The following is a 72,089-nucleotide window of genomic DNA, read 5'->3' on the forward strand; positions in this document are numbered from 1 at the left end:
AACATTTTCCCAAATAGAAATATTAATTCCATTGAGAAAGAGGTCACGGAAGAATGGAGAAGGGGTCATAACAGAGAGAGAGATGTTCTAGTACTTTCCATGGCCTCTACTTGAAGCACTTACAGCTAGAACCATGGAGTGCTATAGCTAAGGAATGCAAGAGCAGGATTAGTATTTATCGGGGCACCTAATTAATGTCAACTGTTCTATCTTCCACGTCGTAGTTAATGCATATGGTGTCTCCATAAGATAGAAATTATAATACCCATGTCACATGTGATGAATTGAGATGCAGAAAATGATAAAGTGAGTTACTTTAAGGAGGAATTGGAGAAAGAAGACAAATCTTCTTGCCCTTAGTCATTGTTCTTTCTGGCTTTCCAGAATACCACATACAGATCCTGATACACAGGCACGTGTCACTTAACCATGGGCACAGGCATGTACCATTTAACCATGGGGATACATTCTGAGAAATGCATCATTAGGCCATTTTGCCATTGTGTGAACATCATGGAGTGTACTTACATAAACCTAGAAGGTATGGCCTACCACACACCTAGGCTATATGGTATAGTCTATTGCTCCCAGGCTACAAACCTCTACAGCATGTTATTATGCTGAATACTGTAGCCAATTATAACACAATGGTAAGTATTTGCATATCTAAACACAGAAAAGGTACAGTATTATAATCTTATGAGATCACCAGGACATATATATGTCCTATTATTGACCAAAATGCCATTATGTAGCATGTAACTTTAGTTCCAAGCTCAGAAATGAGGCACAGTGATACTAGGCATGAGTTAAACTGGGCACAGGACACGGGAAGCCTAGAATGAATAGGAGTCCAGGAAAACATGCTAAGCAGTCAAGTGGAAAAGTCAATTCCCTCTTTGGTTCAAAGGTCAAGAATGAGTTTAGGAATTGAAGCCATCACTGAGTCAGGGATAAAATAAATTTAGGGATGCAGCAAGAAACAAGAAACAAAATCATAACTGAGGTGTAAAGTAGATTTTAAAGACAATATTCGTATGGACTGGCATGGTGCATGAGAGCCTGCTGCCAGGGCAAAGGGCTTGGGCAGCAGACAGACTCAGGTTTGAATATCAGCTTTGCTATTTTCAAACTTAGGCAGCATTTGCCCAATGTCAGGCTATATATATATATATTTGTATATATATTCACACAGAATCCTCTAAGTAACCCTATGAAATAATCACGATGATCTACTTCTACAGTAGGAGTAAAAAAACTGAGGCAGGCAGAAATTAAAGAAATTGCTCACATTCCCTATATTGGTTACCTGATGTTGCATAAAGAATCATCCCAAAATTTAGAAGTTTAAAACAATAAATATTTATTATCTCACATTTTCTGTGAGGTAGGAATCAAAACATGGCTTACCTGGATCTTCTGCTTCAACGTTTCTCATAAGGTTGCGTCTTTGTCTATTTTGTGTTGCTGTAACAGAATATCTGAGGCTTGGTCATTAATAAAGAAAAGAGGTTTATTTAGCTTATGTTTCTATAGGCAGAAAGTTCAAGGACATAGCCCTGGCTTCTGGTGAGGGCTTTCATGCTGTCTCATAACATGGCAAAGAAGGTCAGTGAGGAAGCAGATATGTGCAAAGAGACAAAACCCAAAGAGTGTCTTGACTTTATAACAACTAACTCTCAAGAGAGTGTGAACTTGCTATCGTGAGAAGGGCAGCAAGCTATTCATGAAGCATCTGTCCCCATGACCCAAATACCTCCCCGCTAGACCACCTCCCAACACTGCCACATATGGGAACAAATTTCAACATGAGTTTTCATGAGCGCAAATTCAAACCTTAGAAAGGTGTAATTAAGGCGTCCTCTGAAACAGGTTACATTTGAAGGCTTTACTGGGAAAGAATCTGTTTTCAGGTTAACTCACATAGCTGCTGGAAGAATTCAATTCCTCATGGGCATTGGACTGAAGGCCCTCATTCTTCACTGGCTGTTGGTGTGAGGTACCCTCAGTTTTTTGCCACAAAGACTTCTCTCACATGACAACTTGTTTAATCAAAGCCAGCAGCAGAGAGAGTCCACTAGTAAGAAACCACAATCTTTTGTAACTTACTCAACAAAATGACAGCCCCACTATGTTGCCATATTCTGTTGGTTACAGGTAGGTTATTCAAGAGGAAAAGATTAGAAGAAGTCCATGAATAACAGGAAATGGGGATCAACTGGGGCCATCTTAGATGCTGTCTATTTTCCCCCACTAGCAAGCAGCAAAGCTATGACTTGAACACAGGTATTCTGTTTCCAGAGTCCATGCTCTTAACCATTAAACTCTACAGCTACTGTGCCATGGGACCATGTGACCTGGGACTAAATAATTTACTTTGAGTCTCTGTTGTGTTTTTCTGTAGAAGATTCATTGATAATATCTGCATTTCAAGATTGTTGCTGGGATCAAATATAATGCATTCAAAATACCTAATACATTCACAGCTCCTAATGTATTGAAATGCACTCAAATGAACTGAAGTGTTGGTTAATATGGATATTGCTGTTTAATCAGAGTATCCCAGCATACCTGGGAGGATGAAGAGGGACTAGAAAACTCCTATTTTACAACATAGGAGCTATACTGACCTGTGCTGAGTCATCTCTGGCACTTTGGATTTTCCTTTTGCTTAGAAACTCCACTTAATTCCCAGTGTTTTCACTCTTCCCAGAAAGTGGGGCTGAATCTCTCTTTATAATAGGATTTCCTCTGTGACTAAAATGGATCAAAGCCTGCATGCATGGCCTATCGATGGAACATGGTTAGGAAATCAAGACAGACTCGGAATATTTCAGAACACTCTTTTAAATTCACCCTGTCACCCTTCATTTTTCCTACCTTTATTCCTTCCCTCCTATTGCCTCACAAAGTTGGGGGAAAATAATGTACAACCCTGCCTACCTTCTGACCAACTTAAAAGCTGTTTCTCTACAGCATGCTGAGGTACATGTCCTGTTCTGCAAAAACGTACTGAATAAAGTTGCTTCATCTTGTGGAAGCTTCCACTGCTCACCATTCTGCTGTAGAGACTGTCTTACTGTTCCTCTAGAAGAAAACAATGTAATGCACTAGTTTGTGTTGAATATTTCTCTGTCACCCCATCTCTCCTCACACTTTTGTTAAAGAGTAAAAAGAAGACAATCTCCAGGTGGCAGGGAACAACGTCCTATGAAGACCTTGCAAATCTAGAACTAGTTGATCTTACCTTTACTGCTTTCACTCTTTATAGACCCCATAGAACTCCCTCCATGATGATTCCTGAGAAGCCCATATTCTCTGCATTGTTCCCTGTACCCACCCTTCACAAACACATGAGAATACAGGTGACCAAACCTGAGAAATACAATTTTTGGTCACTGCATTGGAATCAGAGTTAAAATGAAAACGTATGACTTTACAGATCCATAGAGTATGTTTTAGCTGAATTTCTATTTTATGGATAAGAGCAACAAGAGACCTGCGTTCTAGTCCTGGTTGTTAAGCCATCAGTAGTTCATTACACAGCTTTAAGTAAAACCTTTTCCCTTACCAGAAATTAATACCCTCATCTATCAAATGGAAAGCTTTAATCGGACCCTATAAGCATCCTGGAGTTGGATTCTGAGACCATTTCTTTCTTTGCATTTGTCCTTGAGTTTCTGTGTAAAATGTAACTTGAGGAAAACTCCTTGAATCTGTACTCTAATCTATCCTAAATATGGCAAAGCAAAGCCATTTCCTGTTAAGTTTCCTTGGAAGCATAAAAAACAGAGATTGTGACTTCTCAGCTAAGTACATTTTTTCCTCCAGACCTACTTGAGGGAGGATGCGATGGGAACACTGTGTCAGACAAAATCAAAACGTACCACACAAGTGGAGCCCTCAGCTAATCCAAACAAAATGACGGGGGTGGATGGTCAAAGTCTGAACAATTTTAATGCAGGCATGAAGATAGGCCACACAGTTAGATCAGAATTTAAATAACCTCACTTCACATGTTGCATTTTAGAGCTCCCTTCTTGAGCCCTCAAAAAACTTCCAAATGTTTCATTTTGGGAAGCAGATGCCCCTGGAAATGAAGACCATTCCTCCATTGTCTTCTCCTTTCTCCCTTCCCCAGGGTTAACTGCTTGCTGTCCAGGACTGAGAATCCTGGCAGATGATACTTTCTCTGTAAAGACAGAAAGAGGGGCTCAATGTTTTGGCATGGCTTTCTTAGGAAGAGTGACATGGGTTTGATAAGTAACATGCTCATGGGAGAGGCTGAGGCAGAGGGTCCCAAGTATAGACCAGGCCATGCAGATGTTTGTCAGCAACCACCCATGGCACCACCCAATCAGCCAGACACATTAAGCCCTTCCTTGACCCCAGACACCATCCTACACACCAGGGATAAAAATGGTGAGAAAAACTGTAGTTTCACCTGGCAAAGTGGTGCCAATTCACTTATTCAAAGTAAGAGGCGAGACCAGAAGTGGACAAGGAGTTACAAAATTAGAAGTGAGCAGCTTGTTGTGAGATGGAATGCCATATAGCAGAGCAAGCTGTTCAGAACCAAGACAGAGAATAATGTGCGGATGTTGGAGGCTCACTTCTTGCAGAATGGACTGAGTGATAAAAACAAGATTGCTTTATTTTAAAGGACTCTGTTGGATAGAATAACGGACAGCTGACAAAGACTTGCTTTGTCTTTTGTTCTGCCAAACAGTATTCTTGAATATTTTTCAATATTCTTGAATCTTAAAATTGTGTATTTTTAGATTGCTTCTTTTGATATCTTTATATTGATCCCCCTTCTTTCCTCTCTTTACTCTTTGGTACTCATCTTCATATATACAGTTCAAATCAATGCCAGAATATTTGTTTAGTACCTAAAATCTGCTCCAGGTGTCTTTGTGATGACATTTTCATGGGTAGTTTAACATCAGGTACCATTTTTATAAAGGGTTTTGGTAAAAAAAAAAAAAAAAAAAATACAACCAAAGGAAAGGAAATAAGACAAAAGATGACTTGAAAATGGTCATCACCTCAAAAACTTTGAAAAAGTGTCAAAGATGGTGCATGAGGAAAAGAAAATTTTAGAGATTTGGAGGCGATACTGAAGCACGGCAGCTTCTTTTGAATAAAAAATGGGATGGAAAATGAGTTAGGGGTTAGTCATATGAAGATGATGAGTGAGGAATCGGAAGGAGGAAACTATGGACTCAACCTGACATAAAAGGTACATACAAAAACAGATGCATGGGTGGAGGGGGTGGGGGTGGAGCCAAGATGGTCGAATAAGAACAGCTCCAGTCTGCAACTCCCAGCGTGAGCGACACAGAAGATGGGTGATTTCTGCATTTCCAACTGAGGTACAGGGTTCACCTCACAGGGGAGTGCCGGACAGTGGGTGCAGGACAGTGGATGCAGCGCACCGTGTGTGAGACAAAGCAGGGTGAGGCATCGCATCACCTGGGAAGCGCAAGGGGTCAGGGAATTCCCTTTCCTAGTCAAAGAAAGGGGTGACAGACGGCACCTGGAAAATCGGGTCACTCCCACCCTAATACTGTGCTTTTCCAACAGGCTTCACAAACGGCACACCAGGGGATTATATCCCACACATGGCTCAGAGGGTCCTATGCCCACAGAGCCTCGCTTATTGCTAGCACAGCAGTCTGAGATCAAACTGCAAGGCGGCAGCGAGGCTGGGGGAGGGGTGCCCGCCATTGCTCAGGCTTGAGTAGGTAAACAAAGCCAAAGGGAAACTCGAATGGGGTGGAGCCCAACGTAGCTCAAGGAGGCCTGTCTGCCTCTGTAGACTCCACCTCTGGGGGCAGGGCACAGACAAACAAAAGACAGCAATAACCTCTGTAGACTTAAATGTCCCTGTCTGACAGCTTTGAAGAGAGTAGTGGTTCTCCCAGCACGCAGCTTGAGATCTGAGAATGGGCAGACTGCCTCCTCAAGTGGGTCCCTGACCCCCGAGTAGCCTAACTGGGAGGCACCCCCAAGTAGGGGCAGACTGACACCTCACACGGCCAGGTACTCTTCTGAGACAAAATTTTCACAGGGACGATCAGGCAGCAGCATTTGTGGTTCACCAATATCTGCTGTGCTGCAGCCTCAGCTGCTGATACCCAGGCAAACAGGGTCTGGAGTGGACCTCCAGTAAACTCCAACAGACCTGCAGCTGAGGGTCCTGACTGTTAGAAGGAAAACTAACAGAAAGGACATACACACCAAAAACCCATCTGTACGTCACCATCATCAAAGACCAAAGGTAGATAAAACCACAAAGATAGGGAAAAAAGAGAGCAGAAAAACCGGAAATTCTAAAAATCAGAGCGCCTCTCCTCCTCCAAAGGAATGCAGCTCTTCAGCAACGGAACAAAGCTGGATGGAGAATGACTTTGACAAGTTGAGAGAGGAAGGCTTCAGAAGATCAAACTACTCCGAGCTAAAGGAGGAAGTTCAAACCAATGGCAAAGAAGTTAAAAATTTTGAAAAAAAATTAGACGAATGGATAACTAGAATAATCAAGGCAGAGAAGTCCTTAAAGGACCTGATGGAGCTGAAAACCACTGCATGAGAACTACGTGACAAATGCACAAGCCTCAGTAACTGATGCGATCAACTGGAAGAAAGGGTATCAGTGATGGAAGACAAAATGAATGAAATGAAGCGAGAAGAGAAGTTTAGAGAAAAAAGAATAAAAAGAAACGAACAAAGCCTCCAAGAAATATGGGACTATGTGAAAAGACCAAATCTATGTCTGATTGGTGTACCTGAAAGTGACGGGGAGAATGGAACCAAGTTGGAAAACACTCTGCAGGATATTATCCAGGAGAACTTCCCCAATCTAGCAAGGCAGGCCGACATTCAAATTCAGGAAATACAGAGAACACCACAAAGATACTCCTCGAGAAGAGCAACTCCAAGACACATAATTGTCAGAGTCACCAAAGTTGAAATGAAGGAAGAAATGTTAAGGGCAGCCAGAGAGAAAGGTCGGGTTACCCTCAAAAGGAAGCTCAACAGAATAATAGCAGATCTCTCGGCAGAAACGCTACAAGCCAGAAGAGAGTGGGGGCCAATATTCAACATTCTTAAAGAAAAGAATTTTCAACCCAGAATTTCATATCCAGCCTAACTAAACTTCATAAGTGAAGGAGAAATAAAATCCTTTATGGGCAAGCAAATGCTGAGAGATTTTGTCACCACCAGGCCTGCCCTAAAAGAGCTCCTGAAGGAAGCGCTAAACATGGAAAGGAACAACCGATACCACCTGCTGCAAAATCATGCCAAATTGTAAAGACCATCAAGGCTAAGAAGAAACTGCATCAACTAATGAGCAAAATAACCAGCTAACATCATAATGACAAGATCAAATTCACACATAACAATACTAACCTTAAATATAAATGGGCTAAATGCTCCAATCAAAAGGCACAGACTGGCAAATTGGATAAAGACTCAAGACCCATCGGTGTGCTGTATTCAGGAAACCCATCTCATGTGCAGAGACACACCTAGGCTCAAAATAAAGGGATGGAGGAAGATCTACCAAGCAAATGGAAAACAAAAAAAAGGCAGGGGTTGCAATCCTAGTCTCGGATAAAATAGACTTTAAACCAACAAAGATCAAAAGAGACAAAGAAGGCCATTACATAATGGTAAAGGGATCAATTCAACAAGAAGAACTAACTATCCTAAATATATATGCACCCAATACAGGAGCACCCAGATTCATAAAGCAATTCCTGAGTGACCTACAAAGAGACTTAGACTCCCACACAATAATAATGGGAGACTTTAACACCCCACTGTCAACATTACATAGATCAACGAGACAGAAAGTTAACAAGGATATCCAGGAACTGAACTCAGCTCTGCACCAAGTGGACCTAATAGACATCTACAGAACTCTCTACCCCAAATCAACAGAATATACATTCTTTTCAGCGCCACACCACACCTATTCCAAAATTGACCACATACTTGGAAGTAAAGCTCTCCTCAGCAAATGTAAAAGAACAGAGATTATAACAAACTATCTCTCAGACCACAGTGCAATCAAACTAGAATTCAGGATTAAGAAACTCACTCAAAACCGCTCAACTACATGGAAACTGAACAATCTGCTCCTGAATGACTACTGGGTACATAATGAAATGAAGGCAGAAATAAAGTTGTTCTTTGAAACCAACGAGAACAAAGACACAACATACCAGAATCTCTGGGACGCATTCAAAGCAGTGTGTAGAGGGAAATTTATAGCACTAAATGCCACAAGAGAAAGCAGGACAGATCTAAAATTGACACCCTAACATCACAATTAAAAGAACTAGAGAAGCAAGAACAAACACATTCAAAAGCTAGCAGAAGGCAAGAAATAACTAAAATCAGAGCGGAACTAAAGGAAATAGAGACACAAAAAACCCTTCAAAAAAATCAATGAATCCAGGAGCTGTTTTTTTGAAAAGATCAACAAAATTGATAGACCGCTAGCAAGACTAATAAAGAAGAAAAGAGAAAAGAATCAAATAGACGTGATAAAAAATGACAAAGGGGATATCACTACTGATCCCACAGAAATACAAACTACCATCAGAGAATACTATAAACACCTCTATGCAAATAAACTAGAAAGTCTAGAAGAAATGGATAAATTCCTCAACACATACACCTTTCCAAGACTAAACCACGTAGAAGTTGAATCTCTGAATAGACCAATAACAGGCTCTGAAATTGAGGCAATAATTAATAGCTTACCAACAAAAAAAAGTCCAGGACCAGATGGATTCACAGCCGAATTCTACCAGAGGTACAAGGAGGAGCAGGTACCATTCATTCTGAAACTATTCCAATCAATAGAAAAAGAGGGAATCCTCCCTAACTCATTTTATGAGGCCAGCATCATCCTGATACCAAAGCCGGGCAGAGACACAACCAAAAAAGAGAATTTTAGACCAATATCTTTGATGAATATTGACGCAAAAATCCTCAATAAAATACTGGCAAACCGAATCCAGGAACACATCAAAAAGCTTATCCACCATGATCAAGTGGGCTTCATCCCTGGGATGCAAAGCTGGTTCAACATACAAAAATCAATAAATGTAATCCAGCATATAAACAGAACCAAAGACAAAAACCGCATGATTATCTCAATAGATGCAGAAAAGGCCTTTGACAAAATTCAACAACCCTTCATGCTAAAAACTCTCAATAAATTAGGTATTGATGGGACGTATCTCAAAATAGTAAGAGCTATCTATGACAAACCCACAGCCAATATCATACTGAATGGGCAAAAACTGGAAGCATTCCCTTTGAAAACTGGCACAAGACAGGGATGCCCTCTCTCACCACTCCTATTCAACATAGTGTTGGAAGTTCTGGCCAGGGCAATTAGGCAGGAGAAGGAAATAAAGGGTATTCAATTAGGAAAAGAGGAAGTCAAATTGTCCCTGTTTGCAGATGACATGACTCTGTATCTAGAAAACCCCATTGTCTCAGCCCAAAATCTCCTTAAGCTGATAAGCAACTTCAGCAACATCTCAGGATACAAAATTAATGTACAAAAATCACAAGCATTCTTATACACCAACAACAGACAAACAGAGAGACAAATCATGAGTGAATTCCCATTCACAATTGCTTCAAAGGGAATAAAATACCTAGGAATCCAACTTACAAGGTATGTGAAGGACCTCTTCAAGAAGAACTACAAACCACTGCTCAATGAAATAAAAGAGGATACAAACAAATGGAGTAACATTCCATGCTCATGGGTAGGAAGAATCAATATTGTGAAAATGGCCATACTGCCCAAGGTAATTTACAGATTCAATGCCATCCCCATCAAGCTACCAATGACTTTCTTCACAGAATTGGAAAAAACTACTTTAAAGTTCATATGGAACCAAAAAAGAGCCCGCATCACCAAGTCAATCCTAAGCCAAAAGAACAAAGCTGGAGGCATCACACTACCTGACTTCAAACTATACTACAAGGCTACAGTAACCAAAACAGCATGGTACTGGTACCAAAACAGAGATATAGATCAATGGAACAGAACAGAGACCTCAGAAATAATGCCACGTATCTACAACTATCTGATCTTTGACAAACCTGAGAAAAACAAGCCATGGGGAAAGGATTCCCTATTTAATAAATGGTGCTGGGAAAACTGGCTAGCCATATGTAGAAAGCTGAAACTGGATCCCTTTCTTACACGTTATACAAAAATTAATTCAAGATGGATTAAACACTTACATGTTAGACCTAAAACCATAAAAACCCTAGAAGAAAACCTAGGCATTACCATTCAGGGCATAGGCATGGGCAAGGACTTCATGTCTAAAACACCAAAAGCAATGGAAACAAAAGCCAAAATTGACAAATGGGATCTAATTAAACTAAAGAGCTTCTGCACAGCAAAAGAAACTACCATCAGAGTGAACAGGCAACCTACAAAATGGGAGAAAATTTTTGCAAGCTACTCATCTGACAAAGGGCTAATATCCAGAATCTACAATGAACTGAGACAAATTTACAAGAAAAAATCAAACAACCCCATCAAAAAGTGGGTGAAGGATATGAACAGACACTTCTCAAAAGAAGACATTTATGCAGCTAAAAAACACATGAAAAAATGCTCATCATCACTGGCCATCAGAGAAATGCAAATCAAAACCACAATGAGATACCATCTCACACCAGTTAGAATGGCGATCATTAAAAAGTCAGGAAACGACAGGTGCTGTAGAGGATGTGGAGAAATAGGAACACTTTTACACTGTTGGTGGGACTGTAAACTAGTTCAACCATTGTGGAAGTCGGTGTGGCGATTCCTCAGGGATCTAGAACTAGAAATACCATTTGACCCAGCCATTCCATTACTGGGTATATACCCAAAGGATTATAAATCATGCTGCTATAGAGACACATGCACACGTATGTTTATTGCGGCACTATTCACAATAGCAAAGACTTGGAACCAACCCAAATGTCCAACAATGATAGACTGGTTTAAGAAAATATGGCACATATACACCATGGAATACTATGCAGCCATAAAAAATGATGAGTTCTTGTCCTTTGTAGGGACATGGATGAAGTTGAAAACCATCATTCTCAGCAAACTATCGCAAGGACAAAAAACCAAACACCGCATGTTCTCACTCATAGGTGGGATTTGAACAATGAGAACACATGGACACAGGAATGGGAACATCACACACGGGGGACTGTTGTGGGGTGGGAGGAGGGGGGAGGGACAGCATTAGGAGATATACCTAATGTAAATGACGAGTTAATGGGTGCAGCACACCAACATGGCACATGTATACATATGTAACAAACATGTACGTTGTGCACATGTACCCAAAAACTTAACGTATAATAATAAAAATAAAAATAAATAATAATAATAATAAATAAATAAAAATAAAAAAACAGATGCGCAATGCTGTCATAAGTTGACTTGGGAAGTAGGATGCTTCCACATAAACACAGCTTGAGAAATAATGTGACATGTGACCCCTGTGCTGCACATTGGATTGGCCACCCACATCTGCCTTTAGGGAAGTACCTGTAGCCCCAGCAATAAGCCCTTTTATGAACTGCCTCAGTTCATGATTATATTCACCTCACTCAAGGTCGTACTCCTTCTTAGGATAGCCTAGATTTAATGACTGAACAATGTGGGACTATAAAGGCCTCACTCAACCTTAAAGAACTCTGGATGTCTATTCTAGTGCCTTCATATTTTATCTGGTCAGCTTAGGCTTTTGAGACTCTATTGCAGCTTGACTTTTTCCTCTGCCATTCTATATTTTTTTCTTTCTCATCAACAAGTATTGATTCCAAGGACATGACTTAAAATACTCTGTATGCCTACTCTAACTCTGACAACCTACTTCCCAGGAAATCCAATTTGCGGCATCATCAAATGCACTGGATTGAATGTTCATTTTCCCCAAAAACTCTCATTTTAAAATCCTAATCCCTAAGGTGATGGTAAGAGGAGGTGGGACCTTTGGCAGGTGATTAGGTTATAAGAGAATGAGATTACCAACCTTATGAAAGAGACCACGGAGTAATCTCTTACCTTCCACCATATGAGGTAACAGTGAGAAGAAGGTAGCCGTCTATGAGAAAGCCGGACATCATCAGACACCAAATGTGTCAGTGCTTTGAAGTTGGACTTCCCAGGTTCCAGACACAGGTTCCAGAAATGTGAGAAAAAAAAGCTCTGCTGTAAATAAGCCACCAAGTCTATGGTATTTTGTTATACAGCCTGAACAAACCAACACATCCACTATATCAAAAATAAAAGACATTTTCTTTGTCGGTTACTGCTATTATTTGAACATGATTGAGAAATCAAGGACTATTTTTTTCTGACATTCTTTAAAGGCTATGTCCCGTCCTCCTTCCCTTTATTCTCTCTTTTCTTCTCCCTTTCCCGTTGTCTCTCCTAACACTCCCCTTTTCCCACTTGGTTCAAGATTACTGAAACAAGATTGAACAGGAGCCACCTTTATCCCAGGACTACTAGAACAAAACATATTATAGCAAAAGCAACTTTCAGGACCTTGGGCAGCAGCACACATAAGACCCCTCCCCCAGCCACAACATTTTATTCTCTCAATAGCTGTGCCAAGCAGGATCTAGAATATTCTTTGTCAGTGAAGTAGAAGCTGTTGAAGTAACTTCTGCAATAGGACAGGTAGATTAGAACTCTGAGTTGGTATCCAACTTTAACAGTTTTTTATTATTTTGTGCTTGTATTTTTCTTGCATCCTCTAGCCCTGACAATGTCACTACTTTTCCTTAGCAGCATATTTTAAGCTTGCTCAGGTATTATATTTATGTATTGATAAAATTGGTCATGTGAATGTCTCTGTTGAACAAGCTGTATTGAATCACTGCAAACCATTCATGATCCTCTATGTACTTTGCTCCCTGGCTTATCTAACAAGAAAATACAGCTAAAAGGTAAACAGATACCTTTATATATTCTATATAAAGCAGTTACATTTCTCACCCTGACTAATTTTAAAATGTAATATTTGCCATATTCAAAAATTACCTATGGAATATATTTGGAACTTTCTTTTCCTAGTGCACCTTTCAAACAAACATTGGCTTTTTAATTTAAAATTTCAATCTAGGAACTGTTTATAAAACTTCTCCCATAGTTTTTGCTTAAATTTAAGTGAAATGCACCCCAGAGAAAGAGAGAAAGCACCCTTAAAATTACTAGTGTATAAGCTCAATGAGGGCAGAGGTCTTATTCTTCTTGTTCACCACTGTATCCCTAGAACTTCCAGGAAATTGAATGTTTAGAAAAACAAAACAAAACAAAAAACCCTTAAGTCAAGTAGAAAAGAGGCTCTAATTGTAGGAAATAAAGCAAGAAAACTCCTTCCAAGAGAAGTTCCTTCCCACTCAGAGGGAGGAAATTGAATTTCTCTGCCAATGATGTTAACACAGAGTTTTCATAGAGTGCAAACTCAGAGTAAAGAACAAAATAACTCTGTCCTCCACAAGTAGCATTTGTGCTTCCCCTGACAAAGTGCTGCCTCAGACTTCAGAGAAGATATTACTTCTGCCCAGGGGATTGGAAACTGTCCTGGAGGGCAATGAAAGTTAACTTGAGGCACTGTTCTTATTGATTCTCTTTCCAAATGCATTAAGAAATGTTTGGAATGACTTGCCTTGAGTAAAGGCACAAAAAAAGAATGTCTTTTGGGAGTTTCCCCCTGCCCCTATGCCTTGGGTTATAAAGACAATAAATATAGTAAAGTCAAGTTAAATAGACTCTGCTTCAATACAAATAATAATAATAATCATAATAATCATGGCAAAACAATGGCAAGAGGAAAATAAGAATTATAATAACGGCTTTCCTATTTCTTTCTTTTGGAATGGGAATGTCTATCCTACGCCTGTCTCACCATTGTATTGTGGAAGTAGATAACCTTTCTGATTTCACAGGTTCAGAGGTGCAGGGAAATTTCCCTCAGGTTGAATCATACCTTGAGTCTCATACGTCTGATTCAGATGAGACTCCGGACTTTAGACTTTCGAGTTGGTGCTGAAATGAGTTAAGACTTTTGGGGCTATTGGAATGTGATGAATATATTTTGCATGTGAAAAGGACATACATTTTGAGGTTCAGGGGTGAAATGCTAAGGTCTGAATGTGCCTCCCAAAATTATATGTTGTTATTTAATCACCAATATGATAGTATTCAGAGATAGCACCTTTAGGGGATGGTTAAGTCATGAGGTCATGACTAATCCCTCAGGAATAGGATTAGTAACTTTATAAAGGAGGTTGAAGGAAGCACCCAGTTCCTTTTTATGACCTTCTGTCCCTTCCTCCATGTAAGGACATAGTGGTTGTTCCCTCCAGAGGGCACAGCAACAAGGTTTCCAAACATCTTTGGAAACAAAGACAAGGCCTTCACCAGACACCAAACCTGCTGTCACCTTCATCTTGGACTTCCAGCTTCCAGAACCATTAGAAATAAATGTCTGTTCTTTGTACATTACCCAGGCTCAGGTATTTTAATATAGCAGCAGGAACAGACAAAGATAGCATGAGTTACCAATACTGAAACTTTACATATACTCTAAGACAAAGTGAATAAGTAAACACATTATAAATAATTAAAGCCAGGTTTCTCACTGTCAGAAAGAATTGACAATGTAGAAAGGAGGAAGGCAAGAATAAACTCTGTGGTATGAAACTCAAATCTAAGGTATTAGTGTGACTTCATAGTTTTTAATACAGATAGATGATTGATAGATAGACAGATGATAGATAGAAACAGAAAGAGATATAAACATTTGAGCAAATGAGATGCATATATATTTTTTTTCTAACTATGATCTCTGAAAGAATCTATATGCAATGACATTCCAATAGCAATTAGCACACTTAGCACTCAGATCTTGGTTTCTAAATTTTCTGGGGGGAAACCAGTACTCTACCAGCATGTCACTGTCACGTGGTGGCAGAGTATAAATGTGCTTTAAAAATTATAGTGTTACATCAAAGGAATCCACAAATCAATGTGAAGAAATTCCTAAAAGCCTAATCAAGGCCAATCTATACTATAAATACAAAAGTTTATAACTGGTTTAAACCAGTTTAATGCTTTATAACTCTAATAGATGAAAATAAACATCTGAGAATTCATACTGACATAAATTTAATAATATGAATAAAGAAATAAATAGGGGAGAAGGAAAAACTCTTCCTTACAGTAGAATTCTAATTAATAAATGTAGAAGGGATAATATAAATAGAAAATCAACATTTGGGGACACCACAGTAATAATTGTTGCAAGGAAGAACCATTAACAGATAATAAAATTAATGGATAAAAGTATGATGAGAATCGGATTATTTTCACAATCTCAAAATATCTACCCACAAAGTAATTATTAAATACAAAGGGTAAATTGTAACTTTACAGGAGAGGAACCTGTCAGACACATTCTTACACAAATGTTCTCATAAAATTGTTAGTAATAGAACATCAGCATTTTGTACCTCCTGATAAGATACACCGAGAAGGTCACAATATTGCTTTGGTGATGACTTTTTTTTTAACCAAAAATGCACACCTGAATTTAATAATGGGGAATACTATATAAATCTAAATTGAAAGGATATTTTACAAAATAACAGGCCCATACTCTAAAAATATCAAGTCATGAGTAACAAAGAGAGAGCGAGGAAGTCACACATTGAAGGAGTCTGAGAAGACATGAAATCCAAGTACAATGCAAAATCTAGACTGGATCCTGGACTAGAAAAGGGACAATTGGTGAAATTTACATAAGGTCTGTAGGTTAGAAGAAACTACTGTATCTGTATTAACTTCCTGGTTTTGACCATTTTTTAAATATGTATACAGAAGATTAACATTGAAGGAATCTGAATGAAGAATAGATGGGAAATACACAAAATTTTTATAAGTCTAAAATTATTTTAAAATTGAAAGTTAGACTTTTTTTTTTCTTTGAGACAGGGTCTCACTCTGTCACCCAGACTGGAGTGCAGTGGTGTAATATCAGCTCACTGCAACCTCCGCCTCTGAGGTTCAAGCGATTCTCCTGCCTCAGCCTCCTGAGTAGCTGGGATTACAGGTGTGTGCCACCACACCCACCTAATTCTTGTATTTTTAGTAGAGATGGGGTTTCGCCATGTTGGCCAGGCTGGTCTCAAACTCCTGACCTCAAATGATTCACTAACCTAGGCCTCTGAAAGTGCTGGGATTACAGGCTTGAGCCACCTTGCCTGGCCGTATTTGTTAATTAAATGAATATTTTTAAAAGTTATTAATAACCCTCTCCCAGATATCTTGCTTTAGAATCCCTTCGAGATAAATAACTACTACTTGGTATAAAGTATAAAATTTGGTATAAAGTATACAATTAGGTAGCTTCTAATAGGTATATATATTTTTTTACATCTTTTTTTTGTTGTTGTGTCTAAAGTCTAAGAACACAGGCGTATGTTGGTTTTATTTATTGCTAAGTCCTCAATACCTAAAAGATTCATCACTGGAACCATCTTAATACACATTCATTAAGCAAGTTAGCAGTAGATGTAAGTTTATCTGTTAGTCTTGTCTTTTGCTAACTGTGATTTTTAAAAAATTTGCTTAACTTTGCAGAGTCTTGGTTTCCTCATCAGCAAAATGGGCATATCCTTGCCTACCTCTTGGAGGTATGGTGGGGATTAAATGAGGTGGCATGTAGAAAGCATGTAGCAGAGTCCCTGGTACACAGTAAGCACTGAATTAGTGCTGATTCTCCTTTAACTCTCCATCAAAACCATTCTAGCTATTTTAAAGGGCTCGTATCTCTTGTTAATTTATCCAGATTGAGGAGCACTCCTGAATTGGAGTCTGCCAAGTTATTTTTAAAATAGTAACTTACTTGCTTCAGGTAAAGTTCTCATGACATGAAATTTATTTTAATTTTCTTTCCCTGAAGTTAAAATGCTTCAGTAACCCTTAACATGTGAATATTTGGGAATCTAACATTTACCAACAAGGTATGGCATCTTTAAATCATGAAATATGCAGACACCTTTCATCGCTGATTTTGCAAGTACTGTTTACTTTACAGACTTCATTGGTCCCCACAAAGTGTATGAAGAACATGGTGCTCCTTCACATATACATGAAGTCAGAGTTCTATGATTCTGTAGGTTCTGGCTTACAAAATACTTTCCATCCAGGACCATTTGAAGAATTGGGAGATGGAACAGAGAACCATCATTTATCAGGAACTTCCTCTGGAATGAGCCTGCTAATTTACACTTAATCTTTCAATTAATCCTATGAAATTTAAATGATGCCCATTTTATAAAATTCAGGAAACTAAATGTTAAGCAGGTTAAGTGACCTAGCAGCATTCTAAAACACTAGAAGATAAAATTGAAGAATTCATAATTAAAACATAAAAATATAAAGTAAAAGCACTTGAATAGAAAAAAATTAGTTATTAATCATAGTCTGTATTCCTCACATCAATAAAGACAGGAAATTTGTTTTTTCCCACACCTTTGCACAGACCTGTATGTCTCTTCTTTATTAACAAAAACATTTATCATGGCCCTACTGTGCCTGTGTTTGGGGGAGCACTATGCTGCTTACAAATGTCATAATGATTCCCTCCATTTGATACACTGCAGCAGAGACCCACCTAGGGCAGCTTTTGACTCAGGGCTCTACAAGTAACATAAATATTTTTAAAAGATGGTGACGATGGTGAAAAAATTTACCCCCGTCTTTCATCCTACTTTTCATTTCTCTTATTAATGAACTTCTTCTACCCCGACTCACTTCCATACTAGCCAGTAGAGATGGTTTGAGCTGAAGACCCCAGGTGAAAGATCTGTAGCCTGTAGCCTGTGGGGAGGGTGGATAGGGAGTGGCTTTTCTGTGCTGGGGCTGTTCACTCCCCCGCCCTCTGTCCTCCCTTCACACTCAGTCTCACTGATCTGAGGCTGTTTTCCCTACTGCTTGCCTTGAACATACAGCTGTTATTTATAGCCTTCTTTTATAGTTCACAAGGCCCTTTCCACATCCTAGCACATTCCATATGCACAAGCAGCCTGTGAAGTAGTTATTATGAGCTGCATTGGGTAGATGAAAACATGGAGCCCCAGAAAGCTGATAATTTTGTCCAAGATCAATGGTTCACAAATGGACAGGCGGGACTTGAACTTGAGAGTATTGCTCTTTCTAACACACCATGGCCCTCTGATTATAGCTACCTTACAATCCACCTACGGCAGGCATCACAAACTCATCTAAATGACTGGTCTGGCCCCAGAAAGCAGGTGAGTTTTCAACACAGCCCTTTGTCTCTCTCTCTTCCTCTCCCTGACAAAAGTATAAGTTTCAAGCTACAGAAAATTTGAAGCTAAGAAAGATATTTTGAAGGAGCAATTATAGCCACTATACCTCCAGTTGGCCTCTTGGTTTTGAGAGTAGTTTCAAATTGATTGTCATGGGCTTTATTCAGGTCTTATTTTTCTGTTTCTTGCAAGAGAAAAGACGAGAAAACTCGTATGCAATAGACTGAATGGTAAGTCACGCAAGGAGATAGTTACAGGCTTTGGCTCTCCAGATCTATTCTATCCTCACCAGGGAGAGGATGAAAGGAAACTGCTAGAAGTAGGAAAGGGACCAAATTGAAGAGAAACTGCTCGGCATTCAGGACCATTAAAGATACCAAGGGAAATTCTGATATCCTTGCCCTGGTAACCTTTGGGGAAAAAGAGTTTAGCTGATGAGATAATTATTCATGCTTGAGCTATTTTCCCCAGTACTAAATAATTAGTTCTAATGAGTTTTCCAAGGGAATATTTTTTTCAGCACTGAAGAAAACGAGGGATGGGTTCACAGAGAAAATCCGAGCAGAAGTTGAATAGAGGGTTATTGAAAGAACTGAAACTCAAGGAGCTTCAACTTCACATTCAGTCTGCCACTCAGAGACAGGCTGGCCTTTGGATAGGACCCCTCTGCCACCCAGCTTCATCAGGTCAAAGTGCCTCAGAGACACTGAAAGTGAAGAAAGACATACTTTATCTAACACATCCTCATTTCACCTGGCAACTTGGCCACTAATTCACTGTTTGAACAATTAGCAGGAATAGCAACTGTGATGGAACCCATGGAAAAGATATTAGTTGAAGGAACAGATTGTAATGAATAATCCAGCCTTTGTCATCGCAGCCCTAGGGAGAACTGTGCACACTGGCTCTTGCTAATCCTGGAAATAATGATTTTTTATTCAATGATCTTACTTAAGAGAAAGCAAATTTTCCACAGAGCATTTTGAGTGGGGCTGATTGGGCTCAGCATTGCCTTTTGAAGCAAAATAGCTTATGAGGTCTCTGAGTCAGATGACTGGCAGATTTTGCATAGGGCTTCTGTGTATGAAACAGAAGAGCCACTGGAAAGCCCTTTATGTGAGCCACACTGCTCAGTGGGTGAACGGCCAGGATTGTGTGTATCCCAATATTACAGCTAGCACCAGTCACTGGGAGCTGGAGAAATGAGACCAGCAGCACTTATTAGACTGTCTGACGTCTTCAATTCAGCTCTTCATTTTTTATTTCAGTCCTTAATTAGTGAAAGTGTGTCCCTGGAGAAGGTATAAATCAGCCCCACAGATGAATGCAGCACAGAGGCATGGGAACACAAAGAAAGCAGACTGTGACCGTGTTAGCATCAGAGGGAACATGGACCAGACTTACTCCCCTTGTACTTCCTTATAAGGGTATGGCTGACCTTGGTAATGACTGTGAGGTTTAGTTTAGTTCAGTTCAGCAAACATGGATTGAGCTCCATTATCTGCTGGGATCTGAGCCGGGATCTGGCAGTAATAGTATAAGAATAGATAAAGATAATAATGAGTTAGCACTTTCAACTTGCTGGACAAGACCAAGAACATTGAATGTGCTTCCTCATTTGATCCTTACAACAACCCTGGAAGAGACATCCTATTAACATCTGGGGAGACTGAAGATTACAGCCACTAAGTGCTACCCATGTTTATATATCTCATAAAAAAGAGGGACCAGGATTCTATTCCAGATCTGATTTCTTAGCATTGTATGTAGTCCTTGTGGCAGATCACTCCTTGTTCACCAAAATCCATTTTTATATCTTCCTAAGCACATAACAAAACTACATTTCCCAGCATTTTTTTTTTTTTTGCAACTACATATAGTGATATGTGCTTTCTTATGGGTGGATTATAAGTAGAAATGGGCTGTTCCACTAACCTCGAGGCTTTAAGGAAGATATATGCCTCCTCCAGGAATTTTTTCTGAGTCTATATGTTGAATACCAATGCAAAAGAGTACTAGGGGATAGTAGATGACAATATGAAAGGAACCTGGGCCCTTGAATCACTTCGTGATGGAAAAACACATATCAACCAGGAATACTCACTTTGGACTGTTATATAAACAAGAAAAAAAATGTTACTCTAATCAATACACTGCCCAATGTAAATTTAAATAAATCATAGCTTCTATCTTTTAGTCAAAGCTAGTGATCAGATGTTTTTATCTTTTGTATATTTTGACAACCAACATCTATTTTTTGGTTTTGTTCTCTTGGTTTTGTCTTGTTTTTACCTCAGAAATGGGAAATGAGATGCTTTCTCCCATCAAAGCCTTCAGTACCTGGAAGGTAAATTCAACAAATTTTATAAAAGGAATATTTGAGGAAATAGCAATACTAATATTGGATAAGACAAAATAGAAATACGGTAGAAGAGCTATTATTTTCAAATGAACGGTTACCAAATGCAAGACACTTTAGCCTTAGTCTCTGTGTTCCTAAGGAGCAAAATTGGGACCAGTGGATAGAACATTTAAGAAGTCAGGCTATAGTTTATTTTGTGAAATATATATGTTCTATTTGGCAAAGTGCACAAAGGTAAAGAGGGTACCTTCAGAAGATAGTGAGTTCCTTATCATCAACTGTCTTGAAGACATAGTAAGATTGGACACCATTTAGTACAAATACTGTGGAGCAAATGTGGGCAGTGAATGTGGACTTTCAGGGCAGCCAGGGTGTCCTTCAATCATCAGACCTTGTGATTCTAAGAACATTTGATTTTGTGAGTCTTAAAGTCATAGTCCACAATTCCATATTTCCACATCTCTAGGTATCCTTCTGATATAACTTTCGATGTGAATGCATTCCTCTGAAGACAAAGGAGAATATAATGGATAGATTCTCTTGGCTCAAGGACTGCTTTGGTTCAAATCCCAGCTCCTTTCTCTCTAGATGTGTACCTTGAACTAGTTGTTTTGTTTTTCTGTACTTCAGATTCCTCATCTGTAAATGCAGATAATAATATCTATCAGATTAGGTTTTTGTGAAGATTAAACTAGCTTTATGTTGAGCACTTTGAACCACCCATGACACATCATAAGTGCAGAATAATGTGAGCTATAATTATCATTGGTTAAGTGCCATTTATGCTAGATGTTTTCTTGTCTCAACACTGGCCAGTCCATTGTTCTATTCTCCTACTCTGCACTAGAATAATAAACACAGATGCGTCCCTGTGCCCTGGAAACATTTCCTCATTCTAATAGGTAGGTATGTAACGTCAAAGTCAATGACCCTAAGGAATGACTGTTCAAATTTCAGGTAGTCATAGCAGGCTATGAGGAACCACTGTGAATTTGAAAGAAGCATCTGAGACATTAAGATAATTAGGGATTTTAGGACTGTACATGTGTCCCTATCTCTGGTCCTCAGACTCCGCATCTATGAAATAGACCCTCTGGACTCCAGCATTTCTCAGCTTCCCTCTGACTCTCCTTAAGCCGAGGTGCAGCCCTGTTCCTGATACAGCTGACACCATTACACGGACTTTGCCAAGTGTAAGGACTGAGGAAACGCTTGGCCATGGGGGCCCATTTTGTTAAATCAGATATGTGTCCTCTTTATTTGTATTGAAATGAAAACCTAGGGAATAGCATAATTGGTCAATAAGGAGAAGCTGTCAGAATGAGAGCAGAGCTAAAGAAGTTGCATGTCTCTGAAACATCTAGTTCACATCTTCAAGAGGTGTTTACACATTTCTTGAAAGAAGTTTCCCTACCCTAAGTAGCCCATCTTCCAAGGCTTTGAAGCAATACCTGCTTTTTTTTTTTTTTTTGCTTTATTCAGGATTTATTTAATAAACACCTGAACCTATGTTATCATAAAGTTTTATTTCCTAGCAGACATTACAGTTTTATATTACATTTTCTTTTCTTTCACATTCTAGATTGCTGTTTCCCCCCTCAAATTCTCACTTCCCTCTCTTTCTCTCAGTCTTTCTTTCTCTTTCTTTCTTTCTCACTGAGTCAGAAGTCACAAGTTAGTCCTCCAGAATCCAGAAATAGACTTCAAGGCACTGTAGCTAAAATAGTCTGGAGCCACAGGATGAGTACGACAGACACTAAGAGTTAAGTTTAGGCATTAATCCCAAAGGTTCAGAGGAAGAGAATAAAATAAAATTTAAAAAAAAAACTGACAATGAGAGGCGAGGAATATTAGGGACAGAAGTAAATAGAGGCCCTAGTAATTACTCTAACAGACACAGAGTTTCTGATATTCATTTTATTGGCCTCTAGATGCTTGAGTTTTGAGTGGGTCAGCACTGGTGATAATTCAAATGTTATGGATGATGTGCTATTTATTCATTCATTCAACACATATTCAGCCAGCACCTATTAGGTCCTAAGGATATGATGGTGAGCAGAGGTATTATATCCCTGTCTCAATAGAGCTGATATTCTGGGAAGGGGATGGCAACCAATGGGGGACAATGAAATAAAGTATTTATATGGAGATCAGGTCTCTGAAGGCAATAGAGGTTAAGATGACACAGACTGACTGGATTTAGGTTGGGGGTGTTCTAGATGGGTGGATCAGATGTGGAGACTTTTAAGCTGAGACCTCAAAGATGAGAGGAAACCAAAGCAGAGGTAAAAGCACTCTAGGGAGAGAAGGGCAAGTACGGGTCTTTGAGGCAGAAATAAATACACGTGTCACTCAAGAAGAGCCAGAAATGTGAGTGGATTGGAATGTGGTGAGGGATGAGGAGCTGGCACCAGTAAGAAACAGAGGGGATAGAGCAGTGCAATGTACACAAGGCTTGGCCAACTCTGGGAAAACTTGTACTGAAGCATTCTATCTCATTTCTTTCTCTTTATATTATTTAGTTTTGCTCAAAGTGAAACTTTTGTATTTGACTTTTATTTACCTTTTATTTTCTTTCTCTCTCTCACTGCCTTTCTTTATATCTCCTTTCTTGGCAGAGGTTTGCACTAATTTCTTTCCCCCTCTATTCTACAAAATGAATAACTGTAAGTTATTCATCAGTTACAATGAGGACAATATCTGGAAGGCATTCCTCCACTTCCCCAGTGTTTGTGGATCTGACCTGTAACAGAAGCCCTGTTGCCCCTGCCTCCGACAGGGAATTCCTCTTTTCCACTAAGCCTGAAGTCTTACCTCTCCTCTAAGTCTCAGCTGAGTGATTGACTTCCCTTTACTGGGTATTGAAGTTAGTCATTCGTGACCTTTCCCATTGGGGTTCTGATTTCGCAAACATGCATTGGGCTCTTTAATGCATATTATCTCATCTATTGCTCACAATAGCCCTTTAAGGTCGGTATTATTTCCAGTTTTACAGAAGAGTAAATGCCCAGATGATTGCTCAATATTACACAGGTAGTAAGCTGCAGAAATGGGTTATAAATGCAGGTGTTGTATAATATTAGGTTGGTGCAAAAGTAATTGCTGTTTTTGTCATTACTTTTAATGGCAAAAACCACAATTACTTTTGCACAAACCTAAATACCTTTGATGTTCTCTCTAGCTCACACTTAAATCTTATATTGCATTTTAATATCTAACTTATTTATTTATTTATTTATTTTTGCCAGTCTACCCAGTTTGGCAGTCAATCTTGAGAGTGGATGCTGTGCTGTCTCTACCACTTTTCTTTCTTAGCACTGAGCCTTCCCCATGAATCCCTCTCTCCCTTTTTCTTGTATGCTTGGCTTTCCTGCAGCATTTAGTAAGGTGATGAGCTCTCTGAGATCCTTGCAACTCACCAAGAAACATTAATTTCATCTTTCTCTGTGTTCCCTACATGCCTTCTACCTCCCCTATTACATCACTATAATCATTTATTCAGCTCTCTTTCTTTTCCAATTAGTCTTTAGCCCATGTTGTTCAAGGATAGACAGTAGCTAGCCATGACTCTCAAGTAATTGTAACATGGCTGGTATGACTACACAACTGGATTTTAATTTTATTAAAATTTCTTAAGTTTTTTTGTTAAATCGTAAGTCGCATATAAATTGCAACTGTGACTTGCCTACAGATATAAGAATTTAGAAAAAAATCAACAAAACATACTGTATGAATCAATCTACTATATAACATTTACAATGAAAAGTATTATATATTTTATTACTGTTTGTAAATTCCATCTACACATTCTTTATATCAGTACAATTTGTGTGTGTATGTGTTTCTTTTTCAGAGAGCTAGATGTGAATATTAACCAGTACACCACTAGATATAGACTATAATATCATGTGACTGAAAAATCAGAAGACCAAGGTTTTAGCTTTGCCAGTAACTAGTAGCATGAATAAGGAAAAGTTGCTTACTTTTTTTTGTCCACTTTGGCAAAACTACAAGTAGTAAAGCTCTTCCAACTGAAAATTTCTATTTATTGCATAAAGCTTATCTCAGTCCCAGTTTAAAGACAGGAGGTGAGAATATTAGGTTGAACAGATATAAAAGACTATCATCATGAATTTTGCTTACCTCCCTACATTCCATGTTAAGTTAAATTTAAAAACTGAAGCAGGGTATTTTCATTAGCCACAACTTTATTATTTTTCTAAGAAAATGTTTCATTTTAACTGTTGCAAATTTAGCATTTGAATTGAAATGTACTGTAAGTATAAAATACATAGGGATTTCATAGACTTAGTAAGAAAAATAATGCAAAATATCTTAATTTGTTGTATTGATGACATGTTCAAATGTTAATATTTTGGAGATATTGAGCTAAATAAAATATATTATGAAAATTGTTTTTAATTGTTTATATTATGTTTTTTAATGTGACTACTAGAAATTTCAAAAATTATATATATGGCTCTCCAGGTACTTATATTGAATGGTACTGCTATTGACACTCCAAAGACAGGGACAATGTTTCATTTGTTTTTGTATGTCAAAACTCTATGGTGCCAGGTGCATAAGTGCTCACAATAAGTGGTATGAATGAGTGAGTCAATTATTTGAATCACCTTTTAATATTTTGCATGCTGACTTGCACATAGAAGGCAGTCAATAAGCATTAGACTTTCAGTTGATCACTGATCTAGATTTAAAAATGTTATCCAAAGGAAAGCATTCTTTTTATCCCTTTCCTTTTGACACTATTTGGGACTTCCAGGTCTTTTGTCATTTTTTAGAAGGAATATAAATAAAAACTCAGAAAAATGAAAAGAAAAATAAGAGTCAAAATCATAAGTTGCTACAGTAGAAACTCAGAATTTTCTTTGCCCTTATTATTCAAGCAAAATATGAACTTTTGAGGAACTTACCATTTACCTTTATTACATGGTTCTAACATGCATTTTTTTTTCAAATTTTAATTTGTCTGATAATTAGGCTGCCTCTTACAAATAAGGAATACATTTAATATGGTAACAGTGATCATTTTACTTACTTTTATCCAGAAAAAAGCATTTATTAAATCAAAGTAGTTTCTTATGATCATTGGCATCATAGAATCATAGAAATAAGGATAAGATCAACAGAATTCAAGATCAGTATGTTTGCATAAGCGTAGAATAATATTTTTGAGGTAGCAGATTGTTCAAGTGAGTTGTTCTTTCAGGGATACTCTAGGATTTGTGTGTGATGAGCATTATATATGCATGTATATATGCATGTATATATGTAAGCTTAGTTTAGTGTGATCTAAAGTAGATCAATGAAAGGTAGGATGAAGACTTAAAAAGAGCTGGATAAGTTTAATTGGCACAGACTTGTTAGAAGGAGTGACTTGGTTGCTTTAGAAATCCTTTTGGTGTATTTCCAATGGACAAAGTTCAAACTGGAGCAAGCATCTTTAGAATCTGATTCTTTGGGCGTGGTGGCTCACGCCTGTAATTCCAGCACTTTGGGAGGCCGAGGCGGGTAGATCACGAGGTCAGGAGTTCAAGACCAGCCTGGCCAACATAGTGAAACCCTGTCTACTAAAAATACAAAAAAAAATTAGCTGGGTGTGGTGGCAGGTGCCTGTAAATCCAGCTACTAGGGAGGCTGAGGCAGGAGAATTGCTTGAACCCAGGAGGCGGAGGTTGCAGTGAGCAGAGATCGTGCCGTTGCACTCCAGCCAGGGTGACAGTGTGAGACTCCATCTCAAAAAAAGAAAAAAAAGAAAGAAAGAATCTGATTCTTACCTGCTTCTTGATCTCTTGCCACATTCTCTACCTCAGACTCTATGTTTGAACATACCCTGTTATTTATAGTCTTCAAATGCATGTAAAGATTTCAAACTATTTTGTCTGGTCATATTCTCCCTGTCCTGGAAGAGCCTTTCCTTTGGTCAGGCTGTTAGAAAATTCTTTCTGTTGCTTGGAGAAAAAGTTCAAGCTTTGCTTCTTTTATGAAGCCTTCTCTGAGATCTTGGATTAGACTCACCTGGAACATATGTCTATTATAGGTCATCTGTAAGTCACTTTTTTCACATCTATCTTACCAAAAAACTTTGAGTTTCTTGAGAACAGGAGCTTTGCCTTTTTCAAATTGCTATCTCTAGAGCAATTGTTCCCAAACTGGCTTCACAGTAGAATCACCCAAAGATCTTAAAACAACCAATCAACAGACAAACATAAAAAAATAAAAATAAAAAATAAAACACAACAACAAAAAACTATGCCTGAAACCCACCTGAGACCAGGTAAACCAGAATTTGTAGAGGTAGGGCCGAGAAATCAATACTTTCAAGTACCCAGAGTGATTTCAATTGCAGCTGGATTAAGAAGCATTGGTCTATATGTATATTCACTGAATTCATGCATATTCATTTATTTGAATTGGATTGAAGACTAACGGGAACTATAGTAAATTATAGTGGAAATTTAGAATAAAGCAAGCCATCTACACATTACAACAAAAAGATTTCTTATTTGCACTAAGATAACTAAAATTCCAGATTTCTGAAATGCAATATTCTAAATATCACCTACATTATAAGCACTGAAATAATAGAACTGAGAATATTTTCATCTGTGAAGTTAAGGCCTAAACATTTTGGTTTCTAAAACCCTTTTCAAGTCTAAACAAATAATATCAAATTCACAAAACTTATGAGATAGAAAGGCTCTTAATGATTTTCCAGGTCTCTTATCTTACAGATGACTTCATAACTTCTTGTACAGAATGCTTCATGGTTTTCAAGGCACTTTCATGACAATCATTTTCAGAAAAACCCACTAGGTGGATTGATCACCCTGTTTAGCAGATAAGGAAACTAAGGTTTGCAAGAATTATGTGATGGACCAAAGAGCATACAGATAATTATGTCCTGTCTTCCATGTTATTTGTATGTCCAAGAGGAAAAAGAGAAAGCCAAGGAAGCTCTTGACATCTTTTAATAACAGAAATATGAGGGTGTCAATTTTTCATTTTCAGTGTGGATACAGTTGGAGAAGTGATGAGATTCATTATCAACACCTTGCCATATTTGTAACTTTCTTCTCTTCTTCAAAGTGTTCTCTTCCTTGTCCCTACTCCTCTCCCACTCCATTTATATCACCAAGATCTAATCATGACTTTCTTATTTCATTTTTCCTAGCTCTTATCAAAATACACTTATCAATACTTATACATGTACTTTGCAGGTGACACATGTACTTATTCTCCTGTGATACAACTCAGAGGAGCCATATAACAACTTTTGTAGAAGGTGTTATTATTTTTAGCACAATTTTATAGACAAGGAATCCAAGGCCTAAGGAAGTGAACTGACTTAAACACAATCAAACACTAGCTTCTCATAGAGCTGAAGCTCTAACTCATGTCCTCTGATCAGAAGTTCGAAGTTCTATCTTTTCTCTATTGTTCTATACTGTCTCAAGGAAGAGCGATAACTGAGAAGATACATACTTGGCTTTGAGAAGATATTTTGGTCAAATACAAGTAGTGGAGCCAAATTGTAGGTCTCAGAAGATTTGTAGGATTACATGGGCCATTTAGACATGCATGTAAGTAGAATTATCATTTGGCCCTATGTGATAAATTATTTTCTCATTTTCAAATATTCACTCCCCTCTCCTTGTAGAATGAAGGTATTTCCCACTCCACTGATATTGAGCCTGGCTGTTTGACTTGTTCTAGCCATTAGAATGTTAATCAACTTTTTACACGCCAGGTTTTGGTTTTAAATGTGACTATGCAGCTTTTTTTATCTTTATGCCTTTTGCCATGAGTGTGGCATGTACCAGATGTGGGCTGTTCCTTCACGTAGGACTCCAAAGTGCTAAGACATGTGGAGCATGAGCAAGCAGAATTGGAGCAGTTACTGACACGTAATCTGATCCAAAAACAGAGAAGAAAAAGTTTGTTGCCAGGGATGTTGGCTCATGCCTATAATCCCACTTACTTAGGGTGGCAGAGATGGGAGAATAGCTTGAGACTAAGCATTCAAGGCCAGCCTGGGCAACATAGCAAGACTCCTATCTCAAAAAAACAAAACAAAACAAAACAAAAACAAAAGAAACAAACAAAATGGCAAGTTTGTGGCTATAAGCCATTAAAATTTCAGGATTGTTGTTAAGCAGAAAAACTGACTTACACAGCCTACTTCTCAAGCAGATCTTCAAACTATATGATAAATGTGAACATAAGCTATTTTTTTTTTTTATTTTTTTAAATTTATTTTTTTATTGATAATTCTTGGGTGTTTCTCACAGAGGGGGATTTGGCAGGGTCATGGGACAATAGTGGAGGGAAGGTCAGCAGATAAACAAGTGAACAAAGGTCTCTGGTTTTCCTAGGCAGAGGACCCTGCGGCCTTCCGCAGTGTTTGTGTCCCTGATTACTTGAGATTAGGGATTGGTGATGACTCTTAACGAGCATGCTGCCTTCAAGCATCTGTTTACCAAAGCACATCTTGCACCGCCCTTAATCCATTTAACCCTGAGTGGACACAGCACATGTTTCAGAGAGCACAGGGTTGGGGGTAAGGTCACAGATCAACAGGATCCCAAGGCAGAGGAATTTTTCTTAGTGCAGAACAAAATGAAAAGTCTCCCATGTCTACTTCTTTCTACACAGACACGGCAACCATCCGATTTCTCAATCTTTTCCCCACCTTTCCCGCCTTTCTATTCCACAAAGCCGCCATTGTCATCCTGGCCCGTTCTCAATGAGCTGTTGGGCACACCTCCCAGACGGGGTGGTGGCCGGGCAGAGGGGCTCCTCACTTCCCAGTAGGGGCAGCCGGGCAGAGGCGCCCCTCACCTCCCGGACGGGGCGGCTGGCCGGGCAGGGGGGCTGACCCCCCCCACCTCCCTCCCGGACGGGGCGGCTGGCCGGGCGGGGGGCTGACCCCCCAACCTCCCTCCCGGACGGGGCGGCTGGCCGGGCGGGGGGCTGACCCCCCCACCTCCCTCCCGGACGGGGCGGCTGGCCGGGCAGAGGGGCTCCTCACTTCCCAGTAGGGGCGGCCGGGCAGAGGCGCCCCTCACCTCCCGGACGGGGCGGCTGGCCGGGCAGGGGGGCCGACCCCCCCACCTCCCTCCCGGACGGGGCGGCTGGCCGGGCGGGGGGCTGACCCCCCCACCTCCCTCCTGGACGGGGCGGCTGGCCGGGCGGGGGGGCCGACCCCCCCCACCTCCCTCCCGGACGGGGCGGCTGGCCGGGCAGAGGGGCTCCTCACTTCCCAGTAGGGGCGGCCGGGCAGAGGCGCCCCTCACCTCCCGGACGGGGCGGCTGGCCGGGACAGGGCCGACCCCCCCACCTCCTACCGGACGGGGCGGCTGGCCGGGCGGGGCCGACCCCCCCACCTCCTCCGGACGGGGCGGCTGGCCGGGCAGAGGGGCTCCTCACTTCCCAGTAGGGGCGGCTGGGCAGAGGCGCCCCTCACCTCCCAGACGGGGCGGCTGGCCGGGCGGAGGGCTGACCCCCCCACCTCCCTCCCGGACGGGGCGGCTGGCCAGGCGGGGGGCTGACCCCCCTACCTCCCTCCCGGACGGGGCGGCTGGCCGGGTGGGGGGGCTGACCCCCCCATCTCCTCCGGACGGGGTGGCTGGCCGGGCTGAGGGGCTCCTCACTTCCAGTAGGGGCGGCCGGCAGAGGCGCCCCTCACTCCGGACGGGGTGGCTGGCCGGGCGGGGGGCTGACCCCCCCACCTCCCTCCCAGATGGCACGGCTGGCCAGGCGGGGGGCTGACCCCCCCACCTCCCTCCCGGATGGCACGGCTGGCCGGGCGGGGGGGCTGACCCCCCACCTCCCTCCCGGATGGGGCGGCTGGCCGGGCGGGGGGCTGACCCCCCCCAACCTCCCTCCCGGACGGGGTGGCTGCCGGGCGGAGACGCTCCTCACTTCCCAGATGGGGTGGCTGCCGGGCGGAGAGGCTCCTCACTTCTCAGACGGGGCAGCTGCCGGGCGGAGGGGCTCCTCACTTCTCAGACGGGGCGGCTGGACAGAGACGCTCCTCACCTCCCAGACGGGGTCTCGGCCGGGCAGAGGCGCTCCTCACATCCCAGATGGGGCGGCGGGGCAGAGGCGCTCCCCACATCTCAGACGATGGGCGGCCGGGCAGAGACACTCCTCACTTCCTAGAAGTGATGGCGGCTGGGAAGAGGCGCTCCTCACTTCCTAGATGGGATGGCGGCCGGGCGGAGACGCTCCTCACTTTCCAGACTGGGCAGCCAGGCAGAGGGGCTCCTCACATCCCAGACAATGGGCGGCCAGGCAGAGACACTCCTCACTTCCCAGACGGGGTGGCAGCCGGGCAGAGGCTGCAATCTCGGCACTTTGGGAGGCCAAGGCAGGCGGCTGCTCCTTGCCCTCGGGCCCCGCGGGGCCCGTCCGCTCCTCCAGCCGCTGCCTCCCGGGCGGCGCTCGCCGGCACGGCGGCAAAGACTCTGTTTTTGTTTTTGAGAGGGAGAGTTTCGCTCTTGTTGCCCAAGCTGGAGTGCAATGGTGCGATCTCGGCTCACTGCAACCTCTGCCTCCCGGGTTCAAGCCTACTATTTTCTTCTAAGAGTTGTTTAGTTTTAGCTGTTACCTTTAGGTCTTTGATCCATTTTGATTTCATTTTTGTATGTAAGTTAAGGGTCCAACTGCTTTTTTTTTTTTTTTTTTTTTTGAGATGGAGTCTCGCTCTGTCGCCCAGGCTGGAGTGCAGTGGTGCGATCTCAGCTCACTGCAAGCTCCACCTCCCGGGTTCACGCCATTCTCCTGAACATAAGCTATTTTTAAACATTGACTTGGTATATGAATATAGGAAAGTGACATCACTATTCTGTAATCCCATTTGAAATGTTAACCTTTTCAGTTATGGATGAGAATTAGGAATAAAAAGTAAAGAGTGGGATGCATCTTCTAGTTCTTAACAAATGTTAATTAAGGCTTCTTGGCTGCAAAGCAAGCATTATGAAATGTGAAGCTTTCTTAGGAATGATAAGCTTGAAAAAATCACCATTATAACCAGAGCAGTTTGAGGCTGAACTTAGTAGAAGATTAAAATTTCCTTTTAAATCATCCTAAATTTTAAAACTATATCATTAGCATGGTATTATCCATATGCTTTCCTCGACTGTTTAATTACAGAGGAGGCAGTTAAGCAGATCAAGAGACTCTATTAACAGACAAACCCAAAAGCAAATATGATGAAATGTAATTACAGGGAGTAAATGATCTGGAGTCTCCCAGAGCCTCCCAGAACTCTAAGAATATTCTAAACATGATTTATGCCACCACAAAGTGAACCCATACTTACCATCCATTTTCCCCACAATCTGCTTCCTGTACTAGATAGAGAAAGCACACACATTCAGATAAAATAACTGTCAATTTGCACAATGATATAGGACTTTTAAAGCCACTTCCTGCTTCCTACTCATAGGATTTTATATTATACTTGGTAGCTCTAGAAAGGTTTTATTTCTATAACCTATAAAATGATGGCCACACGCATGACTAAGATGCCAAGACCCCTAAAATAGTGAGGGAAATGCTAGAGAATTAATGTGATTCAGGTACTTGAAGGAAACGTCCAGTCATCCAACTCATGGCATTCAAAGGTCATATAATTTGAAGGGCTAGGACTGGGCTGGTGCTGATAGTTAGGGATCTCCAGCAGTGACATATTCAGGTAGATAGACTCACAATTCCATGAAAATCTGTCTGATTTGAAAAGTAGTCTCTATAAACACAGGGTAGGCTTCAATTTATTAGATGTGGTGGTATCTTGAATACAGGGCACAACACTGAAGAAACAATTCCTCAATTCCTACATGGCTTCTAGGTATAAGGCTCTTATGCAGCAAGGCTTGGTGTGAATTAGCTCATGCTCTGGATAGGAGTTGGTCTATAGGCAGATTATGGAGTACTCAGAGTTGGGTGGAGCTGGAGATGGACAGAAAGAACTAAAGAACAGTAAAATTAAAGCTAAGTCTTCTGTTTACAAAGGGGAAAAAATCTTTGTTCTAGACTCAATCCGGTCAAATATAAACATACTGGATTTTTATTTGCTCCTCTTTCTCATACTCCACTATATTCCTATAATTCAAACAGATTCAACAAACGTGTAATAAACTCTGATTTTCAAACACATTCACATGTTACTTAACCTTTACAACTGTCTCGTGAGGCTGCTTTTATAACACCTGTTCGTGGTTCACAAAAAAAAAAAAACTGAAGCACAGAAAGATTACCCTAAATCACAGTTAAGTAACGTCAGAATCAGAATCTGTATGCACATCACTGAAATCCAAGTTCATAACCATGATATAAATGGTGACTTACATCTGCATAGCAAGTTAGAATTCTTAAACCACCTTATCAATCCATAATCTCATTGATCCTACTAGTGATTTAGTCAGGAAGAAACCAAGATATATATTAACCGTATCTGTTATTTCATTGCCTTCTGCCTAGTAGTGTGCCATGCACATAGAAGGCACTCCATAAAAGTTTCTTGACTTTCGAGTCCGAAAGTTAGAGGTTATCTAATTGAAAATTATATTTTTAAAAACTTCCTTTTGGTATAAAATGAACTTCTATGATAGTATTAATTTCGGAGTTTCCTGGCTAAGAAAAAGAGTATTTGAAATAGGGTTAGAGTCCATAAAATACCATCTTATAGTCAAAATACATTATAATTTTTAAATTTTCTTTTCAATGCACCAGATAAATATATAAGCTTCAATATAGGCCATCAGAGGATTAAGAAGAAAACCTTGGGTTTCAGAAACATCAGCTCAGTTTTGAGTCATCTTCTGATAGACTTTCTTTTTTTTTTCTGAGACAGAGTTTTGCTCTTGTTGCCCAGGCTGGAGTGCGATGGTGCACCTTGGCTCACTGCAATCTCCACCTCGCAGGTTCAAGTGATTCTCCTGCCTCACCCTCCCGAGAAGCTGGGACTACAGGCACGCACCACCATGCCCTGTTAATTTTGTATTTATAGTAGAGATGAGGTTTCTCTATGTTGGCCAGGCTGGTCTCGAACTCCTGACCCCAGGTGATCCCCCTGCCTCAGCTTCCCAAAGTGCTGGGATTACAGGCGTGAGCCACCGCACCCGGCCCTGATAGACTTTCTAACGCACATCTACATAGAACACATTTCTCTTCTGACTTGTTCATCCAATTTGCTCTGTTCCTTTATTTTAGTAGCTAATGACCAGTTGTAAGTATGTAGGTATACTCGTTAGGTCTTCCAGATAACACAGACCTAACTTATTTGTCAAATGATAAAAAGAGGAATAAATGAATAGCTTAATGGTTGGATCAATGACTAATAAACTCGTGCATATCATTTGTGTTCATTGTGAACATATACATATTCCTATACATGTATATTATATGTACATATATTTGTGCATTACATATAAGCATACACTTAAAAGTAGAATACAAAAAAAGTGTGTTAATTGTACTAATATCAATGAGCTACCTTATGCTTCCATTATTATGATTGTTATGTTTCTAAAAAGTTTAGCTTAAATTGCTTTCACACATCAGTTTTAAATGAAAAGGGTGAGGTTACAATAAACATGATAGTAAAATCATAGGATATTAAAATTGGAAGAGACCATGAGGTTTCCCTAATTCATCTACTTACTTGAGAATGTTTTGTAATGTATACTGGGAAAATGGCTGTTTGTTCACTATTTAAATAATATGTTCATCCCCATCAAAGGCAGCCTGTTCACTATAGGGCATTAGAAACTTATTGCTCACATTGAACCAAATCAGTCTGTTTGTAGCCCTCACCTGGTGGGTGTAGTTATCTATTAAGAAGGAACACAACTTCTCTATATTTTATGCAAGGATTTTTCTTAGTTTTCTATTCAACAATAAACTTTTCTATTTCCTTTACTCCTCAAATATCATTTATTATATAAATAATTTGTTTAAAAATTATTTTTATGAATTAATAATTACTTTATAACATACTTTATATGTTTGTCTATGAAACAAACTAATTACAAGTTTGCAATTACTTCAAAATATCTTCTTCATGCTAATCAATGAAATCTTTAAATCTTTAAGAGGCTACATCCTATTCTTAAATTCTCCTTATTCTTTTTAATTGTAGATTTTATTCTTTTTAAACCGCACATTCTTAGGGAACCCTTTTTATACTTTTCTCAGGGCTCAGGGTAGCAAGCAGAAACCACCACATGTGTTTTTAAGAAGAAAGATATTTAAAACAGAAATAGCTGCTTGTACACTTCCTGGAAAGACCTGAGGAATAGTCTCAACAGTGGAATGACCTGCTAAGGTAAGCATTCTAAAGTGACACAGGAAGGGAAAGGATAGCCCACTGCTACTGAGTTCAAGAACAAACTGCCGTGGCTCTGATCAAGATCAGGAAGCTGCAATCAAGAAATCAATGCCAATGCCAGCACCTCTGCATGGACACCGGAACTCAGAGTCCTTCCTCCTCTGCCACCACAGCTGATTTTCAAGATCATGAAGCTGGAGAATGGACACCGATTCCTCCACAGCCTTGCTTCCCAGCAAGAAATATTCCAAAGGCTCTAGGAATATGCCCTCTACTACAATTTTGCCTTCAAAACTTGCATAAGTGCATTGAATAAGTGAGAATTAACTTCCATGCGAACCTGAGTTTGACGAGAATGTTGGAAAGGTAGATTCCAGCCTTCTATGTTCAGCAGCATAGGCTGATACCCTTAGAAGATGGTGAGAATGAATCCAAAGTGCCAACTGTTCATATCCTGAGAAATACCTAAGCTTTCAGTATTGCTAGAAAAATGCAACTAACTTTTATTGAATATCAGATATATTTGAAGTATTATGTTAGCCACTTTGTACACACAAGTTCATTCAATCTTCAAAATCCTGTTGCTTATCATCATCATCGTTTTGTAGAAAACAATACAGGCTCAAAGAGGTTAAGTAATTCGTTCAGGTCCACATTGCTACTAAATGTTGACCCCACGGTCTCATTTGTCCCTTCTTCCTTCAAGTTCAAAAATATTTGTCTTCCATCTTTTTCTTTTGAGGAAGAACTTACTTAGAGTGTTGTAAAGCATCCTGAGCCATCACTGGGCAGTTTGAACTGTTATAAAGTTCTTTATTATTACTGTACCTAAACCTCATTTTTCTACACTCCACTCCTTCGGAACAAATTCAATGATTCTAGTGTACCTTGTACAGAGTAACACTGTGTGTGGATGTGTGCTTTATCAGTTTTACTCTTTTTCTTTCCTTTTTTGGATGTTCTTCCAGACTACTTTGAGCTAGGATTACAATTAATGCTATAAATAAACAAGCCCCACTAATGTTTTCAGCCCAAGTCCATGTTTACAAGACAACTCTTTATTATGAAGTATGGTTGTTCTTAAGTTATCCAACCAAGGCAAGGCAAACGTATAAGGGAATTCGGGGAGACAATGAGTATAAAACAAACCATTGATTTCTTTTGTAAGTTATTCAGAGAAGATGTATTGTATCTATTAGAGGTTATAGCCCATTGCACTGTAAGCTTTTCCAAGAGAGAAAGAAACAACAACAATGATTTGTTCCCTGGAGAAAAGTATGCCCACCAGTGACTGGTAGAATGAGCCACATGATCACACTCCTTTTCTCCCTGCAATTACAGTACAACAAATGCTCTAAACTAATCAGCAGACAAATGACTGTTACAATCTGCTTCAGCAGCCTACATTTCAGAGCGAATATTTAAAGCCTTGGTCTTTTCTAGGCAAATTCTTTTGAACTTCTGTCCTAAGCACAGAGCTGTTAACAGTTTCCCTAGATAAATAAGATCCTGATGTGATGGTAATACCATCACTGTGATATATTTATTGTTCAATTTTCCTAGACCATTTCAGGCAACGAGTTTATAGAGCAGTCATATTATTGCTTATGTGCAATAGGCTAGCATACGTTTTTTACATGCTTGTCACCAACAAGAAGATGCTGTTTCATTCTTTTGTACTAGAAATTGTTATTCTCTTTAAATTGGGGAAAAGTAAACAATAGAGATGAAGAGCTCTTGAGTTGGTAAAGGAGAGTTTCCCAAATCACCCTGTTCTGTTCTTTAGGTTTACAATCCATTTAAATTCTCCATTACAAGTATATATCCTTACAAGTATATAGGTATATAATACAGCTCAGTGAAATTAAGTGACTAAAACCCATGCTGCCTGATACTGAGATAGCCAGTCTTGCATAGAGAAGCTAGAGTTAAATGGCGTCCATGCGTATCACCAAAGGAAAATGTGAATATTGAGAGCTAGATCTGCATGAGTTTAAATTTCAGTGAGAGCTTCCACTATCCCAGAATTCTTGATATTTTTATTGGGTTAGGAGAAAAATAAACTTTAAAGGTGTGTGTGTGTGTGTGTGTGTGTGTAAAGTGGAAGAACAGAATTCACAGAATAAAGCTTCAGCAGAATATGGAGGTGCTAACTGACAACTCTGAGAAAAGGAAGCTCAAGGGACACTAAAAACAATCCCATCTGCCTTTGTGAAAAAGTGAATCTGAATGAAGGAGCAGTCAGGTTTCAATGCTCCATGAGCCAGAAGAACCCCATCTCTGGTGCCTGGTCTCTGAGAACACTTAGCAGTGACTAGATTCCCCCTATACATGCTCTCTCCATTACTCCAGTAACTGGAGCCAGCTTTTATGGCATGAGAAGAGCGGCATCCAGGGTAAAGCTGTGCTGGGTCCCACACTAGCTGGGGACTTGCAAATACCATTTGACATCTGTTTTTGCTCTGTATAGCATGCTCCTGTGTGTATATTTCTAGTATACGCTAGGGTTTAGTATCTGCTGTTGGGATAGGGGAGACACTTCTGGTGAAAAAAAATAAGAATGAATTATTTAGGGAATTTCAGAGGTAAGCTACATAAGCAAATGTGTATACATATATATATAATAGAGGTAAGCTACATAAGCATATACACTATATATATATATATATATATATATATATATATATATATATATATATATATATATATAATAGTTCTCTGGCTTGCTGAAACAAAATAAAAGTTAAATAATTAGCTGTAGAGAAAAAAGAGCTCCAGAATTGGTCTAGGGATCTAGTTGGAAGGATCCAATGAACAGTTATTTCAGGACACCATGGATGAGATAAATCTATGATGGGATTTCAGCATTTGTACCACTCCATTTAAGGAGAAAGCATTTTATTGATGTAGCTTGGACACCCAGCCCACCCGTTTTCTGGAAGAGGTCAGGCCAACTTGATTGTCTTTCCATGGTACTATGGTGTAGGGCAAGCTTATCCAACCCATGGTCTGTGGGCTGCGTGCAGCCCAGGATGGCTTTGAATGTGGCCCAACACAAATTTGTAAGCTTTCTTAAAACATTATGAGATTTTTCTCTTTTTTTTTCATATTTTTTTCAGCTCATCTGCTACTGTTAGTGTTAGTGTATTTTTTGTGTGTCTCAAGACAATTGTTCTTCCAATGTGGCCCAGGGTATCCAAAATTGGAAACCCTTGGTATAGGGGGAATCCCTCAAGTGACACACAATGCACTGAATAAGAAAAGGGGTAAAGGATGCTAGGTAGAAACAGAGAAGACATCATGGTCATTAGAGGAGTGGAAGATATGGTACTTAGTACAGATGAGGCAAGAAAATAAAAGCAAAACATAAAAACAAAAGGAAAAGATGAAGTATAAAGAGAAAACCAAGAAGACAAAAAGAGAAATAAAAGAAAATAGCTGGAAAAGTAGAAAAGAATAAAGAGGAAAAAGCCATTGAAAAGAGAACCATTTACTCTAATCCTTGGTCAATGACTGACATCAATATTATTACTTTCTTTAACTGAAGAAATTGAGGTTTAGTGAATATGAGTGACTTGCTAATAAGCACACAGAGTAGAGTTGGCAGAATTGGTCAAAACCAAGAGTTTTTCTATTGTAGAATTTTCCCCTTGCAATCATCTTTTTGTCCAGAGACTATGAAAGAGATCTCCACCAAGCCCAAAAATGTTTTAATAATCAAAGAGAATTACCCATTTTTTACAGTTATTGTGTACTAACTGGAAGGCAGGCCACACTGGTCAAAAGCCAACTCAATTCAATTCTGTATTAAAGGACAAGCCATGTGCTGCTGAATTACAGGGACAGGGAAGTCAGATGTCAAATTGGGAGGGGCTAGAGGGAATCAATGCAGTAGATTTTTAAGACTGAGTTCTCCAGGTGGCAGCCAGCAGACAGAAATAGCCTGTTTCTAACTTAAGGAAATTTATAGCCCTAGGGGACTGCATATCAGAGGTTAACTCACATACATGTCACAGGTTAATGCTATAAAACGGTGGTTTGGAATCAAGAACACAACTGGACATGCTCAATGTGCATATGGCAAAATGCTACAAGATGCCATTAATATATTGAATGAAATAATCAGAAACCCAATGACTTCTACATCCAAAAAAAAAAAAAAAAAGAGCCAACTATTAAAAGGAAGCATGAAGTAGGGCTCTCAGTAATGTCCTAAAATGAGATCTTCCAGTTTTGGGTCTTAGAGAAATCCAAGATCCATATGCACTCATGGTGTAATATCGCTACCACAAAACTAATTTAAACTAGGCTTTCAACTAAAGAAAACAAATGTCCACAATTAAGGAAGAAAGAGTCTACCACCCTTGCAGGAGTCCTGTTAATTAGCTACAGTTACGTCCCTTAAATGATTTGAACAATAACACCCTTCTGGTGTCATAGCACTTTATCTCCTTAAAGTGTGATTTCCAGCCAAGTACCTAGAATTGAATGAGAGTTCTCTGTTAGGAAGAGCAACACAGAAGAAGAAGCTACCATGAGCATAAATTCAACCTGGAGGAAGTCTGATTTGCTGCATTTTTTCGGGGGCTACAGTTGGTCTTCAAGCACCTGGGATGATTGAATTGGTTCTGTGACGTCTCAGCTGCCCTCCTGCTAATGTTGAGGGATAATCTACACATATTTAGAAGAAGAGACCCAGAGAAATCATGTCATCCAACTCCATGTTTTCTGAGAAAATAGAAAATCGAGGAGAAGTTGCTTCCTGACCACTGTAGAAACAGAGGCTAGAATTTTGGCTAACTTGAAATTCAGTGCTCTATTACTTCACTCTTTCAGCAACATCCTCTGCCTTGAATGTACAGCCAACTACCTGGTTATCGCTTTTTCTGAATACAACCAAACATATACGTGTGACTGGCTTCACAGATTAACCAAGCAGAAGTCAACACACCAGATTTCTTGATTATATTACAGAAATTCTTCTCCTGTTTAGCATATAAAGGCACTCTCTCTATTTCATCAGACTATACTCAATGCAGATTTTCTACAAATGTCCCAGGCTCCAAATAAACCTGATTATATCCAGTGGAATATAGGTAGTTTATCTAATGAAAAGCAGGTAGGGAAACTAATGGAAATCAGGAAGCCATTTTAAAATAAATGAATTGGTTTTGTTTCCTTTGGGTTTCGATTTCAGCAGAGGAAATATTTGGAAAGCCACCTTGATCTCTGTAAGGCTGCTTCCTGCTGTAAAGTATTAATGTGTCCCCATCTCTTATTCCACTTGCTCTCTCCCCAACCCATTTATCTGCCTAGATCTCTTTCAATATTCAAAACTTCTCTTAACTGTTACTACTCCAAGAAAGCCTCCCTGGTCCTCTTTGAGTAGGGCAGAACTTCCTTTCAGACCCTCCCATTTTCCTTCAATGGACTTGCTTCAGTTTTTGATTTTTATGTAGTAGCTATATTTAGTAATTAATGTTCCTTTTTGTTTCCCCAAGATTACAGTCCATGGGAGGAAAAAGACTGCATATCTCTAGTACAGCACTATCTCCCCAGCACCTAGCACAGTTCCAGGAGTAGAAGCAGTTTCATATAGGGCCAGGCACAGTGGTTCACGCCTGTAATCTCAGCACTTTGGAAGGTTAAGGCGGGTGGATCAGTTGAGGCGAGGAGTTTGAGACCAGCCTAGCCAACATGGTGAAACCCCATCTCTACTAAAAAGACAAAAATTATCCAGGCATGGTGGCGCATGCCTGTAACACCAGCTACTCGGGAGGCTGAGGCAGGAGAATTGCTTGAACCCAGGATGCCAAGGTTGCAGTGAGAAGAGATTATGCCACTGCACTCCAGTCTGGGGGACAGAGCAGACTGAGTGAAAGAGTAATTAAATCAATTAATATGTATGCTTAGACACATTTTCTTTCAAGCAATAGAAAATTGTGTCTCACAGCAAATTTATTGCTTTTATTTTTTAAATTAAAAAGATTAAATCACTGCAGGTAAGTAAGTAGAAAGATCAATGATAGACCCAGTCACAAAATATTTATAAAGCCACATATTTTGAAGTAATGTTTATTCTATGTATTTATCTTTAAAGATAACATTTATGTATGAGGGATATTAATAAGAGTTATTTCAAGAAGATTTATTTATTCAGCCACTCCGTCATTCAACATTTCTTTGGTAACTTATAGTGTCAGGCTTAATATTGGGCTGCTAAAAATACTGAAATTAATAGACTTGCTTCCCATATTTGGGAGCTCACAGTTTGCTTTTGCCATGGAAGAGTAAATTAATCATAATAATAGCAGTTGATGAGGGTACTATAGGTCCTATACTATAGGTACTATAAGTCCTATAGATAAGGGAGGGCAGAGATGGAACATGGACGAGGGTCCCCCTCCATCATTCAGTCTAGAGGTAGAAATGAAGGTCAGCTATTTCCATGAACAGCTGATGCTTAAGAAGGGTCTTGAAACACAAAGGAGAGTTGTTATGGTTGAGGAGGGAGGGGTGTTCTAGGCATGATGAAAGGCAAGGAGGATGAGGAAAACTTGGAAAATCCTATGATCCATAAGCTTGTTGGTATGAATTAATTCCAAGGAGATGTGTGGTGTGAAGAGAGAAGAGAATAGAAAGGGAACTAAATCTGACAGAAATCTCTGTGCCAACATGATGATGATCTTTAATGTGTGTGTGGCCATTGGTCTGGTGCTTGCTCGATTCCATCGGTTTCTTTCAGCATGCAGTAACAGAATACAGCATAACTCTATGTAGACACTAATGTCTGGTGAGCAAAAGCATAAGAACTTAGTTCCATTTAATGAGCACCTAAAATGTGGACATTCAGTCATAATCCTCACAACCACTGCAAGGTGGCTGGTATTTATCCTATTTTACCAAAATAGGAACTAAGGTTCGGGTAAGTTACACAAGATTCTTGAGGTCACACAGTGGGTTAGGGACAGGGCAAGAAAGAAATCTCAGGTTCATGGTAAATCCAAAACTCATGCTCCCTTTTCTTCTACTCAGTGGTGATGAGTCAGCATCACACTAGGGATGGTTCTGATTACTCTAGGCTAAATCTGAATACATATTTGCTTTATTTAATCAGCCTACACAGAGGTTTCTTTTCAGCACAAAGAAGGGCCATTTGAAGCCATCCAAAAATAATTCCTTTTTTCTTTTGAGAATTAAGTTATTGGATCACCCTAATAAAAGCAAAGCAACAAAACAGAAAGATGTTCAGATTTTTCTCTTTTAAAACTAGGATCAAACAACATAAATAATCCATGGAAGATGCAGGATCCAACTAACCTAATGTCTTCCAAGTTGATCTTCTCTCTTTCTAAACTGGTTACTTTCTCACATTAATTATATTTGGCACTGCCTCCCTCAATGCATCCATTGGCAGTGCATCCACTGATGGCACTTAAAATGAAGAGCCTCATGAGGTCAGGGATGTGGGATAATGATTTGAACTATATTCAACTTTGGGAGTTCAAACTTTTTAAAATCTGCCAACCTCACAATTGGGATTAAAAGGCCAGAAGATCTATCATAAAAGAAAGTGAGCCTGCTAGAACTTTTATCAATTCACCAACAGGGCCTGAAGACTGGATGGAAGCAAAGGGGAGGTGTGATACAGGGAATAGTATTAACAGCTAGCACTTGAATATAGGTTGATCAGCTCTCCTAGTGGGATTTGTAAATAGTTAAAGAACAAGGTATGATCATTAATTTTACATGTCAACTTGGCTGGGCCATGGGGTGCCCAGATACACTGAGGGAGGCAGAATGTGGGCTCAGTCACCACCAGACTCACTTGTTGGTGATATCAAACTTTGGATTCTGACCCAGCCAGGATCCCTGTTGTATGAAATCTTAAAGTCATAGAGTTTGAGTGCTAAAGGGATCTTACAGGACTGATGTCTTCTGTTCCCTTAACCAATGACACATCACAGTCTTAATTAGAAGCTGAATTGCAACAGCCACAAATACTGAGTTACAAAGTCCTTACTGTGTGCCAGATGCTGTGTTCAGTACTCAGAAGATTTATCTTATGAGGTAAGTTCTATGAGGTATATGTAATTAAAATCCTATTTTTAATGATTTTAAGATGTCAAGAAAGGTTAAAATAATTGCCTAAAATCACTTATCCAAAAATGAAGAAAAATTTTGGTTTGCCCTCTTGCCAAATCCAAAGAAATCTCTGTATTCTATTGAATCTGGATATAAAGAATTTCCTGTAGTGTTTGACACACGGTAAGCTCTTTTAATAAAAGATTACCATCTCATATAAAGCTAATTGTATCTGTAAATTCCTGAAGAAAAGTGGCTTTTCTTTTTCTGCTTTTATTCTTATTATTGCCTCCTAAATACCAGGAGGTCAAGCGCAAATACTTGCCCAGTTGATGAGATTTTGTTGCGACTCACCTCCGAAATGGTCAAAAGTACATATTTCATGTTGCCTTTGTGTATTAAGTAGTCAATTCTGGAGTGGATAACAGCTATGATATGTTCTTACTAACTTTTTTCTTTTTTTTTTTTTTTTGAGACGGAGTTTCACTCTTGATGCCCAGGCTGGAGTGCAATGGCACGATCTCGGCTCACCTCAACTTCCGCCTCCTAGTTCAAGCGATTCTCCTGCCTCAGCCTCCCGAGTAGCTGGGATTACAGGCATGCACCACCACTCCAGGCTAATTTTGTATTTTTAGTAGAGACGGGGTTTCTCCATGTTGGTCAGGCTGGTCTCGAAATCCCGACCTCAGGTGATCCGCCCGCCTCGGCCTCCCAAACTGCTGGGATTACAGGCGTGAGCCACCTCGCCCAGCCGTTCTTACTAATTTAATCAGTAGGAAACAAGAGAAAAACCTTGCTCAGGTTTGCAAGATTTGATACCCACTAAGTTTTCCAGAACTCAGAGTTGAGGTGCAATAAAGGAGTAACTAAAACAAAACTTAAAGAGTAAAATAAATTACTGACTGAATATTTAGGGAGTCTGAGATAGTTAATTTAGCAAACTTCCCCAACTGTGATGTAAGTCTTGCTCACAAAGATTAAATAAATATGTTCTCACGTTATGTTTTGCATCAGTTTGCTGAACTTGCACAGAAGTTAATAACAAAAATAAAATCAAAAGTGACAACAAGGCAATCTAAGCAATGTTCCATGGGTTTCTTTGCCCTGTTGGGGAGCCTTCTTGCATAGGAGATATAAAGTCTTTTCCTAGCCATATGTACTACAAGTTTTGTCCTTGGCCTTTGTTATATATGCCAAATAGAATTAATGTGAGAAAGTGAACCAGTTTAGAAAGAGAGAAAGTCAGCTTGGAAGATATTAGGTTAGTTGGATCCTGCATCTTCCATGGATTATTTATGTTGTTTGATCCTAGTTTTAAAAGAGAAAAATCTGAACATCTTTCTGTTTTGTTGCTTTGCTTTTATTAGGGTGATCCAATAACTTAATTCTGAAGAGGAAAAAGGAACTATTTTTGGATGTTTTCAAATGGTACTTCTTTGTGCTGAAAAGAAACCTCTGTGTAGGCTGATTAAATAAAGCAAATATGTATTCAGATTTAGCCTAGAGTAATCAGAACCATCCCTAGTGTGATGCTGACTCATCACCACTGAGTAGAAGAAAAGGGAGCATGAGTTTTGGATTTATTATGAACCTGAGATTTCTTTCTTCCCTTGTCCCTAACCCACTGTGTGACCTTAAGAATCTTGTGTAACTTACCTGAATCTTAGTTCCTATTTTGGTAAAATAGAATAAATACCAGTCACCTTGCAATGGTTGTGAGGATTATGACTGAATGCCCACATTTTAGGTGCTCATTAAATGGAACTAAGTTCTTATGCTTTTGCTCACCAGACACTAGCGTCTACATAGAGTTATGCTATTGCTATACTATGCAGTATTCTGTTACTGCATGCTGGAAGAAACCAATGGAACTGAGCAAGCACCAGACCAATGGCCACATACACATTGAAGATCATCATCATACTGGCACAGAGATTTCTGTCAGATCTAGTTCCCTTTCTATTCTCTCTTCACACCACACATTTCCTTGGAATTAATTCATACCAATTACTTGATATGACCAAAAAGTGAGTCTGATGGTGACAGAGCCCACATTCTGCCTCCCTCAATGTATCCATGGGCAGTGCATCCACTGATGGGCACTTAAGATGAAGAGCCTCATGAGGCCAGGGATGTGGGATAATGACTTGAACTATATTCAGTTTTGGGAGTTCAAACTTTTTTAAATCTGCCAACCTCACAATTGGGACTAAAAGGCCAGAAGATCTATCATAAAAGAAACTGAGCCTGCTAGAACTTTATCAATTCACCAACAGGGCCTGAAGACTGGTTGGGAGCAAAGGGGAGGTGTGATATAGGGAATAGTATAACAGCTAGCACCTGAATATGGGTTGATCAGCTCTCCTAGTGGTGTTTGTAAGTAGTTAAAGAACAACATGGATGAAACTGGAAACCATCATTCTCAGCAAACTATCGCAAGGACAAAAAACCAAACACTGCATGTTCTCACTCATAGGTGGGAATTGAAAAATGAGAATACATGGACACAGGAAGGGGAACATCACACACCGGGGACTGTGGTGGGGTGGGGGGAGGGGGGAGGGAGAGCATTAGGAGATATACCTAATGCTAAATGACGAGTTAATGGGTGCAGCACACCAACATGGAACACATATACATATGTAACAAACCTGCACGTTGTGCACATGCACCCTAAAACTTAAAGTATAATAATAATAAAATTTTTAAAAAAAAAGAACAAGGTGTGATAGTTAATTTTATATGTCAACTTGGCTGGGCCGTGGGATGCCCAGATTAAACATTATTTCTGGGAGTGTCTGCAAGGGTGTTTTGAATGATATTAGCATTTAAGTTGGTGGATTCAGTAATGTAAATTGCCCTCTTCAATGCAGATGGGCATCATCCAATCCCTTGAGGAAGTGAATAGAACAAAAGAACTGCTTCAGCTCAGTCATCTCATCTCACATTCTGCTGACATCTGACTGGAATTTATATACCATCAGCTCTCCTGGCCCTCAACCTTCAGTCTCAGACTGAAATACACCCGTAGCTTTCCTAGATCTCTAGCTAGCAGACAGCAAATCATTGGATTTCTCACCATCCATAATCATATAAGCTAATTCCTCTCAATAAAATATGTGTGTGTATATATATATAATCTCCTATTGGTTCTGCTTCTCTGGAGAGCCCTGCCTGATACACAGGGTATGCCACTAGATACACTAATACTTGGGTAATGCACCCACCATGGGGATAACAGAGGGTGGGAACTTGTCCCTTCCCACTCTGCAGGGAGGCTGATTGGGAAATGAGAAGCAGAGAGGCCAAAGTGAGAAATAGAAATCTACCTCTGCTTAGGTGGAAATTTCTGCAGTTGATGCTGTCACCAGCTAAGTGAGCTCCTCAGGACAGAGGATGGCAGAGACACTACATCAGTATCTGAGAAGTAAAGGCAATGCTGAGCCCCAGAGCCCAGCAAATAGCAGGAGCACATGCTTCACATTCTGATACCAGAATAACCTACATCTGGTTAGAAGATAAATACCACCTTTTTACCTTTGTGGAAAACAAAATTAAATCATTTTAGCTAAATACTAACCATAGTAATCACAGCTATACAGCTATAGTTTATTGAGCATTAAACAATATTGAGTTTATTGTGCTATGTGGCAAATACCACGTCAGACACTCCATGTAAAGCATTTTTAAGTCGTTTGGGGTTTTTTGTTTTGTTTTGTTTTGTTTTGTTTTTTGTTATTTTTTGAGATGGAGTCTCGCTCTGTTGCCCAGGCTGGAGTGCAGTGGCGTGATCTCAGCTCATTGCAACCTCTACCTCCCAGGTTCAAGCAATTCTCCTGCCTCAACCTCCCGAGTAGCTGGCACTACAGGCATGCACAACCATGCCTGGCTAACTTTTGTATTTTTGATAGTGATGGGGTTTCACCATGTTGGCCAGGCTGGTCTCAAACTCCTGACCTCAGGTGATCCATCTGCCTCAGCCTCCCAAAGTGCTGGGATTACAGACGTGAGCCACTGTGCCCAGCTTATAAGGCACTTCTAATTCTCATAACAACTCAAGTGTTGCCAATCCAATTTGAAAGATGAGGAAACCACAACTTTGGGAGATCTAACTCTTTACCCATCACATGGCTAGAACTCAAATACAGATCCAACGTGTCTTGAATTCTCACCCTTTCCACTATGATACGGCAGCAAGAAGAAGGAAACACCCCATGCATAATAGACATTTCCTGGCCGCCATTGTCACCCTTGATCCAATTCTTTCACCTAGGAGTGTTACTACCACATGCCTACAAGCAAGGAATGCCATTTCAGCTCGTGAGACTATTTGATGTTGGGAAGTCTGTTTGCTTTGGCCTATAACACTGGAAATGAAAGACTGGTCTGGATAAACCAATGACTGATATTTCTTGTTTGTAAAAGATGTGACTTACAGGCCAGATTCGCCACTAAATCAACCAACCAGAGAGCAAGCCCTTCACGTTAATCATGACTAAATAGAAGACTTGTTTGTCTAATACAGATTTAGAGATATATGAATTAGAGGCAGGCTGGTTGCATTCAAGAGTAATTAATGAATGAGAAAATGGGGTATTTGTCTCAGTCTAGTATAGCACCCCTGCCACTTCCGAGATGGCATAATGATTGGAAATAACCTAGAAACATATCTCTTCTGACTCTCAGTTCAGCAAAATCAAGAAGGCTAGAAAGTGGTATAGCTGGAACTAGAATTCCAAACCCATTATGTATTTCACTATATCACTATATAGCAGTAATAGTAGCAATATAATAACAACAATAAAAGTAGTAATAATAATGAGAAAATGAGGAGGAGAAGCAGATAAGGGGGAGGAAAATGAAAAAAAGAAACTATGACTGTCATTTAATGAGCACTTTCTACATGCACCGGGCTAAACCCTTTATGTGTATGATCCCACTGAATCCTCACAGGAGAACTGAGAAGTAATCACATTAAGCCCTGTTCAGTGAATGACAAACTTGACTCTGGGAGTTTATGTGATTTGTCCAAAGACACACAGTGAGTGAGTGCAGGGCTGGATTTGAAACTTAAAACAAGGATATGCTGACCCCCAGAACCTCTCATGCTAACCTCTTCTGAGTATTGCTCAGAATGATCACAGCCCCTGACCTCAACCGTGGCTCAATCTAGTGGGGAAAAGGTTTTAACTCCATTACATTCTAAAGAGAGTGTGTCTCTGGAAAATTCTTCTAGTTTCTCGGGACCATTTCTTCATCAATAAATGGAAATAATGCATAATTTGGCTGTCACTTCTTGTTGTCGGTAATGTGAATTACATTACACAAATACAAAGCTACTTCATCATTACTGTAGTAGTATTAGTAGTATTATTCCTCTTATTCTTATTCCTACAGCTCTCTTGCTGAGCCAAGACTGGAGTTATGTAGCAACGTCACAATATCCCCCTCTACTTTTCTTCTTTTCAGGGAACTAGAATGCTACTGTCACTTATGTATATCACCTTTTCTGTACGTGCACAATGTGGCTCAACTACCAGATAAGTTTACGGTGGAAATGCTGGCCTGCTGTTTGCACCCTGAAGAAGTTCCTTGCTGATGATGAGCAGGTGAGCGCACCCCTGTTTCGTTGCTTTCTCACCCTTAATCACTTTATGCTGCATTTATTCTTTTGAAAAAGATATACCATGGACACTGGCCAATAATAAGGATTTAATGTATGTACCTATGTCCTCTGTTTTATCTTCCCCTCATGAATGGGCAGTAGCCATGAGAATGAGACACAAGGAGGTGGAAGTGACAAGACACAGGAAGATTGTGGTTTGTCCATGTCACTAACCAACTAAAGGAACTCTAATGACCTAGTGAGCAGGGGCTACATCAGTCTTGTACATCACTTTATATTTAGTGTCTGGCCTAGTACCTGGTGTAAGGGGTGTGGAGAGAGATCTTAATAAATAATTGATGAACTCATGAATCAAAATAAAAATAGTCAACACTTAGGGAGTGTATGTGTTCAGTGGGTAAGGCACTGCCCTAAGCATTTTACATGTGGTTTCTTATTTAATTCTTTCTGTGATTATTCTTCCATTTTACAGATCAAAAGTGGAAACTTAAAGAAGTCAAATAACTTAGTGAAGGTTAGCTAATGTCAGACAGAAATTTAAATCAAGACTGAGTGACTCTAGTGGGGGCTTTTAACGACTGTGCTCTACCACCTCTCTCATCCAACTCTCTATAACTTTATAGAGGAAAGGGAGAACTGAAGACATGTTGTGACTCACCAGAGAAATTTCATGGCTTCAAATAATGCCTATGTGTAGGAGTTTCCTGGAACTGCAGAAATCTATGCCATGAAAAGGGAGAAAGAAGAAAAGCACAGTTCCATAAGGGAAATACATAGGAAAAACTTTTCCTTGGAATCAATGGGTGCATTACTGAATTTTCTAAGTTATCAGAGGCTTTGGCAAATGGAAAGGAAAGTCTAAAAGGAGCCTTGGAGGAGGAGAAGTCAGATTCCAGAAGTTTCAGAGATGATTCATTACTTGTACAACCCAAAAGGGATGTCAGAAAGTGCCCACAGGGATTAAGTTGTGGGAACACTGATTCCAAGAGCGCTGGGCTGACTTGAAGACAGACGTTTTTACAGCAATTTAAGGCTAAGGATGAGTGAATACATTGAAAGTTTTAAGAGCAGGGTCATGTATGATGTATTCAGGAGGTGGGGGAAAGGCCAAGAACAGCCAAGTTTCACTTGGTTGTAATTCCACTCTACGGTCCAGGAAGAATTAATGTTTCCATATAATTTATAAATAAATGGTGGCTGGAGACAATATAGCTAGATGGAGTTAGTGAGATTATGTCCTACACAGGACAAACTTGAAACACGTATGAGACAACTTAAAAATCATGTGCAACTGTGGTGGTAGAGGTGGAGGTTTATCCCTGAACAGTTTTGTCAATATGTAAACATTTTTTAAGAGGAGAAGAACGATTGACTAAATTATCCAATTTCCCGTTGGTAACCTAGAGTCCCATTTCTTCAGGGCCCAGTTAAACATCTGAGGCCCTCTATGGAGTTTTTTTTTAATCCACTCAATATCCAATGTCATGTGGCTCTTCTGACTCCAGTCACTCTAAGAACCTGTGTCTCTAATTGAACATTTCACACTGATGGCATTAGATCATGCATCTAATGGACGTGACTCTCCCTTCCCACCAATCAGTTGTGATGCTTTAAGAATAGAAGCTGTATCTTGCATGTCTTTTTAATTATACAAGAAGGAAATAATGGCATTGCTAAATGAGCATGGAATCTAGATGCACACAGAGCAATTCTCAAATAATGTTCTGTCCTATTGTTGCATAATTTTGAGCAAGTGAAAAAGAGAATACTTGTAGATACCCTAATGTATGACTACGTGTCTATGCCCAATGTCACCTTCTAGAAATCTAGGGCCTCAAGCCACTATGTTTAGGCCAAGTACAATTTCTCTGACCCCAAGCATGACCAGGAATGAGTGTCATTTGCATGTGGGATATATGATTTCAAACTGAGAGGGCCATCATAGAAGCAGCATGTTAGGGAAAAGCTAAATCACAACTCAGGAAGATTAGAAAAGCTAATCTACTTTCGAAGAATGTAGATGGGTCAGAGGGAAGGAAATCTTGGCTCAATCAAGAGGAAAGTCAGGAGAGAGCCTGAAATAATGCTCTGAATCTATCAGTTTTGTATCAGCGATTTTTTGAGTGACAGCACAAATGAGTCCTCTACTCTGGGTGCATCATACTTGTGTTGTCATCTACTGGGGAGCTTCAGCTTCCTCATATGCAAAAGAGAATGAGAAAGAATATCTGCCTCACCAGATGGCTGTGGGCATTGTGTAAAGTAACATAAGTGGCAGCATCGAGCAGAACCTGAGTCTCTTTCTTTTGCTTACTATCTAATAAAGTGTTTATGCTCAAAACATGTTAATTGAATGCACGACTATGTGAATAAAAGAGCTAATTAATCCTTGCTAGGGTCTTGGACACTGTCTCCTCTTCTGCCTTAAAATTCCTTTTCCCAGATTGTAGATTTAGGAATTGATGTATTTCTTAATTGCCTGTCAGTAACACAAAAGGTTAATTTTGTGTCCCTGCCAGCTCTGGTGATTGAAACATAGAGAAAGTGGCAAGGAGTATCTTGAAAGAGCAGGGCTTGAAGGTTTGCCACATTCTGTTTAGTTATAATGAGTATTTCTTTGGCAGGGATTATCTGGAAGGCCATTGGTAAATGGAGAAATGATGTCAATAAAGTATAGAAGTTGTGCTGATCCCTGCACAGTTTTTTCAATATGTGGGTATTTTTGAAGCAATCAAGGACAACAAGTAAAAAGAAAGATCAGAAGTAAAAATTGAAAATCTATGGAAGGGACTTTCTTTAGTGCAAGTGGTAGCTAATTTATTGGCTTCCAGAGCTGCAGGCTTTCCACTATGTTAACCTAACAGGGAGGGACATTTGTGCAGACAAAGAACTACGACGACATCTCCTTCTGAATTGAAACAATGAATGAATGGAGAAAGCTACATCTTGGATCAGACTTTTAAGATTGATCATTGTGCGCTCTAATAGAAGCAAATGACCTTCAAAGACCTACATTGCTAAGAAAGAGGATTAAGCCCCATATTTAAGGGGACAAATATTGACTGTAATGTAGGAAGAAGCCAGTAGCAATCTAACTGTGTATTATGTTTCCAGTTAGAATAGTTATTGTTTTTATTAGGGTTCTAGCTAGAGTCTCTTATAAATTTTGAGTCATCTTCCTCTAATCTGATTTTTCTCATAAGGTTTGTGATTTTTCGTAAGCATTTTCGTAGAACATGAGTTTTTTGGGGAAATACATAGTGTCATGGAAGAAATGTTACGAATACTGTAAGAGAGACATCAGAGGATCCCAGGGCTGGTGTCCTCTGTGGGGTTCTACCTGGTTAGGATTCTATCTAAGGACTTTTCCAATTAATGACTAGGAATGGCAAGCTGAGGAACGAACCAAGGGGTGAGAGAATGTGAGATCAGACCATGGGAGCAGGAGGAATAATGGGACTAGAAGTCCATGCAGAACCTATGGTGAAGATGAGGTGAGCAGAGAATTTCAGGAGCCAAGGGAACTTGAAAAAGAGGCTCAGCCAATGTTGCTGTTATAAATATAATTTTGTCCTCCACACCCCAAATTTATTTGTTGAAGCTGTAGCCCTTAATGAGACTATATTTGGAGACAGGGCTTTTAAGGGGCTAATTAGTGCTAAATGAGATTATAAAAGTAGGGCCATGATCCCACAGGACTACTGGCATTGTAAAAAGACGAAGAGATACTAGAGACCCCTCCTCTCTGCAGCACACACAGAAGAAAGGCCATGGAGGACAAAAGGTGGTCATCTGCAAGTCAGCAAGAGGACCTTCACCAGAAACCCATCCTGGAGACGTCATGATATTAAAATTCCAGTCTCCAGAACACTGAGAAAATAATATTTCTATTGTGTAAGCCACATAGTCTGTGATATTCTTTTATGGCAGTCTAAGCAGATTAATACAGTAGCTCCCCCAGGTTAAGTGGCATGGATTAGGTATCAAATTTAATACACCCATGTAGGCTGTCCCTACAGGGGGACCTGGACACTGTGGCAATGTTACATGGAGGGAGGAGGGGGACAAGAATGAGTCTGATGTGACCTCTGCATCTCTGCATTCCAAGATCCCCTATCTTGTGGAATAGAGTGGGGGCATAACATAACACACCTATAGGTGAGAAAGAAGAATAAATAGGTCCCATGTGAAGAACACTCACATAGTGCTATGGGGTCTCAAAAAAAGAGGAGCACCCTTCCAATAGCAGTGTTAATAAAGGATCTATAGAGAAAATTGCATTTAAAGGCTCTATGCCTTTCTTTATAAGGCCATAGGCCTAGTAGTCAATTTTCCACATATTTACCTAAAATATATGATTCATGCATGTACTTTATTTCACTTTTTATTGAGGTATAATTTACATATCATAATGTGCTATGAATATATACCTCAATGGATTTTTACATGTGTATATCCTCACATAACTACCAGCCAGAATAGATATAGAACATTTGCAGCATGCTGAAAACCTCCTTCACAGATCCTCCCAAGGAACATGACCTCAATCGTCAGAGACCTCAATCATTTATCATAGATTAGTTTTTAACTTCATTTTGTTTCAGACTTTTACATAATAATTTTATGTCTGTGACTCTCGACTATGTTGGTGTCTACTGTAATAGCTTGTTCTTCATTCTTATGCAGTTTTCCGTGTGTGTGTGTGTGTGTGTGTGTGTGTGTGTGTGTGATCACATTAATTCATTCTACTTTTCATGGAAATAGGAGTTATTTCTACTTTGGGACTATTATCAATAAAGCCATATACAAAAATTATTTGGACAGAAATGAATGCATCTTTTGGTGAAAAACCCAGCATATTTATATGTGTAAAACCAAGGAGTATTCACACGTGGACACAAACATATACCACGAAGGAGCTGAATTGCTGAATCCTAAGATGTATGCCTGTTTAGCTTTAGCAAATCCTGTCATTACATCTTCAAACTGAATGTACAAATTTATAATCTCATTCTCAGTGCATAAACATTCCAGTTGCTCCATGTCCTTAACATTATCGTTATAATTCTAGCCATTCTGGAAGAGGTTTAAAAAGTGTTTCAAATATTGAATATTTAGCATAATTGTCACATTTCATATGTGTTATGATAGATACTGTTTCAAGCATTAAATGGATTCATATATTTTCCTGGTTTGCTTATGTGCAGGATATTTTCAGGCAAATTTGTCAAAGGGCACTTTGGTCCTAAATGACTAAAAATATTCCATAGTATTAAAAAGCCATCCAAAAAGAAAAAGATCCCGAGAAGACTAAAAAAATTTTTAAAAGAGACTTTAGCCTGTACTTGTGGAGTACTACATACATGATATATTTGAATTTTAGATAAATGTTGTATTATGTGGATTGAACATTTGCTAGTCCTATGATATCCAAATATACACCACCCAGGGACAAAAACAATGTTTGTTACTTAGTAAGTGTGAGTCATTCAGAAAATATGTGCTAATTGCCTTAAGAGTATTACTTTTAGGCAGAGTGGTGCACCTCTGCAAGATAAATGAGTTTCAAATGAAATTGGGAGAGAGGGGTTAAATTAAAGCACTCCAGCAAAAGGGCTTCATTTTCCATTTTGCCTCCCAAGTGTCTCAGTAGATAAATACCAGCTGATTACCAATGAGTAGAGTTGCTTCCTCAGTGGAATTTTGAGGATTGATTAATATGTCTCAGAAAGCCAAATCAAATATCACGGGAATGGCTTATGAAGAAAAAATTATCCTGAGCCAATTTTCCACCAGTACCAAAGTTGATGTTGTCTTTCCAAAAATGGGTTTTTCTGTAGGTTGGTGCAGTTAAGACACTCATACCAGTGTCCTAGTTGAGCCACACTTTCCTAAAATAAGCAAATGTTGCTGAAGCTTGACTACACACCAGGCACAAGACTAGAAGCAGGAGACAAATGAAAGAATCGTGGTTCAGATTTCCAACAGCTCTCATTCTAGGATAGATTGTAAACCAAGCACTGTGATGTACAACCAGCGTAAGTGTGTGCAGGGGAGGCTTGGAGAAGCTGGAAAACTATTTGCTGTTAGAATGATAATCACTGTGATTTGACTCCTGCCTCTGATGCTACTTACAAGCTGAATGTCCTATGAGTTATTTAGTCCCTTTAAAATTTATTTTTATTTGTTTCACAATGATGGTGATGATACTTAGAGATGTTGCATATAAAGCGCTTGGCACAGGAAAGCCATATGATCCACAGTTGTTCATATTTTCCCATCCGGATGGGACAATTCAAAGCTGGTCATGACTTGCATGGGATGCAGCTCCTTCCACTGTCAGGGCGAGCTTCACAGCCACTAAATCCTCTGACATTTTTATTTCACCCCTAAGCTTTCCTGACTTTGCAGGAAATTAGATGTGGGTTTTGAAGGATGCTGTAAACACTGGGCCTTTTTAGGTGGCTTTCAAAGAAGCAGGAAAATACAGGAAGTCAGAACAATATTAAAAAGACATAAAATTTAAGCCATTGTCAATTTCTGCTGTTGTATCAGACTGGGCTGGATTTCGTGATAGTTCACGACCCTCCCAGAAACAAAGACTATCTTGTAGAATAGCTATATCTAAGAATGCATTCTGGTAGGAAAACAGGGCCATATGAAAACAGGGCCTGGGGCCATAGGAAGTATCAGTTCAAAATCTGAAATCAGAATCAAAACCTACATCTTTCCTAATTTCAGATTCAGAGCAGATAATTGTCTTCTAACCTAGTATTATTTGGAGCTATGTGGGAGGCTGAGTAATGCCTCCCACTTCCACCCCAAGGATGTCCATGTCCTAACCTCTGAAATTTGTGACTACGTCAGGCTACATGGAAAAGAGAAATCAAATGCAGATGGAATTCATGTTGCCAGTCAGCTGACCTCAAAGTAGGATTAGCCTGGATTGTATGAGTATGTCTAATATCATTGCAAAGGTGCTTAAAAGTAGAAGAGGGAGGTAGGAAAAAAAATCAGAGGGGAAGATGACTATGGAAGAAATGCACAGAAAGATGTGGCATTGCTGACTGAAGATGTCAGAGGGCCATGAGCCAAGCAATGTAGGTGGTGTCTAGAAAGGAAAAAGGATTCTGACCAGGACCCTCCAGAAAGGAACACACTGCCACACTGCTGCATTCATTCCTTGATTTTAGCCCAGCAAGACTCATTGTACACTATTTTTTTTTTTTTTGAGACGGAGTTTCACTCTGCTGCCTAGGCTGGAGGTCAGCACTGAAGCCTCTGCCTTCTAGGTTCAAGCGATTCTCCTGCCTCAGTCTCCCAAGTAACTGGGATTACAAGCACTCACCACCATGTACGGCTAATTTTTTGTATTTTTAGTAGGGTTTCACCATGTTGGCCAGGCTGGTCTCGAACTCCTGACCTAAGGTGATCCACCCACCTCGGCCCCCCCAAAGTGTTGGGATTACAGGCGTGAGCCACTGTGCCTGGCCCCCATTTTACACTTCTAACTCCAGAACTGTATATGCGGTGGCTTTTGACAGCAGCCATGAAAAACAGATACCAACTGCAACCACAGAATGGAACAAAATGCTGTCATTTACCAGCCCCTAAACTGATCTTACTTGTGAATTATTCACTGGCCTGGAAGTCATACCAAAGCATGGTCACTGGTTTTCCTAACAACAAAACCACCCCTACATTTACTATTATTAGTGTAAAAGTATTTTATTAATAACTATGATTCATTTATACAACATAGTTATTAGAAACAGTGAAACGTGTTATTTGTTAGGCATTTGCTATTTGCTGAGCCCAGTGTTAAATTCTTCACCAGCATTATTTCATGTAGTCCTCAAAATCACTTTAGGAGCTATTACAGGCTTTTTCTCTGTTTTACAGATAAGGATTCTTTTTTTTTTTTTTTTTTTTTTTTAAGACAGAGTCTCTCTCTGTCACCCAGGCTGGAGTGCAGTGGCGCAATCTCGGCTCACTGCAAGCTCCGCCTCCCGGGTTCACGCCATTCTCCTGCCTCAGCCTCCTGAGTAGCTGGGACGACAGGCGCCCGCCACCGCGCCCGGCTAATTTTTTTGTATTTTTAGTAGAGACGGGGTTTCACCGTGTTAGCCAGGATGGTCTCTATCTCCTGACCTCGTGATCCGCCCGCCTCGGCCTCCCAAAGTGCTGGGATTACAGGCGTGAGCCACCGCGCCCGGCTCAGATAAGGATTCTTATATGCACATGGCCATGAGAGAAATGAGACACAAGTATATATCCAACTCCTAATCTGCACTCACTCTCAACATTTATTTTATTTTATACTCTTTTAAAACAAATAAATATATCAATTTTCAAAATTTCTTTTTTTTTTTTTTTTTTGCAACAGAGTTTTGCTCTTGTTGCCCAGGCTGGAGTGCAGTGGCGCGATCTCGACTCACCACAATCTCTGCCTCCCAGGTTCAAGCAATTCTCCTGACTCACCCTCCCAAGTAGCTGGGATTACAGGCATGCACCACCACGCCTGGCTAATTTTGTATTTTTAGTAGAGATGGGGTTTCTCCATGTTAGTCAGGCTAGTCTCAAACTACCGATCTCAGATGGTCCGCCTGCCTCGGCCTCCCAAAGGGCTGGGATTACAGGCACAACTCACTGCTCCCAGCCTCAAAATTTCTAAACCATGATATGTACAGGAAATGTTCTATCTGAAGAGTTCTCTGATACTGAGGGAAAAAAAATGTTCATATTCAGACCCAGGTAAATGCAACGTGTGAAACATCCAAACTTTTGTGAGAAAAAAAAAAAAAAAAACAGATTATTTTTATTAGGCAAGAATTACTCTAAAAATATTTTGAAAACAAGCATCTCTCAATGAATGTAAAACATACTTTTTTATTCCCAAAATGTTCATTAAAACAGGAACTTTGGAGAAACTGGCATAGTAATGCCTTTCTATAAATCAAGGTGTCAGCCAGAATTAAATTGGTCATTGGATATGAAAATGCTTTGTAAATCGTGCCTTTTGTGTGTATTGGTTACTTGCTATTTTTCAGAAAACACTAATAGTAATAGCATAAATTTCTGTAGCCTTTGGAATATTTAAAGGTCTTCAAAGGAAGCACTCTCACTAATTAATTAATCAAGATCTCAAAGATGGGCTGGGCAGGCATCTTCATAAATAAAGAATAGAGGCTTTGCATTTAGTTCCCTTTGAAAGACTCTTACCCAAAGGCAGCCATGCGCCATTACTGTGTGAAACACAGGACACTAAAGATGGATGAGACATGGATTCTTCCCCAAGGAGTTTGTCTACTGGGAACAACTAGAGCATAAATAATTCCAATATGGTGGAGAAAATGATAGTATTAAATGACTTTGCCCAATGCCACACAGAGAGAATTAACCCCAATTTCCTGGCTTCTAATCCAATCTCTCTCTCTCTCTCTCTCCACACACACACACACACACACACTCACACGCGCCACATAAACACACACACAATCTGTCTCTCTCTCTGCCTCTCCCCTGCACACACACACTCTCTCACTCGCTCGCTTTCTGTTTCCCTCTCTCTTTCCCCTACTCTCTCTCTCTTTCTCTCTCTTTCTCTCTTCAGCCCTTTCTTTCCTCCTTAGGATCATCTTGCTTCTGTGCACACAGAAGAAGGCAAGCACCTCTTTGTCTTCTCACAACTCTCCAGACTGAAGTTCACCCCAGTAAGGGACGGTTCTTGGTTCTTTTCTTCAGATGTCCTCAAACTGCTTAATGCAGTTATAAGCAATGACAAAAATGGGTTGAGGTGCAGCTGAGTCACATTCCTCTCTGCACTTATCAGTATGCTAGGCAGTTAGCAGCCCATATGAGCTGATCCACTAATTCATTCAGTAAACAGTTATTCAACATCTACTATGTTGTAGGAAATGTGGTAAGAGCTGATGTTATAGAAATAACTCCACTAATTATAATAGCTATTGCCTAGAGTGTATTTATTATGCACTAAGCATTCTTGTAAATATTTTGCATTAACTGATTTTATTCTGATGAGAAACATACCATTATGATTGTCATTGTACAGACAAGAGAACTGAGAGAGAGGTTAGGTGATTTGCACAAGACACCACTGGTAAGTGAGTGAGCCTCAATTCAAACTTGAGAACTTGGCCTGATCTCACATACTTAACCATTACACCAGTTCCTGACTTTGAGAATATTTGTGTGCCTGGTGATTTCCAGGGTATTATCTGTGGCCCACTGGTGGGTCTCCAGGATCTTTTGGATAAGAAAGGAATGGATACAATTCTTTGTTATTGCAGAGTCCTTAATCCGTTACCAAATAACAGTGGGAGAAGCATGCTGTGAAGCATTTTGCCCCTTGTAATTGAGTGAAATCCAAAATGCTAGAGAAACACGGGTTTAGAGAGGGAGGGATGGCATTGAGACATCACTAATGTGTTGTCTTAAGCGCTCTGACAGAGATCTGTAGAAACTTGGAAGGGCTGCTCAGGGCTGCTAGAAGAAGATGACTTGTGGACAGAGATTTAAAGATTTGTAAGAGCTAGACTAGCTTGGGGAAAAGTAGTTGAGGGGGAAGTGTGTTTCGGGGGGAAAATAGCAGATATAAATACAAGTAAGACATGAGATAGTATGACAAGATCAGAGATCTACTTTCAACTTTTAGTTCAATGTTGCTAAAATATTAGGTGGAAGAAAGACAACAGTAAAGACAAAGTTGGAGGGAGAGTAACAGCCACATCGTGAAACACCTTCTGTATTGTCATCAGCATAAATTTACTAACAAACTATCAAAACCTCTACTGTTTGGCATTTTCGCCTCCAGAAGCAAACAAGAAGAATGAGGCAAGAAAAGAAATAAAGACTTCTCAATAGTCACAGGGGTCTGCTGGTACTTTGGGTTATTTCGCAAGGTGATTTTATTCAGCAGCTCTTAATTAAACCAAAAAGTTGTTGTCTAGTCCCAGTTGGAAAGTGAGAGTTGTGTGCATTTAGTATTCAAATACTGTAACAACTCAAGAAATTACAACAGAAGATCTTTGCTGTTAGATCTTATTTTTTTAAAAATCTGTTTCAAATTTTCTGCAATGTATTTTATACACTGTTGTGTAATAGGTTAGTTGAACACTGCCCATGGAATCATAGTTACTGCTCACTTACTATGAGTCCCACACTGGGCCCAGTGTCTTGTAGACATTCTTTCATTTATGTCCTAAAACAAGCTTGTGACATATGTAATATTAGCTGAAGAAAAAGAAATTATCCCAATTTTAAGATTCAAAATGACGGTGTTGAGCACCATTTCATACTTACTGGCTGTTTAGATATTCTCTTTTTAGAAATGCCTAAAGTTTTTGTCTATTTAGTTAAAATTCAGTTATTTGCTGTTCTTGTCAATTTTTAGGAGTTTTTAAAAGTATATTCAGGTTAATGAACCTAACTTTTTACTTTATAATTTTTATAATGTCCAGTTTATCGATTTTTAAAATTTATAGTGGGTTCCTTTTGTGCTTTTCTTTTTCTTTTATTTTATTTTAAATTCCAGGATACACGTGCAGGATGTGTAGGTGTGTTACATAGGTAATCATGTGCCATGGTGGTTTGCTGCACCTATCAACCCATCACCTAGGTATTAAGCCCCACATGCATTAGCTGTCTATCCTGATCCTTTTGTGCTTTTCAAGCAATCTTTGCCAACAATGAGATTATGAAGATAATTCTCCTATATCTATGTTTTATTCTAGGAACTTTAGAGTTTTACTTTTCACATTTAAGTCTATGACTCATCTTAAAGTTTTGTGTCTGGTGTCAGTTAGGAGATCATATTCATTTCCTAGGGTTGCAATCACAAATTATTACAAACAGAATGGCTTAAAACAAAGGAAACTTATTTTTCACAGCTATGGAGGCCAGAAGACCCTAAACAAGGTGTTGATAGGACACACTACCCCTGAAGGCACTAGGCCAGGATCACTTGTTATCTTTTTTTAGTTTCCTGCTGGCTCCAGGTACTGTGTGGCTTCTGGAAGTATAACTCCAATCTCAGCCTCTACCTGTACATGGCTGTCTCTTCCATTTTCTCCCTTTGAAATCTCTTATAAAGACAGTTGCCATCCAGAATGATTTCTTCTCAAGACCCTTCACTTAATTACATCTACAAAGACCCTTTTCCAACAGAAGTCACATTCAGAGGTTCTGGATAAACTTATCTTTTAGGGGTCTAGTACTGAACCCACTGCAAAGGTTACACAAAGCTTTCAGAAAAATGGAGAACAGGAATATGCCCCAATTCATTTTATGAAGATGATACAATTCTAATACCAAAAGCAGAAAAGAATATGACCTCTCATCCTCCGCAAAAAATGTAGACCCATATTTCTCATAAACATATAAGCAAAATCCTAAATAAACTATTATCAAATGAAATTTAGAGATATAGTAAAAAATATTACATCGTGACCAAATGGGACTTATCCTGTGATTATTATACAGTTTTATCTTTTAAAAAATTAATCAAGATAACTAACCACAAGATAAGCAACTTTGATAATCATCAAAATAGATGAGAAAAACAACATGATATAAGTATACATAGAAAGGCATTTAATAAAATTTGGCACGTTTTCAAGATGAAATTCTCAGGAAACTGGGGATAGAAGAAAGCCTCCTTAATCTGACGCAGGGTAACTACCAAACAAAACAAAATAAAAACCTAGCATGACACTTTGTAGGGAAAATCTGAACGCTTTCACCCTAAGATTGGGAACATACTAAAGATTTCTATTATTGCTATCTCTAACATTATAGAGGAGATTCTAGCCATTTCAGTAAGGCAAGAAAAAGGGGGAAACACGTACAGATTGGGAAAAAATAAAAGTAAAAATATCTTCACTCACATATAATGCACATATACGTTTATTTTATAGTATATTTAAAATGCTCAAAAGAATCTACAACAGATAAAAATTGTTAAGAGAATTTAGGAAGGTTGCTGAATGAAAGATCTGTGTACAAGTATTGATCATATTTCTGTATATTAATAATTAACGATTAGAAAATTACTTAACTTTTACATGCTTATAAGACTATAACAATGAAATAATTTGAACCAAAACTTTTCCTCTCCTACTTTGGTCTTTTGGCTTCCTTTTCTTTTTTCTTTTTCTAATTATAGATTTTATTTGTATTTTTTAGTAGAGATGGGGTTTCACCGTGTTAGCCAGGATGGTCTTGATCTCCTGACCTCGTGATCCGCATGCCTTGGCCTCCCAAAGTGCTGGGATTACAGGCGTGAGCCACCGCACCCGGCCCAGGCAAGCAATTTATTAACCTGCCAGCTGCCCCCTTAACAGTCAAGGGAAACAGCCCCAAGTTTACAGAATGAGGGGTTTATGCTGGGGAGAGGAGTTTGAGGGAGTTCTTTGGTATGGCCGCATCCCGGGGTTGTTTGCTGGTTAATTTTGCCACATAGCACCTTGTGATGTTTATTACAGGAGGTGTAGGTAAAAGTTTGTTTATGCTTCCCACCACTTCACCCTGTGCGGCCTAGATGGTTTGTAATTGGGGTTTGCTTATTGAAGCACGGTCTGATAAGTGGTCTGGGGGCTTCACCATGGTGCCTAGATAACGGCTTAGAAATGTAAAGAGGCTTGGGGAAATGGTGGGCGGCATGGTGAAGAGTTGCAGAGCATTAGGGGGAGGGGGGCCGCACCAAGAAGCTTTCTTGGGGCAGTTTGTCCCTAACAATAATGTTTGGAGATGGGACTTTCAGGAGGTAATTAGAATTAGATAAGGTCATGAGGGTAGGGTCCCCATGATGGAACTAGAGGCTTTATAGGACAGGAAAAGAAACCTGAACTGACCCACATGATCTTGCCCTCTCACCATGAGATGCCCTTCACCATGTTATGATCAACAAAAAGGCCCTCATCAGATATCCATACCATGCTTTTGGACTTCCCAGCCTCCAGAACTGGTTGCTAATATATTTATTTAAAAAAAAAAATTACCCAGTCTGTGGTATTTTGTTACAGCAACAGAAAATGAACTAAGACAAAAGGTTTACGTAACTCAGGAAATTATACTGCCAGATTCAACTCAGATATTCTGGGTCTACAGCTCTTACTTTAAATCATTAACACAAAACTACAACCCACCCCCGCCACCACCCCGCCATTTGAAAGGAATATCATCACAGGGCATATTATTTTAAAAGTATTTATATCAGTTTATAAAATCATTATGACAGTTATAGAAACAGGAAGGCTTACAGGATACCCCCAACTTTTTATGAATTTTGTCAGAGTTAAAAACTTCTTATGATGTATGTCAGAGTTTAAAACATTGACCTACAATCGTTTATTTATGTTCTATTCCCTAAAAGGTTCCTCAATCATACCAATCTACTGGGCGAGGTGTGATAGCCCCAAAACAGGAAGTGGTCAACTCGCGTGTTGGTAAAAAGAATTTACCAACAACAGTGTAGGTTTGAAAAAGGAAAGTTTATTAGAAAGGAGGAAAGCTACAAGAGTGTAGCGGGATGCCTCGGCGAGAGGACTGAGCGCCCCCTGGTGGATATATCATCGGGGTATTTATGGAGCTTAAGGCGGGAGCTTAGGGTTGTAAAATGAGTTTCAGGGATACATCGAGACTTTAGTTACTTATAAAAGCTGAAAGAGGCCTGGAACCAGATGCGACCAGGTGGTCTTTGTTCCCTTCTATTAAATACCTAAGATAAGGAGTTTTGCCTCCGAATAGTCTGACCAGGTGATTTTCACTCTCCTTATTTATGTTCTTTCCTTATCAGAAGATCAAAGGAACTTTTATTTGTTTATTATTTGATTGTTGATCCTTCACTTGTGCCAAGATTGTGTTTCATCAAACACCTCTTTCTCTCCCTTGCATATTCAACCAAGGCCAAAGTATTAGTTTCCAAGGGCTGTTGTAACTCAGTACTACAAACTGGATGGCTTAAACCACAGAAATTTACTGTCTCACAGTTCTGGAGGCAAGAAGTCCAAAATCAAGATGTTGGCAGGATTTGTTTTTTCCGAGGACTGTGAAGGAGAATCTGGTCCATGGCCCTCTGGCTTCTGTTGGTTTGCTGGCAACCTTTGGTGCTGCTTGGCTTCTGCTGTATCACCCCAGTCTTTGCATCATCTTCACGCAGTGTGCTTCCCTGTGTGCACCTGCACACAAACTTTCTCTTTAAAAGGACACTAGTCATATGGGATTTGGGCCCCACCCTTACTATAGCGTGACCTCATCATAACGAATTACATCTACAACAAACTTATTTCCAAATAATGTCATGTTTTTGAGGTACTGGGTATTAGGATTTCAACACAGGAATTTGGGAAGAGATACAATTCAACTCACAACAGCGACCATAGTATTTATTTATTCAGTTAACAAAACTAGCATTTTTCCCACCCTATATAATTAATAACTTCTGGCAGAGGAAGGACATCTGGAGTCAGTTACTCCAGAACTACAAATGAGAAAGAGAAATGGGTTTCAAAGGAGAAATCAGATTCTGTTACCAGATAAAATATGGAATAAATGTTGGGCAGGCATTGACAACAGAATTTTTATACTCTTGAACATTTTCTCGTGTGTCTTTCACTTTCTAATTGAGAGAAGGCTGGATTCCCCTCTTATCACGTCACTTAGCTTCTGCTAAGCTCATAAATATTTTTTATTGATGAGGTTAGTAGTATTTTGTCTAAAATATCCACTGCTCTTTCTTGCAGAAGGCTAATATTTGTTCCCTTCTAGGAAGTGAGGCTTGTGCACGTGACTTGCTTTGGCCAATGGAATTGGAAGTATCATGTGCAACTTCTGGCCAGAGGTTTTAAAAGACACTGGTTCTTTTCCATTTTTCCTCTGCAATAAACATGGCTACATCCAGATAGAGCCTGGACGTTTAAATGAAGACATGGAGCACAGCTGCCATCAACCCATAGTGAAAAAACAGAGACTTTGAGCTTTGAGGTAAGTGACTTCACTTTGATCACTGTCAGGATTTGGTGAACTTTTTTATAAGAATTTACACCTTATTAGATCTTGTGGGTGCCCCTTCCAGTTCCAGGGTCCCAAATTCAAATGCCTCTGGGAACTGAACAGGTAATTTCACATGATTCTAAGGCCAATGGTAATTGTACTAGGGACAGCTAGGATCAGAGGTGAAAAGAGTGCATACCCCTGGCTAAAAGCATGTCAACTTAAATCCTTTTCAAAAACTCCGCCAAACCAAACCTACTTTCTGCAAGAAATCAGTCCTGGGACCACCAGTTGACCTCTCCAGCTACACCGGGCAGTTCTCTCAGTGCAGCCCAGGGTGGCAATTCCTACAAGCTTATAGGGATTAGTTCTTAACAGACTGGAGCCTGAATTGGAGCCTGAATTCCAAGTAACTACCAAGGATCTTTCTATAGGGAGATCAACGCTAATGAAGGGCATTGTATAGAGCTACAAAGAATGGAATTTAAGCCATCACAGTACAGTTGCATGAATAAACTTTAATTTTTTTAAATTATCTGTTGTAAGACAAGGAAACAAACAAACAGGTTTTCCTCAAGGAGAGAACATGCCCCAATAGCTGGCTTCCTTTCATTTCATCCTGAAATCCTTGTTTAAAATAACTTAAATCATCGGAGAAGCACTAAACTTCTCCTTACAGCTAATCTGTTCAGCAATGCCACAGAAGAATGCAGACTGAATAGCAAGTCTGAGCAGATTCCCTGGGACAGGACCTCTTGAAAGGACAGGGGAACTGTTTTCCTCAACATAAAAGGGAATAGAACACATTTGCTCCGTTTTTTACTTTTCTGTTCTGAAATATGAGAAACACTTTCAAAGAGTTCCTTAGGAATCCCTAAGAATAAACTATTTCTGTCCCCACACACCCATTTCTCTTTGTGGAAATCAGATTACACCCTCCCAGTGATTTCTCAGAAGAAAATCAAAGCATACAACTCCGGAAACATTCAAAATAGTCTCCCTTCCTCAGAGCGCGCTGGTAGCTGTGTGGATCCAACGGCACTGTGGGAGTCTGAGTTCATATCCTGGTATTGCTAGGCAGATGACATCACTCTTATTTTCCATAAAGAGTTGTTCCATATGTGCTGCTTGCTGAGAAAAACACACATATGTGGCAACTGTAGATGAAATATACGTGCAATGTGAGCCCAGTCCAATTCGCCTCTTAAAAGAAACAGCGACACTATTTAAGCTCTGTTTAAGCAATACTGATAAAATAGCATTTTCTCTTCTGACTTTAAAAACAATTCCCAAGCCTGCATGGAATCAATTTCCTCAAATAGTTATAAACCTTTTGTTAAGTCTTCTTAACATAATAGGTTAGCTTTACATTTGGGAGTCACTAGATATAACAGAAATAATAGGTTATGTTTACCAAGAGCTTGTAGCATGCTGGGGTAGCCTCCTCAAATGGTGTGCTTCCCACTTTAGAGGTGACAGAAACTCAGCCTCAGAGAGGTTATATAAATTGTGCAGTTATGCTGCTGATACTGGGGTCTGAGTTTCCATCCCTGGCAAATCTGAAAGCAAACCTAGAGCTCCTTCCACCTGGGTGTGTTCAGAAAACAATGAAAAGGTGAAAGGCAAAGAGTTGTTTCTGATAATATTGTTTTGGAATGGGATTATGTGCCGAACCTCTTCTCTCTGGAATGCTTCAGAGTCAATCTGTTCCCTCAATTTTTTTTTTTTTTCATTTCATTCTGAAGGCAGGCTGGAGTAAGAGAAGCAGACACTTTGAAGCCCTTTAGAAGCAAAATAGCACATAAAGTGAAGAAGTCACAGTGACTGCTGTCGTTCCGAAAGCGCAGACTGCATTTCCAAAAGGATTTGATCTTGTCTGAGTTTAACCCGGAAGATTACAAATCTGTGTCACTGGCAATACTATTAATTCCTAGAGAGTTTTACTAATATCTTTTCTCTATCTTGTCTGCCTTAAAACTTTCCCCAAGGTACCGGGTGAACAGAATTCTTTTCCTTTATAATTGTTGTAATCTCCCATTTTCTCACTGACCTCCCCTATCCCCCCAAAACCTTTCTAAATCTTCCTAAGTGGCAAATTAAAGGATTTGCCCCTGGTGCTGCCTCTGACCCTTTAGAAGCTGAATGACAATTGTTTCCTCTCTTTTCTTCCTGACTCCTCCCCTTATCCCTGTCTTGGGAAGTTGAGCTTCTTCCAGTGAAGTCTTTCCCATCAATCCCAGGGACCTCCTCTGCTCTGTTTGTCTACAATCATGAGATTGGGCATTTCTTCAGAGTTTAAAATCAGGCTTTGCAATTTGACTTTTGGGGACTGGGAACAGAGTGTGGTATGGGGATAATTTTTTAATAATGCCTTGGTCTCTTACCCAGAGAACTGTCAGCCAACCCCACTCTCCAATCCCCAGGGGAAACTGCCAATATTACCATAGGAAGGATCAATAGAGTTGCCTCAGCAACAGTAATCAGCCATGAAACCATTTTTCCTGGCTGTTTGGATACACTGAGTGGACTGGGAGCAGAGGTGTGTCCTTCCTGTCTTTCACGGAGTCCATGGATATGAGTTGATTGTATTCACTGGATCCAGTCCCCTGCAATGGGCACTAGGTGAGGTCACAGCCTGAAGAGGATCTGTGAGAAGCCTGATTTCACTTGAGATTTCCTAAGAGAGCCTTTGAAATATGCCGCCACATCCTAAAAGTTTTCAAGAACATTTGTCAGGAGCCAAATTTCTAGGAGTCAGAAATGTATATTTAACAGCCGACTCCACTCTGGTCATTTGCTGAGATCTGCACCCCTTGTTCTGGCATAGAAAAGAAAAGAATCAGTTGGAATCAGGGTGGAAGAATAAGACTTGGCTGTTAGCTGCAAAGACAAGGAGCAGGCAGAGTAGATTGTGGGGTTTTTTTCCCCGCTCATTGATTCCAGCTTTAGCCCAGCACAAGTTTATTTTTAAAAATGTGGATGCTCCATTTTCAGAGAGTGATCTAAAAATATATGCCTGCATGCCTGTGGCTGTAATGTGTATATAAATCCAAAGCCACAAAAGAAAGTGATTATATTATACTCAGGAGCTCAGATGCATTACAAAGCAGAACTGGAGGAGCCCTCCCTACCTTCCTCATCAGGAAAGAACATATGTGCACATTATGTCCATGTATATATTTTCAGAGTGAGTTTCATGAATGAGTAAGATAGGTTTTCTATGCAGAGTAATTTAAGGACACCAAGAAAGGCTGTTTTTCAAGTATGATGCCATATTGGCCCTCTATGCTGTCTAAAATGACACCCTTGGCAAAAATAAAACTATAAGAATGAAAGCAAACGTTGATTAGGGGTGCTGTTTCCACATGTTAGGCATCATGCTTAGTCTTTTCAGGTTTCACTCCCTTTACTCCACATTAGAACAAAGTAAATCAGGTACTGATATTATTATGATGTAACAGATGAAGAAACTGAAGTTAATGAGATTGAGTAAGTTGTCCAAAGCCATGCCCAGAAGGAAAATGTTTTCTGATTCCACAACCCATGTCGTTAACAACCACATGATGAGAGGCAGTGTGCACGGTGGTTAAGAATGGGCCCAGCTTCTAGCGCCAGGCTGCCTGGATTTGAAACTGAAGTCTGCCTAATACCAGCTTTTTCATTATAAGCAAGCTATTTAACCTCTCTGTGCCTCAGTTTCCTTCTCGGTAAAAAATAAGGATAATAATTTGACTCTTAGAGTTGCTGAAAGGAATCAATAGGTTAATTGATGTAAAGCTCTTAGAGAATGAAAGTCATCAGGGACTGGCAAAGTTTTACTTTTTGCATTGCACGGCCACCCAAAGCCTATACTGCATAGTGAATGTGTTTTCTTTTACAAACGAGTAGAGTACTAAAAGCTACAGACTCAGACAATCTGCTGTTGAGGCTCAGAAAAGCCAATACTCCAAAATGAAAGTCTCATAAGCAAAATTTCTCTTGGAACTTCTGCCCTCCTGTCTCTCGCCTCTTATTCTCTCCTGAGGAATAGTAATTAGAATACCTCTTCCCCAGGATGGGTCAGAGAAACCAGAACCCCTTTCCCCCAAAGCCAGTTAGAAAGCCTGAAAATATTACTCTAACCTTCCCTCATCTTTCTGTGTAACAGCAGGCCATTAAGAAATTGAGACCTTTATTCCAGAGAAGTCCTATCCCATACCTGGGAGGAAAAAAAATAAAAAGCTACAACAGAGAGGCCAAGAAGAATCTGGACAGACAGGCCTTGGTGGGTTTCCTCACTCAACTACCATTAGCTCATAACCTTTTTGTCCAATCGCATTTCTACATGACTGTCCTGGCTTCATTGAACCTAAGCATAAAATCATACAGCTTCTCCTGTATCTTTGGGTCTTCAATCTGAAAGCCATTGTTGAATAAAAGTCTAATCAAATAAATTTGTTATCCATTTCTCTTGTTAAACTGTCTTTTGTTATAAGAGTGTCAGCTGCAACTTTAATGATGGGAAGGAAAGGGATAATCCTCTTTCTGCCCCTACACAGCCATTCATGTTAATATAGATTGCTTCATTTAACTAGCTCAGATGAGGACAATGAAAGATTGGGCATATGGTTTGGGGCTGGGGAAAATTAACTCCAGTGTTTGGAGTAGTGATAACGGAGGTTGGGGGGAAAATGGAGTGGTATGGCTAACTAAAGGGCTGTGATATCGTTTGGATATTTGTCCCAACCCAAATCGCATGTTGAAATGTAATCCTCGATATTGAAGGTGGGGCCTGGTGGAAGGTGTTTGGATCATGGGGGCAGATGCCTCATGAAGGGTTTAGGCCATCCCCTTGGTGATAAGTGAGCTGTGGGTCTGAGCTTCCCACAAGATCCGGTCCAGATGTTTCTCGTCTCTCTCTCTCCTCTCTCTCACTCCCATTTTTACCATATGATGTCCCTCTTCTTCATTCACCTTCTGCCATGACTGAAAACTCCCTGAGGCCTCCCTAGAATCCAAGCAGGTGCCAGCACCATGCTTCCTGAAAAGCCTGCAGAACTGCGAGCCAATTAAATCTCTTTATAAATTACCCAGTCTCAGGTATTTCTTTATAGCGTGCAAGCATGGCCTATCACAGGCAGCACAAAGGCCCTGGGCCCTTAAAAGGAAGGAGAAAGAGAGTAAGAATTAGTATAGGAAGGCATCGGCAAAATTCTGTAAACAGCCAGATGTTTTCTACCCTGCAGGCTGAAATAAAACATCATACACTTAAACATTTTTGAAATCTGCTTTTTGAACCAATCTTTAATCTGCCATTGAAAAGGAACCATTTTTTATTTTCATAATTTTTTTTTTTACCTGGGAGCTGAAAGGGAGACTTAGTGTAGACAAAGAAGTCACTGGGCTGAGTAAGATGGAATCTGCTGCTGCCCTACTCCTCTCCACCCAGGCAACCTGAACTTTCTGGGGAATCCAAGAGCCAAACAGGGAGATTCTGACCACCCAGAAAGGGACAAGATTCGTGCTTTACCTGAAAGAAGGACCAGGAAAGACTTCCTATGGGCCATTTCCATTGATTTTTGGGGAGACTATCTCTGATACAATGGAAATATTTTTAGTGGTTAATTTCATTTATTGCGCATATATGTTGGTAATCCTAGTGCTGGATAAACCTTGCTTTTAATAGCAATTTTCTCTTGAGCAAGCAGCTCACCATGTTTGAGCCTCGGTTTCTTTAGCTGCCAAATGAGGACACAATGATGATGTCATTATTAGAAATACATAACCAATTTTTTTTTTTTAAAAAGACATAATTGCTGATAGAGAGGAGGAGCTCAATAAATGACAGTTCTTTCTGTTTGGCACACCAAGTCTCTGCCCTTGACTGAAGAGGTTACAGATACATTATTCCAATAGTTAAGCCAATTATTGCCAATATTTATTGAGCCACCACAAAAAACCCAAGAGTGAACTGGGCACTAAGGAAGCAGAATTTAATCTCTGCATTTAGGAAGCTAGTAGTCTAGTGGAATATGGTTCAAGTACAATGCAAGGTATTTTTGGAAGTAAATGTAGAATTGTATGCTACAAACATCTAGTACTTTAGATTTTAGGAAACAGTGAATTCAAATGGAGCTGAGATCAGCACAGAATCCTTCAGGGAGGCGATGCTAGTGCCTAAGTCCTAAAGGGTGAGCATGATCTGGGTGGGTGGGAAGGTGAAAGAAGGCAATGTTCATCTTTAACCCACCATTACATGAGAAATGACTCACAAAATAACCTTGCCTCACCTCAAAGGAGGCCACAGTGTTATTCATTTTCTTGGAAAGAGAGCTAAAGTTTCCAAGGCATTTTGAAAAGAGAATTGGATGCTACACCTTTTTATGATTCAACCATTTCCAGATATGATTCCATTAAGTGCCTTTTTAAGACTTCTGCTATCATTCTCTGAAGCTCAGGGAAAAGATTCTTTGTGGTTTGACATTCCTTTTCATTTACTCTGGAGGAAAACTCACCATGAAAATTTCCATATGTTCATCTTCTCCTGTACATATTTATATCAACAGTTTCCCTTTTAACAACTTTCAAAACGTATGCTCTTTCCAAAGTTATTTTCCCTAAAAGTAATTCACCAGTAACATAATTCATAGATTACGGGGACTGCACAAAGTTATAGAGGCAGGTGTGACATTTCTACTTGGTAAAAGTCATTGTCCCAGAGCATAACAAGGGGCAAGATTTACCCACTGGCTTGAGGTATTCACATTGTTCTATTATGATCTGTGATAAACTTATCACTGCTGAAGCAGGCTGTTGGTTTTAGCAAGAGATTGTTACCATATATATTTGTGATATAAAATCCATCTTAATGAAAAAACATAGCATGTGGGTGGGCAAGAGAGGCAGTCAGTAAATGCAAAATCATGAGATTGGAAGCTATTGATTTCCGTACTCCCTCCACCCCCAGGTTCTGTGAAACTGAAATAAGAAGCAAAAGTTAAATAACATGAGAATATTTGAACTTGCAAATATCAAGCCAGGAATTTCCTAAAGAAGCATTACAGGCTTTTTATAATGAGATAGTCAATCCCATTATCCCAAAGAGTCCAGTTTAGTTTTGGCATTTACATACACTGCCTTAATAGCCTGGTGTAATTCTGAATATATGTTTTAATAGGTACATGTATGTAGGCTAAAGAAGAGACAGCATTTAACAAAAGTATGGTTTGGCCATGTTCATACTCCCTAATAGCCATAATCAAATATCTCCT

The 72,089-nt window shown here is 39.8% G+C and overlaps 1 long non-coding RNA gene across 1 annotated transcript, besides 1 other annotated feature; it reads right to left on the reverse strand.

Moving 5' to 3' along the window:
* Positions 1 to 3,938: 3,938 nt before the first annotated feature.
* On the reverse strand, positions 3,939 to 14,617 carry LOC124902021 (uncharacterized). Its single transcript, XR_007061108.1, has 2 exons — positions 12,119 to 14,617; positions 3,939 to 4,192 (listed from the first exon to the last, which is right to left on the reverse strand). It is a non-coding gene; the product is annotated as an uncharacterized LOC124902021 (long non-coding RNA).
* Positions 65,051 to 65,649: an enhancer, noted in NCBI's record as "NANOG hESC enhancer chr8:129873252-129873850 (GRCh37/hg19 assembly coordinates)". NCBI's record gives its function as "activates a minimal SCP1, AML or CMV promoter by ChIP-STARR-seq in primed H9 embryonic stem cells {active_cell/tissue: H9 hESC(primed)}" and the evidence as "EXISTENCE:reporter gene assay evidence [ECO:0000049][PMID:30033119]".

This window comes from Homo sapiens, chromosome 8, assembly GCF_000001405.40.
Source record: "Homo sapiens chromosome 8, GRCh38.p14 Primary Assembly".
Classification (NCBI taxonomy): domain Eukaryota; kingdom Metazoa; phylum Chordata; class Mammalia; order Primates; family Hominidae; genus Homo; species Homo sapiens.